At 42.2% G+C, this 61697-nt stretch overlaps 1 protein-coding gene across 2 annotated transcripts; it reads right to left on the reverse strand.

Annotated features, from left to right (window-relative positions):
- Positions 1-25363: 25363 nt before the first annotated feature.
- Positions 25364-60733, reverse strand: MTMR6 (myotubularin related protein 6). 2 transcript variants are annotated; one of them, XR_014714257.1, is made up of 15 exons: positions 60623-60733; positions 51806-51922; positions 48982-49144; positions 46422-46579; positions 45571-45699; positions 44310-44444; positions 42139-42271; positions 40448-40557; positions 38160-38285; positions 36485-36534; positions 34622-34822; positions 33252-33386; positions 33039-33165; positions 28713-31427; positions 25364-27265 (listed from the first exon to the last, which is right to left on the reverse strand). XR_014714257.1 is itself a non-coding variant. In XM_084649247.1 (14 exons), exons 1-14 carry the CDS (start codon positions 60644-60646, stop codon positions 31167-31169), a joined length of 1869 nt encoding a protein of 622 aa, XP_084505373.1. In that variant the 5' UTR covers positions 60647-60733; the 3' UTR covers positions 28325-31166. The 2 variants fall into 2 exon arrangements, 1 of the variants encoding a protein (XP_084505373.1); XM_084649247.1 differs by lacking the exon at positions 25364-27265 and having other exon boundaries at positions 28325-31427.
- Between the last annotated feature and the right edge of the window lie 964 nt (positions 60734-61697).

Below are 61697 nucleotides of genomic sequence, written 5' to 3' on the forward strand. Positions count from 1 at the left end.
TAATGGACAATGGCTCTGCAATCACAGCCGACAATTCCTTTAGCACTCTCGGATGCAACGTGTCCGGCCCCATGGACTTGTGCACGTCCAGCTTTTCTAAAATAGTCCCGGACCACTTCTTTCTCCACAGAGGGCTGGCCACCTACTCCCCATGCTGTGATGCCCAGCGCAGCAGTCTGGGAGCTGACCTTGTTCGTGAAGACAGAGGCAAAAAAAGCATTGAGTACATTAGCTTTTTCCACATCCTCTGTCACTAGGTTGCCTCCCTCATTCAGTAAGGGGCCCATACTTTCCTTGGCTTTCTTCTTGTTGCCAACATACCTGAAGAAACCCTTCTTGTTACTCTTGACATGGTCCGGTGGTCTATAGCAGACTCCCACCACTACATCACCCTTGTTGCTCACGCTTCTAAACTTAATCCAGAGAAACTCAGGTTTTTCTGCAGTTTCATACCGGAGCTCAGAGCAGTCATACTGCTCCCTTACATACAGTGCTACTCCCCCACCTTTTCTGCCCTGCCTGAACAGTTTATAACCATCCATGGACAGTACTCCAGTCATGTGAGTTATCCCACCAAGTCTCTGTTATTCCAATCACATCATAATTCCTTGACATCACCAGCACCTCCAGTTCTCCCTACTTGTTTCCAAGGCTTTGTGCATTTGTATATAGGCACTTGAGATAACCTGCTGATCGCCCCTCATTCTCAGTATGAGGTAGGAGCCCTCCCCTCACAGACGTTCCTGCCTGTGCTTCCTCCTCGTATCCCGCTTTCCCACTTACCTCAGGGCTTTTGTCTCCTTCCCCCAGTGAACCTAGTTTAAAGCCCTCCTCACTAGGTTAGCCAGCCTGCTCGCAAAGATGCTCTTCCCTCTCTTCGTTAGGTGGAGCCCATCTCTGCCCAGCACTCCTCCTTCATGGAACACCATCCCATGGTCAAAGAATCCAAAGCCTTCTCTCCGACACCACCTGCGTAGCCATTTGTTGACTTCCACGATTCGATGGTCCCTACCCTGGCCTTTTCCTTCAACGGGGAGGATGGACGAGAACACCACTTGAGCCTGAAACTCCTTTATCCTTCTTCCCAGAACCACGTAGTCCGCAGTGATCCGCTCAAGGTCCTTCTTGGCAGTATCATTGGTGCCCATGTGGAGAAGCAGGAAGGGGTAGCGATCCGAGGGCTTGATGAGTCTCGGCAGTCTCTCTGTCACAATCGCAAATCTTAGCCCCTGGCAAGCAGCAAACTTCTCAGTTTTCCCGGTCAGGGCGGCAGATAGATGACTCAGTCCCCGAGGAGAGAGTCCCCATCAGGAAGTGGCCCGCTTTGAGGAGAAGTGCCTTACCCTCAAAGCTGAAAAGAGAGGGAAGGAAGGAATAAGAAAGAACTTTCCCTGAGCAGGCAGCTGACCCCTCAGGAAATGTCTGTACCTATTGTGGGTGGATCTGTGGTTGCAGGATTGGACTCCTAAGTCATCTCAGGACTCATATGTAAATCTGTGGTAGAGATCATCCTTGAATTGAGGGATTGCCGATGATGGTTAGCAAACTGATCACTAGTCCCACCCCGGTGTGGTCAGTGGGATACATTGAAAGGCAGAACAGGAAAAGGAGATTGTACTGGTTCAGAAACCCCCTGAACTTCTGGCAGTTCCCATCAAAATATTTGGGTAGTGTTACCATTGGACCCTATTTGGAGGGCAGTGGCCCAGCCTGATCCTGGACTTCTTTTCTTGGGACCATGCTAGTTGCTCATAGAGTGTCCGATTTTCTGCTAGGAGCCGTCCACTTGGGACAACCACAGCACATGGTTCTTGGTGTGGAGTTGAGCAACCCACTTTTGTGGAGCTGGTACCCAATGGGTTCCGCTGGGTGGTGGTAGACCCACCCCTTTCCATGTCCCTGCTAAGGGGCTTCCATGGAGGGGTCAAAAGTTGGTCTGGGCAACTGTAAAGGACTGGGGCATAGGTAGTCTGGCCCAGTGGTCACACCTGGGCTGGTATCCACAAGTCCAGGACAGCCATGAGGCAGTAGTTGGCAAGCAGGGATCAGAGTAATTGCTAGGGCTGGGATCAATACACAAGAGTCAGAGTCAGGCTGGGGTCAGAGACTAAGATCAGAAGCCACTTGGAGTCTCGAGTCACAGAAGGTCAGAAGTCTATTTGAGTGCCCAGACAACTTCCTGGGGCACCTGCCAGGGTTAAAGAGTGCACTTGGCCAATCAGAGGGTGTTGTCACTCTAGAATCTAGACCCTTTGGCAGTGGTGTTGGAACAATTTTTATAATGGGGGTGCTGAAGGCAGAAGCCATGGATTTGGGTTATTACAACTTCAAGCCAAGGGGTGCAGCAGCACCCCCAGCTCCAGCACCTTTGGTCTGTACTTCTTGCAGTGCCTAATCTCCATAGTGCTCTTTGGAGGGGGCCCTATATGCCCTTCTGGTGGTGATGGGGGCATGTCAGCTGTCCCTAGCTCTACAGACCCAGGTTCTAGTCTCATGGATCCTTATGCTGGGACAGAATTAAGGTCTGATTAAAACCAGCTCTGTACCAGGTATATATTTTTTAAAAAATTACATGTTAATCAGAAGGCTGTAGAGCACCTTGATATGTTGTGGGTTGTTCTTCCTGCCCTTCTGTAAGTGACTAATCACCACTTATAGTGGTGAAGTGGGGATATTAAATTGATTGTTATATGTCCATGCTATTGGGCTGATCAGCCTTTTAATTAATAGAGGCTTTTTCAGTTAATGTGTCAATTCCTGAGCCTCACTGGGGGTAAACTGGACACCCCAGGGAAGGAGTGGAAATCCAAAACACACACACACACCCCCTCAGGCAATTAGGTTTGCACACTTGAGAGAGGAGAAAGGAGAGAAAAGAAAGCTCCATGGAGTTCAGGGGCTCCATGCTAACTTACACCTGCTGAGAGTCTGGCTAAGGGAAGGAAAAGGGGGCAGAGCAAGGGCAGGGGCGGGGGGAGGAGTACAGAAAAATTCTAATGATAAAATACACACTATACAGAAGGCACAGTTGTGCCAGCCTAGCTTCTGGGGGTTCTTCTGTCCTTAATGCATAACACAGACCACCCTTCAGCTGCAAAAGCATATTGAGCCAATATGGCACAAGCTAACATAAGGGCTGGTCTGATTAATGTGGCCCTGTCAGGAGCCACACTAAAGCATAGGCACTACAGGCCCATAGTTAGGGTCCCAGCCCCTGGACTTCTCTGATGGTGTCAACATCTCAAATTCCATTTTTTTGGAGAAGTGAATTTCTAGCCTTTGTAGTTGTGAAGGAAAGCTTGAAAGACGAGCAGAGCGCAACTGACACTGTGATACGCAAGAATCAGCAGACAGCCTGAGGCAACATCTGCGAGGGGCACTGCCCCCAACGTCGCAGTGGGGTCAGCTCCAAGACACACTGCTGTGGAGGGGGCCATAGCAACATCACCCCAGAGGAGAGTACAAACGCATTCCTTACCGTAGCTGGACAGCTCTGCCAGCAAGTTGGGAGGATGCGAGCTCATGACTCCTTTTCTGGAGTTGTTTGCAAGCCAGGAAGTACTGGCAATCTCTGCCCTTATGGCTGGCCTCTACATGGGGATGGGTTGGTGCAGGGGGATGTGCGGGAGGGGGAAGACTTCTTGCATCCTTCCCCCTTGTGATTTCTATGCAAGGCCCAGCCACACAGTCTGGTCATAGTGATTGTTTCATTGAATCCCCTATGGAAAAAAGGAAATATTTAGATTAAGAGACATGAAGTTCCTAAACTAAAAACTACTGTAGTTCAGTGTACTTTGCTAAACCAAAAAAATAGTTTGAGGTTTATCCATCTCTAGGTAAGATACTAATTTTAGTCCATTTTTTCCATTCCTAACTCTACAGGTATCCTTGCGAGCTAGACCAAATCACCTGCGACATACTGTCTCTCCTTATAGGATTTTTGTTCTCTATTTCTATAATAAAGCAATAGAACCAGGAGATGCATCTGATAGCACATCCCCTTCCCATGCTTCAAAGAAATCCCAGCTAAAACCCACCTGTGATTTTTGTTTCTGATCAGTTCTTCAGTTGTTTACAGCCGCTTCTCAGTTGTCTCCTTTAAAAATTCCTAAGGAAAAATAAACCTGTGACATTAGAAATATCTTTGATCCTCTTCAAGGATACACATGCAACAAAGATGCTGTTATCACTTCTCCTCCCACACATCTGGATGGAAGAAATTACTTTAAACAAAGCTTGACATCCTTGCCCCCAAAAGCAGCAGGTAGCTAGGTACTGTTTGACTTGCAGTAAAGAGAAAACAAAAATGAATGTTAAAACACACACGTTTTCCTTCAAGGCCAAATGGACAAAGTGCAATTACACATGGAGGGACAGCAGTGCTAGGAACAAAGAAGCTACAAAGTAGAACAAAGCAGCATTTAAAAAAAAAGGGCTGTTGAAAGTGACAGACCGATAAACAGAACAGTTAGGAAACCAGGTGGAAAGCCAGAGTTTGAGGCTAAAAGCAACAAGCTAGTTAGACTTAAATTCTAAATCCACCTCCTTACAAGATACCAGTACCTAGGATGACTCATACAGTGTAGACAGAGCTTAGAAGGGCTCAATTAGACAAATACTGGGGCAAGCTCTGTCATTTGGAACCACCATTGTGCCAAAGAAAGACTCTCTAGACCTGGAGTGCATTTCTGAGAGCAGAACAGATGAACAAAGGAAATAGTTTGGAACACAAGCTAAGCACTCAGATACCAGGGTGAGGAGTCCAGTGTTAACAGATAGGTGCCATATGCAACATGGCATACAATATTAATTTCCTGGGGCCGGAGGGGGTGACATTTCTTTTCTTTATGCAACTGGCAGGTTTTGTTCTTCACCCAGCCATTTATTAATATTCCACTAGCTAGCTATCGGCCAGATCCACAACTGCTGTAAATTGACATAGCTCTATTAGAATTATTGGAAATATACTGATTTAGGCAAGGTGAGGATCTCGCCCTGACTTTGTGAGTCATCATGACTGACCAAATTAATCCCTGGTGTAACTTCACGGACACCAGAGAATTTGGTGCATGTGCAGTGGACTGTGGGAAAAATTGTAAGTGAAATCAGCAGTCCAGCCAGTATGCATGACTATTTCAAAACTGATAGCTACACTCCATTATTGTGAAGGCAACAAGACTCACTTGTTTCCAGATCTGAGGACAAGTTATTAAAGAGACAGTGAAATTAAACATCCTATATATCAGTGATTAGTACCATAAGTAGTCTGTAATAGAGTGCAGAGGGCCAGAATGGAATATCTGGCAAAAAGAGGGAAACAGACTACTGGAAGAGATGAAAGCTTAGAATTTTCTAAATGGCAATGACTCAGAACTAAAAAGGGGAATGCAAAGCACCCACTAGAAAGACAAGCAACCATAACAAAAAACTGGCTTTAATAGATTTGACTTAATCAAATTTGTGTTTTGTTGCTTGTCCAACGTGATCTTATATGTTTACATGGTAAGTACTCCAACTTTCTCTTAACAGGAAAAACTAAACAAGACAGATAAGTGTCAAAACTTCTGATTTATGTTCCCATTTTTCCCCACTGACTTGATGTGTGATGTAAGGCAAATATTTTAACTTTCCTGTACCTCAGTTTCTCCAGCTGCAAAATAAGATAGTAACAAGGTTTAGTTAACATTCATAAAGGATTTTAAATGCCTTTGGTTAAAATTTTGTTATATGAGGGAAAAGCATAATTAGTATGCAAACACTTTATGCAGACAAAACTTACCGAAATGGTATACATAGATTTTTTCCATTTTCCTTTAGCATTTCTGAACTCAGCCTGCCTGCAAGAGACAGCAGCCATGTTGTTCTGAGAATTGTTGCAGTCTGAGAAGGACACACACAGACAGTGCTCTCTCATTGAGATATATTTTTGTTCTTTCTTGTTGCCATTTCTTTAATCTAAAACAAAAGCCATTTTAGACTGAAGTGCGTGCGTGTATATATGTACCTCTCTCTCGTGAGCATATTTCTCACTCTGTGTTTGCAAATATAACAACTGCTAGTATCACAGCTGCCATATTCCTAAGGTTTGATATGACAACCAGCACATTTGTTCATTGATTTATATCGGATTAGTCAGGGCTCAGAATATTCTATAAACAAGGTGTGAAATGGAGAATACGCCTCATTATAAACCTCAGTTTCCTAGCTTTGTCTATGAAGAAAAAAAAAACACAAACAGGCAGCCATTCTTAATTTATTGTTATCTCAAGCCTGCATATTATCCTCTGTTCATGTTACTCCCTACTGATATCTATTCAAAAGGCTGGGCAAACAGAAGGAAAACTGTTAAGCACTCAGAAATGGGTTGGGTTTTCTTTCTGCAGCATTTGCCATCTGGGAAGGGTCACCCCTAGAAAAATCTCCCCTCGGCCACGGGGTCTCCTGCATGCCCTTCACTTCCACTGACGCAAAAGAAAAAGCTGCATGCTTACTCTGCTGCAAATTTTCCTCTTTCCACCCCAGCTCCCATGTTCTTTGTCAGGTCTGCTGCTTTGATGTTGCATCAGGCAGCTTTGAAACAATAACTTGAAGACAGAATTAAGGCCAGCCAAGGGTAAAACGTACAGCAGATACAGCACAGTTACATCAGCACACGACAGGACTACTCATGGAAACTGCATAAGCGTTTGAGATTTCGAGTGAGAGGACCAAATTCTGTGTCTTACGCTCATGGATATTCTCATTAACGCCAATGGGTAAGATAAGCAGAATTGGGCCCTGTTTTGTACGCTGCCCTTCATAGTTATGGCTTGCTAATAAAACGGTGTTAGTGTGTCCCAGATGAAACCTGAGTGATTATCATTCCGACTATGGATTGGCTTCCGACTGTTTAGCTTCCCCTACTACAGGAGTTAGTTTAGTTTACCAATTACCCCCACACAGAGGCCCTTTCAGTGTTAAATTTTCCTTGTTTCCCTATGCTGAGTTTGGTTTGCCTGCACTGACTTTGCCCTGAGGTTTTTGTCTTCCAGTTTTGGGCTGTTTAGTTCTTAGCTCAAATGATTCAGAAACAGCCCTGCCAGAGTTGTCGTCATAAGTTATTTTTGAACAATGGAGGATTGGGAAAATACCACTGATTGTGTGTGTATTGTCAATAAGGAGGCTTAAGATGTGAGCCCTGATGAGGTACTCAGGGGGATTAAGTGCAGTAGATTTCTGGGTGAAATCTGGTTAGTGTTGATGCAAAAGGTTGTGGGGGAGGGAGCTTTTCAGAGGCATAAATAGGAGTTAGGAGCCAGGCATCTAAAGACTATTGATTTTTGCTGGGAGATGAGTGCATAACTACACTTTGTACCTGCGAAAAATCTCCCCCTAAAGTACTGAAAGAACAGAGGAAAGAGATCCAGAGGAGACTGACAGAAGGCAAGTGACTAACAAATGTCATCCAGTGTTAATATGCGGGTCCACAAGCACCTAGAAACACAAAACACCAGGTTCTCCACTGCCTTGCATATTATATCATTGACAGCTGTACAAAGTGGATATAAGACCTAATAGTCCTGATTCCCCTCACACTTACCGTTACAAATCAGTAGTAACCCTAACAAAGTCAATAGAGTCATACAGGTGTAAAACTGGAGGGGAGATCACAACCAGGTCCTATCGGTCCAGTTTGGCAGCAATTTACACCCACTTCTACATAGATACAATTGACTACATGAGGCACAAGGCAATGGAGAACCAGCCAATAGTATGTAGAAATGTGCTATTGATATTAGATATATTAGGACAAGAGACAGTGTTAGATGGGATAGTTTTAGTGAGGCTGTGAAATGTAGGAGCTATGGATCTTACTAATAGTCAAGAAATGCTGGATATCACTCCAGAATACATTTTGGGTTTTATTTCCAAAGACAGGGGAAAAAAAATATATATATATAGGTCACTATTTCATTTGCCAGAGGCTATGATTAAGGATGTTAAGGAAAGGGTGTCCAGTGTATGCTAAGCTGCTCAGGAGGCAGCTGAGGATTCAACATGCAGGACAAAAAAGGAAAAAAAGCTGGAGTGTTGAACATGAAATGTAGGCATCTCATCTGTATGCTAAAAGAAAAGCAGATGTCATGTGGACTGAGATGTCAGGTTTGCTGAGTACATGAACAGAGTTCTAGGGAGACATGACTTGTTAATTAGATGGTATCAAACTGGAGATGTCAGACACCTAGCTCACAAAAACTGGAGGATGAAGTAGAATGGGATGGGCTGCAACAGAGGACAAGAGGAGGCACTAGACCTTTGTAACTTTAAACAAATGTGGTCTGATTTGAGGTGTTAGGCATTCGCAAATTCTACTGAAGTCAATAGGTCAGTGCATTTAGACACCATGCCAATCAGCTCTTCAAAATAATGGAGTGTTTAAAGAACAGCATCTAGAAATTCATATTCATTGGGTGTAACAAGCATTATCTTATCCTCAGAACATGGGGCATTTTGCCTCTGTGTGTGTGTGTGTGTGTGTGTGTGTGTGTGTGTGTGTACACACAGAAATGATAATCAGACCCACTAAACTGTTCAGGCATTTCTAGTCCAACAAAAAGGGAGGGAACGTTATTTAAGATTGGTCCCATTAAAAGTGGCAGGAAAATTGAAGAAGGAAAATAAGACAATGGAAAAATGCTTATTTCAACTACAAATGAGGATTAAGGAGACTGAGAAGAAATCAATTAATGTATGCACAAATTATACAGTGCATCTATATAACACACAACTCTCATTAGCATGAACAGGAATTACGTATGTAAATGAAAGATGGTAGTTGAAATCTTGGAATTTCATCCCTCTCCCCCACAGTAAATATGTTTGTAGGATTTTGGTTCTTATGAAGGTGATGGAACAGTATCATTGGCTACAAACACTGAGCCACAGCTGGATAAGCCTCCCCAGACTGGTTTGCTGACAGATCTCTGCATCATCCCTGCTCTTCCAAATTGGTCCTCCCAAGGCCACAGGCTGCCAATTGTGTCAAAGAGAGAGCAAAGCTTGTGTGAGTGGTCAGTAGGATGTGAGGTCACAAATAGAAATGAGTTTGGTGGTCTAAGTGAGGATTTAAAGATTAGAAGTTCTTAAAATGCATAATGCCTCAATCAGACAAAGAAGTGAGGACAGAGAGGGGAGAAGATTTAACTAAGATTTTTTTTAAAATCTCATTTTGTGATTTCAGGAAAGACTCCTAGAAACTGGGGAGTGGCTAATATTTTGCTGAAAGGAGTTTGGAATATGGCAAAACTTAATAAACTAGTTTTGTTGCATGTAACTGGCTGGCATTGTTTGCCTGAAATTCCTCACCCTGCTAACAGGTGCTGATGCTGCTGGGTTATTTTAAATGAGCTCATTGAGGAAGGTTGCTTTGTTTGGATGAGTGTGTCTGAGAGAGATAGCTGCGATACCAATATTAACAAAAAACAAAACAAACCTTTCAAATCTTTTAAAAAGGAGCAGACCAGGGAGCTACAATCCCCCTCCATCAGACGCTCTTTGCCTCTGTCTACACAGAAAGTTCCTCATGAAGCATCAGTAAATAAATGTCCCTCAAGATAGTTGTATGCGGTGTTGTAGCCATGTCAGTCCCAGGATATTAGAGAGACAAGGCAGGTGAGGTGATATATTTTATTGGACCAACAGAAGTTGATGAGAGAGAGAGAAGCTTTCAAGCTTACACAGAGCTCTTTTTTGGATCTGGTAAATAAAGCACGAGTCACAACCAGTCTATCTAGGCATCACGTTGGATAGAACTCTCACGTATCGTGATCATCTTACAAAGACAGTGACTAAGGTCAAAACATGCAACAACCTGCCCAGGAATCTGGCTGGTATGATGTGGGGTGCCAACACTCAAACATTACACTATTCAGCCTTGGCATTCTGTTATTCAGCAGCGGACTATTGCACTCCAGTATAGGCTCGCTCATCTCACACAAGGATGATCGACATACAACTTAATTCCACCATGCGTATTATTTCAGGCACACTTAAATCTACTCCTCAACCTACCGGTTCTCTGCAATATTGCTCCACCCAGTTTTTGCAAAGAGGAAAGTGTAGCAAAGCTTGTGATGAAATTGTGTAATATGCCACATCTACCATTAAAGACTTGTTTAATCCACCACATGGTCGTCTTCCCTCACGGCGTTCACTGTGGAAAAGTTTACCAGGTGAGGGATTTGCAATAGAGGATGCATGGTGAGCTTCATGGCCCGCAGAGAAAGTGACAAATAATTATCTTATACATCAACCTGGATTTGATTTACCATGAAGGCAATGGAGCCTTCTCAAATGGTTTCAAACAGGACCTGGAATTTGTGCTGTAGCAGAATTTCAGCGGCGTTTTAGAGACAGTGGACTATGTCAATATGGGCAAACCATGATACACATTGTTGAAGCCTGCAAAAATGACTCAACTTCCTGGAGGTCTTTGTGCCTTGACTGTTGTTAAGAATGCTGTGGATTGGCTTGACTGGATTGCATACACCAAAATAAATAAATTCAGGTCTGAGAAACTAACTCAGTGTCACAGCTAAATACAAGGTGGAACAATTGTTCCAGCATTGTTTAGCATAACTAGTTAACACATAATTCAAGGGATCATTCAAGGTGAAGTTAACGCCTCTCCAGTCATAGGGAGGAAAGGAAGGGAAAGGGGTGAAATGCAAACGTGCCATGAAACCAGTGGCATACCCGAGATACATTGATGATATTTTCCTCCTTTGGACAGACAACTGTGACATTACCTGATTAAAATATGACTATATAGATCATTGTTGCAACCACCATTGTATATTTGCAATGAATCTTGTACAAAATGTGGCATGTAAGATATCTATGAAAAGATTATAATTTGCTGGTTATGATTGTGCTATCTGTATGCAGTATCATTTTTGTATTTGAAGTTATGAATATTGGCTCTACACCTGGATTTCAAGTGTTTGCTCCTAGGGTAACACCCATGAAGTAGTTAGCCAGCACATCTTGGAGGGACTATTCAAATTGAGTGGCCCATCAAAAGTACACTTAACTCACAATGGACTATGGGAGACGTCCATCTACACTGAATGGACTGTCCTATAAACGTGCTGTTGGGAATATAGGTAATGGCTTTCTGCAATGACTGAGCGAAATTGGGCATGGACATGTGACTTGCCCATGTGACTCCAAACACTATCTGGTCACCTGCAATTCTCTACTACCTGTGCTGAGGGTTTTTGTTTGTTTGTTTTTTAAAAAAAAAAAAAAATGGGTTTTCCTCTACATGACAGAAGATATAAATGGCCCTGGAAACCCCTCCATTTTGCCTCTGTCCTGCTCAAATCTCTGGACTGTGAACTTATACTAATGGGAGCATTCTAACCAAGGAACTGAGTTCCTTCCTATGATTTGGAAGCAACCAGAGACTTATTAAGCCAGCAGTTTAGGGCTCTGCAATGATCATACACCCTTATCCCACCACCTAGATACTTAAGAACTGCATAAGGGAAACTGAGGCACCCTGACAATATTCAGAGAAAACATAAAGAACAATCCCACTTCGCCACACACTCATCTCTGAATCCAGTGGTTTTGGTGAGGATAAGAACTGGAATGCCCAAGGAAACTGCTGTTATGACATCTTGTTAGCCAGTGTGGTGAAACAGGAATTTAATAAGATATACCAAACCAGCCACAAAAGTAAAGAATATACACCAGTTTTGGGTTGTGTTTGCCCTATTTCTCAGCAGTTCGTCCTGAATTTGGCATCAGAGGCCCAGTTACAACAACTTCAACTCCCATATAGATTTCAACCACAACTTCAACAGCCACCACCCCTCCATTAAACTCTCTCTGGAACGTTTCCACACTAGCATCAGCTTCCTGGACACCACAATCAACTTCAACAATGGAACCCTACAGATAGTTATATACAAAAAACCCACAAATCACTACACCTACCTTCATAGATCCAGTAACCACCCCAATCACACCAAGAAATCAGTTATCTACAGCCAGGCATTCAGATACCACTATATATCCTGGATATATAGTACTCCTTAACACACACACCCACCTTCACCAAACAAAGACACTCCATCAGAGAAATAGATTGCATCATGGAATGGACCTCCTAAATACACCGAAAGAACCTGCTCCAATAGAGAAATAAGAACCTTTCAGACTACATACCCCTAGTTGTCACTTACCACAACCCCACACTGGAACCTATACAGGTTATCAATCAACTACAACCCATATCTGATGGGGACCCCATCCTGAAAGAAATCTTCCCTGAACTTCCTCTTCTAGCCTTCAAACCAACCCCTCAGCCTCTCCAAGATCATCAGAAGCAAGCTCCTCACAAACCAGGACAATAGCTCAGTGGTTTGGGCATTGGCCTGCTAAACCCAGGGTTGTGAGTTCAATCCTTGAGAGGGCCATTTAGGGATCTGGAGCAAAAATTGGGGATTGGTCCTGCTTTCAGCAGGGTTGGACTTAGAGGTCCCTTCCAACCCTAATATTTTGTGATTGTTAACTTAAAGCACCACCGGACCCCGCCAGAACAAGAGATGCATATCTCCACTGCTACAATGATTAACACCCACCATACCTCACCTTTCAAGACCCATGGGTATTACACATGCCTATCACAACATGGGGTGTACCTCATCCAGTGCACTAAATGCCCCAATAGCAATGACGTGGGTAAAACCAGACAGACAATCACTACACTCTCAAATGAACTCACCCAGGAAAAGGATAAAAGACAAACACACCACATCACCTGTGGGTGAACATTTTTCACAAAGTGATCACTCTATACCTGATCTATCAGTCCTCATCCTCAAAAGAAACCTGCACAACATTTTCAAAATGTGAGCCTGAGAGCTTAAATTCATAATTTGCTAGACACTAAAAATCATTTAATAGAGACACTGGATTTATGGCTTATCACAACAATCTATAACCCACTAACAACTTCCCCAGCTGCTTCCTTCCTTCCCCACCACCTTTCCTCCCTAAAATTGGAGGAGTGTTAACGGGCCACTTCACCTTGAAATGTGTGTTTAGCATAAGTAGTTAACAATCTGTTCACCTTGTATTTAGCTGTGACACTTTGAGTTAGTTTCTGAGACCTGAAGAAGAGCTCTGTGTAAGCTTGACTTTCTCAACAACAGAAGCCGGTCCAATAAAAGATCTCACCCACCTGGTCCCTCAAAATGGTGGCAGTTCCCATGTCTAGTATAAGAGATAGGGAAAAAAAGCCTCGGTACCTGCTAAAACAAAGGATGAGACAATCAAACTTCCAGAGGTCAAAGGCATAAGTCATCCTCCAGTAGTTATGGTTAAAAGTCACATTGAACAGATTCATCGTAAGGTTTTCCACTTTCATCAACTGGTGATTAATTTTGACAGTTAGATGTTTTTGTTTCCCCCCCTAGATCTCTGAATGGAACAATCTAAATCTTTCTTGATTAAAAAAAACAAACAGTGTTAAACATAATTAATTGACTTTCTAGCCATTTTCATTTTCTTTTTATGAAAGGTTGTTTCTATTGCATATGACACGTACCACAGAAACTGTCACTCAAAGAGAAAAGATCAGTGAACATCAAGATATTAAATATTTCATCTTTATTGTTCTTCTTACTGATTAGTTTCTGTTGGTACATGTAATACTATAGAACGCTACAACCTAGTTTCTACATAAACTGACTTTTTCCCCTATAATCTCCTTTCAGACATAATGTAACACATAACAAATTAACAGCCATCCCTAGTAAGAAATAGTGCTCTGAGACTTCTAAATTCTGTTTATGTAGATATGGAAACAACAGTTTGCCAGATGCATAGTACTTGTGCCAGTTAATCTGATGTGACTATAGAGCTGCATCTTCATAAAGTCCTTGACGGAGCTTGTCAAATCGTTCCACAGGAATAATATTCATTGTGAATTTTAGTATGTTTACATTTAATAATTTCTCATTATCCAAACTACTCTATAGTAACTTTCTAGAGCCCCCCCTGCATCAAAATCAGGACCTCCCTATACCCAAATGTGAGAGACACAGTCCCTGCCCTGAAGAGTTTACAATCTAAACGGGAAATAGCATCTCCATTTTACACATGGGGATGCGAGGCACAAAGAGTGTGTGTGTGTATCCTTAGGCAAGTCACTTAAAGCCTGTAGCTGGCCCAGGAATTTAACCAGACTTCCTGAGCCCAGTGCCTTAACCCTGAGACCATCCTCCTTGTCGTACAATAATAAAAAAAAAGAATTAAAGATAAAGGAATATAGAATTAACCCTCGCTATGATCTGGGAACTACTGTATTGCTGCTAAAAGAATCCACAAATCTTCCTCTAAACTGGACATCACATGATAATGGAACAGCTTTCCAGAGAGCAAGGTTGCTAATAAAGTATACTCAATCTAAAAGGTTCTGGTATAAAGGAATATTTATGAACTACTTAAGATAGTTTGTTGAAAGTGAGGCACATAGGTCATAAGCATGTCATTATCTGCTTCATTAGCCAGGCCATAGGAAACACCATTTTTGTATACTGTTCATTAAATTATTCCACAATTACCTTGAATTGAGTCTTTCATGATAGCTGAAATTAGTGCATAACAAATTAAAATCCCATGTACATTACATTATTGCTGGTCAAAGAAATATTGATTTATATCTGCATGCCTCAGACTCTGTATGTTGAGGGGGGAAGAAAAAGGGGGGTTGTTCCTTATGTACTCAAGAGGATAAAAATCACCCTCATTTTCTACAACAGAAAAGGCTTTTTCATAGCTGAGGGAATACAAGAATACATCAGGAACTCATTATACATTCTAATGGCTTCAGCACATCAGAGTCTCATTTACCTGCTCTATTACAAAACACAAACTCTGCTTTTCTAATTCCCAGTGGAATTTATTTAAATACAGGAGTCATTTTCTAGACTCAGATCTTGTTTGTATTAAGTCACATTTATCTTGGCAACTTGCTGAAAATACTAAAGGCTTACTCCAGTGCCAAGTCTCACTGGCAGAGCAGAAAGCGCTCCACAGGTAAGAAGTTTGCCCAAAAGGATGCTGAGGGTATGACAGGGCCCCATCCCAGACCAGGCCTACTCATAGCACAATGTAGCCCTGGAGCACTGGACAAGGTTCTCTCAATAACTCATTCACAGCCCAGAGTACTTACAGTAGCATGCCACTGCTTGGGGTCCAATTTGTAAAGTCTTTATAAAATACAGTGTCCTTTGGCCCTTCAGGCCTAACCTCTTCTCCTGTGGGGCTTCCAACTCACTCTGGTTCCAAAGCTTTGGGTGCCCTTTCTCTCCAGTTCCCTCCGATACAGGGAACTCTCCTTGTCCCACTGCAGATTCTGGCCTCTCTGGAAAGTCTTTCCCACAAGTCTCTTTAGCCCAGATCCTCAAGGGTATTTAGGCACCTAAATCCCATTGAAATCAATAGGAATTAGGCACCTAAATAGCTCTGAGGATTTGGGCCTTCCTGCCACGGTCTCAGAACTCCTTCATCTTGATTAAGGGTTTTCAGAGACCTCCCTCTTTGGGTTGGCCTGTGATTTGAGCAGGCTTCCCCTGTCTACCAGGGCTGGGTTCCAGTCCTGCTCCACAGAGCCATTCTTAAACTCACACGTTTCTTCCCCTTGGTTCAAGGGCCCCACAGCCCTTCTTGGGGTTGTAGTGTGATTCAGGCAGGGTTACCCAGCCCACCAGTCATGCTTCTGGCTCTGGATCCCATCCCAAGGGGCCTCTCTCCTTCCTTGATGGTCCCCTGCAATTCTCTTCTTCAAGCTGTCCACCCACTCCTCTTCCTGGGAGTCACTTATGTTCAGAAGGTAGCTACCTAATTCATATCTGTCCCCCATTCCCATTTGTCTGCTCCCTTGAACAGCTGTTTCCTTTAAAAGACCATGTCAAGGAACAGGGGTTGGCTGGCCCTGAGCCCCCACTATTCCTTAAAGGGGATAGACTACCCTGTTACACAGGACATAAGGCACAACCTCCATCCCCTGCAGGGCATCTCTCACTTGGCCCCTACAAGACTAGAATTGAGCACTGTTGACTAAGGAGAGGACATAACCAAGGTACTGGAACAGGCTGGGTGAGTAAGGCTTCTATGGAAACCTCCATTGCCACTGTAACCCCGCACCACAAGGGGTGGCTCAAGCCTCCCCCGTGGTGTTTGCTTCTCCCCTCCCTTGGGTTCTTTTTTTGTGATGCCTTCACACAAGGTGATTCCTCACTGTGCCCAGGACACAAGGGGTGCTGGCCCTTGGGAAAATGAATAATGCTAACACTGCTGGCAAGGAGTATAAAACTCAGTACACAAGAAACAAAGGACTTCAACCCCAGCAAAGAAATGACACATCCAAATATAACAATACAGCTGGGGGCAAGGGGCTTTATTGGAAGCAGGAAAATAGGCTCTGGGGAAGGAAAGAGTTAGGCTGAACTCATAAGTACTCAAGCCTCAACTCAATGAGGGAGTGCATCTATGAACTGTAGATTGTGATTTTGCCATCAGTAAATGGAACTTTAATCTCAGATGTTTATTAGTAATGTCCTCCTGCAGTTGTTTTGTGAAGTAGAGGGAGTTCAATCAATTGTATTGCTCCACTATATATCCAGGCAAGACTTTGTGTACACTGAAATGTACTGCACATATGAATTATTCCATTTTCTTCTGTGTACGTCTTTTTGTGTGGTGGTAGGTGTTTTGGAACAAGCAACCCACATTTTTGGACAGTACCACAGGGTAAATCTCAGAGCAATAAGATTAAATTAAGAATGGAAAAGTTTAAGATTAATTTCAGGACAAAATAGGGATAGTAAAAATTACATATTAGGGCATAGAACAGTCTCCCAAGAAGAGTGATGAATGCTCCATTAAATTGACTATTTAAAATTAGATTTGACAAAACAGTTGTTAATCTACAATAGGGAACAACCTTAATATGCCCCCCTTGTGTATCTACATAATGATACAGTCTTTAATTACAGGATCACCTGCTAGTTTTTCCATAGCACCCCTGCCTCTCTCAGTGCACAGAATGTACTCCTTGCTGTTTGTGTGGCCCGAGGCCTTATTTACTCCACTCTAGTCAAAGCCTGCTCTGAAGATGGAATTATTAATTTCCTCGTGGGCTTTTCTATGGTGTTCATTGCCATAGTATCCGAGTGCTTCACAAACATTAATTTATTTATTCTCACAACACCCCTGTGAGTTGAGGAAGTGTGTCACAGGCTGGCTGGCCCATTAAGGCAAGCCAGGCTCAGCCTTGTCTGTAACCACACAGCTACCTTCCCAGCTGAATGTGATGGAGACTTAATTATAGGGGCTGATGCCAGCTGCAGGCAATCAGAGAGATGACTCCACAAACAGAGCTGTGACCTCCAGCTGGGGGAAGACAACCCAGAACCAAGGAGAGTTCATGCTTTCTGGGAAGGGTCTAGGGAAGCAAAGGCAGGCTGAAGAGAAACACAGGAAGCAGTCAGGCTACTGTTGGGGGCCCTTGGATAGGATCCTTGAAGGAAGCTGCTGGAGTCCCTAGGGAGGGAAGGTAGTGGGGAGAAGCCTACTGGCTAGAGGGTAGGGAAACCAAGGTTCTCCCTACTCCACTGGTCCCAGCCCTGGACCCTGACAGCAGCAAGTGTATTCACCACTGGGTCAGCGGGGTCCAGCCACAACATGCTGACTTTGATCTGGCTAACGGACCAGGCACTATGTGAAGTTCCCCTGGACTACTTCCTTCCATATCTTCCAGTGGCATGGTCTCCAGCCTGTGAGCCTCCCAATGGTTCCACCATCTCCTGGGTATCCACAGGTAGCTGAGTGTCTTCTCAGATCTCAGCAGGCATAGCCTCCACAATCTTGGGCTCTAGCAGCTCCCAGGCAGGAGTGTACCTCCTCTCTCTTCAACAGTCAGCCCTAACTGAGCTGGGCTGCTCCCTTTTATATGGACGCTCCAGTTGGCGCATGCCCAGCAGGGGCCAGGGGGCATGGCTTCCTCTGCCCAAAGTATGAGGTTAACCCCTCCTTGACCAGTGCGGGGCAAGTACACCCCGTCACAGTCACACTAAATAAACCCCATTTTCAGTTATGCTAGTGACGCTGCAAGAGGACTACTCAGCTAGAAAATTCAAAGATTGAATTTCAGGTACCTTGGAAGCAAATCAGAGTCCCCCAAAGTGTTTTTGTGAATCCCTTTCACTTGTACCATATTAATAATTACACACAGGGTTATTACATCAATTAATTTAATCTGGTGCCTGTCTAAGTCTATAGGATATCTCCCTCTCCTCGAATTTGATCCAAAGGCAGGGGCTCTCCCAGCTAAGTTAAAGAAGAATCTGCAGCAGCTGGCACTCATCCTGGTAATTTATCCTCTTTGTGGGCCTCTCACCACTCCAGGGCAAGACCATCACAATTTCCTGCTGAGTAGCAAAATTTCAGCCCACTAATTTCAATGAAAATAAGTCACAACAGCATCTTGGGAATCCTAGGACTGATGGATCAGTGCTTAATCAGCCCTCAGTCAGACTCATATTCACAAAACTTCCAAGGCTGCTTTTCCAGCACTTGTCAATACCTAGCAAATAGTCTTTGTTAGAGAGGTATCCAGTTTTTTAGCTCTTTTGCAGTCCCCTCACAACAGAGGTCTCTGTGATGGGACTTTACAGGCACAGCTCCCTGTCCTGAGGAGCTTACAGCCTAGGTTACACAGGGAGAAGCGATACTAAACAAAGAGCTGGAAGGATCTTCGTGGGGATTATATACCCTCCTTGCAAGGCCCTCCCATTCCATCCTGTAGTTTGTCTTCCCTCTCCTGTGGACTGCTACTGACCATCTCTCTAGCGCTTCCTGTTGGCTACGATGGAGACAGGACACTCTAGAGAGCATGCTCAGGAATGCTTTCAAGAAACAGCTAGAGGGAAGGAGGGCATTATCTATTTATTTCAGGTGTTCTGGTATGTCAGACTATGGTTGAGTTTTACTCTCAAGTATGTGACAACTGGGTGGAATGATAGTAGCTGTCCTTGACACAGATCGAGATTGGTTGAGTGGCAAAATGAGTGTCCTACTCACTATTCCCCGTTTATCTATAACCCAGGATACATTAGCCCTTTTTTGCCATAGCATCACATTATGAGCTCGTTAGGAGCTTGTCCACTATGACCTCTACATCTTTTTGAGAGTCACTGCTTCCAGGATATAGCCCCCCCCCATTCTGTAGGTATGGCCATAGATGCTGGAACTAGGGGTGCTGTCACAGTCCCTAGCTTGAAGTGGTTTCCATCATAGGCAGGGTTTACAGTTTGGTTCAATGGCTCTCAGCACCCGCACTATACAAATTGTTCCAGCACCCCTGGGTATGACCCTGCATTTCTTGTTCCTAAATGTGTAACTTTGCATTTGGTTATGTTAAAACACATTTTGTTTGAATGGGCCCAGGTTACCAATCAATCTAAATAGCGATATGTGTCCGCCTTGTCCTCATCCTTATTTACCAAGCTTTGTGTCATCCACAATTTATCAGCAGTGATTTTATTTGTACTTCCAGATCATTGATGAAATGTTGATTAGCATCCGGCCTAGTACCAATCCCCACAAAGCCCTCCTCATAGCACCCCCATTCAAAGATTTCTTATTGATAACTGCTTTTTGAGATCGGTCAGTAAGCCAGCCCTTAATCCATTTATCAGGGCTCTGCTGATAGTCTAGAATGCCAATTTTTCAGTCAGAATATTGTGCGGTATTAACTCACACACCTTACAAAAGCATATTAAATCTATGCAGTTACCTTTATCAACCAAACTTGTATTCGTATCAAAGGACAAAATCAGGTTTGACATGACCTATTTTCCATACGGAAAGTAGCTGGCCAGGAGGCATTGGAAATGGATCGGCCATGTGCTTTGGACGGAAACTGATTTCATCACCAGAGTAGCAATAAGATGGACACCTGAAGGCAAGCGAAAACGAGGCCGCCCGAAAACAACATGGCGAAGAGCTGTGGAAGCCGAGCTGAAAAACCTGGGGCACAGCTGGGGAACCATTGAAAGACTTGCCAGAAACAGACAGGAGCTTTGTCACTGCCCCAAATGCCAGAAGCTTAATAGGAACATGATGATGATGATTTTCCATACAACTATTTGTTGGCTGTCTGGCATCAATTATATTAGTACCTTTAATTCTTTAACAATTGAATTGCTATCAGTTTTTCCATTAGTTCTTCCAGCATTGATGTCAGACTAAAGTTACCCAGGTCATCCCACTTGACTTTTTTGAATATTGGCACAAGACTGGCACTTACCCAGTCATCTGGAATTTCCCTGGTATTCCAAGATTTGTTAAAAATGAACGTCAGTGGACTGGAGACTGTCTCAGCCAACTCTGAATGGCACTGACCTGTGTTCCTCTGACAGCATGCGGAGGTCTGAAAACGCAACTCAGAGATCTGATCCTCACCTGTATGTTTTTTTCATGAATCCACATTATTGCAAAGCTGAGACTGTTACCATAAACCTGCCAGGGAATTAGATACCGATGACCCAATGCACAGAATATAGTCTGTAGTGCAACAAGAGCAGGGTTCCCATTCACAGATTTTGTTTTTTAAAGTGAGACTAAGTGCCCAAGCTTTAAGTTAGTAGAATGAGAAACTGATATATCCCACAGTTGCAACTCCTCTGGCTGTGATTTTATAAAATCTTACAAGCTAAGCAGAGGTTATACCTGGATGGGAGAACCCCAAAGAAAATCCAGCACTTCAGGAAGAGTTATGATCCATTAAGTGACAACTCAGGCAGAGTATGTACTCAAACATAAGTTGCTGACAAGCTGGGTTTAAAAATGCCGTAGCACTTGTTTCTATATTGGTAGGTGTAAATTTCAAATGGACATAGCAAGCATAGTGTTACTGAACAGTTTGCAGGGTTCCCTGGTGAGAGAAATAATTGCTGCATGGACAGTTTGCAAAGCACTTTGGGATCCTTCAGAATGAAAAGGTGCTATATAAAGCAAAGGGATTTTATCAGCAAGGTGAGTAATGATGGCATGAGTGATAGATTTGCTTGCAAACATACTTTTTCAATACAGCTCTTATTGGATAAAACTTTCACAACTTCAGTTCCTCGCTTAAGATATAAAAGAGGGACAATGACAATATGACAACAGGGCCTCACTGTCCCGACAACAACACACCTAAAAACACCTGAGGAACAAAGACTGAACTGTGTGAAGTGATGGTCCCAGGATAAATTCTTTAGCCTGTGTAAGAAAACCTGGGAAAGTCAGGCTATTCCACACTGCTTGTTATTGGGCCTTCCGTCCACCTTTTAAAAACCATTTTTAGATACCATTGTGATTACCATTCTGTCAACACTCCTCATAATAGCTGTTTATCAAGCAGAGCCAACTAAGAAAAAATGTTTCCAGTGAAGTTGAACATTTATTTTAATTCTTTAAATTGTTTAAAAGACCAATTGGTTTAACACTCCTGGGCTTTACCTTAGTAAAGAAACATGCATAGTGCTAATGGAACTTGAACTTGCTGCAGGTGTGATTTGAGACAACACTGGTGGGTGTTTATATATATTTATGACTCCATGTAATACTTTTCATGCTGCTTATGAAACACAATTACTGAATAAAAATCTTCCCTTATGTATAAACAGGAGTCATTTTTCTTCCACGAAACATTTACTTTCCAGCATGTCTTCATACAAGCTGTCAATAGCCTCCTTTGAAATCCCTTCCTACACCCATAATGAGCTTTTAAAAAGTCATTCGCATAAATATTTTAAGTAATAACAACTGGTCCATTTTTCCTGTTCACAAGGTACGTGAGGTAATATCTTGTATTGGACCAACTTCTGTTGGTGAGAAAGACAAGCTTTCAAGCCACACAGCGCTCTTCTTCAGATCTGTATAGCTCAAAAGTGGTCTCTCTCACTAACAGAAGTTTGTCCAATACAAGATATTACCTCACCCACCTTCTCTCTCTAATACAGTGGTCACCAACCCGTCGATCATGATCGACTGGTCGATTCTAGAGGATCTCCCAGTCGAGCATGATCTCTGGCAGCACAGAGGGGCTGCTGCTAAGACAGGCTCCCTGCCTGCCCCGGTCCCACGTCGCTCCCGGAAGCAGCCAGCGCAGTCCCACAGGCAGGGGCAAGGGGTCTCCCGCTGCGCGCTGCTCCTGCCTGCAAGCACTGCCCCCGCAGCTCCCATTGGCTGGGAATGGGGAGCTGTGGCCAAGAGGAGCTGCAAGGGTGGTGCTTGCAGAGAGGGGTAGCACGTGAAGGCACGTGCCGCCTGCCTTGCCGCAGGAGCACGTTGGCCCCTTCCAGCGGGGGGTCAGGGTAGGCAGGGAACCTGCCTTAGAGGCAGCCATGCTGCACCACCAACTGGGAGGTACGTGTTGCCTGACGGGAGGCTGCATCCCAACCCCTAACCCTAAGCCCCCCCTGGAGCCAGAACCCAAACCCCCTCCTGCACCCCAAATCCCCTCCTGCACCCAAATCCCCAGCCCTGAGCCCCCTCCCAGAGCCAGCACTCCCACCCCCTCCTGCACCCCAACACTCTGCCCCAAACCTGACCCCCCTCCCAGAGCCAGCACCCTGTACCCCCTCCTGCACCCCAACAATCTGCCCCAGCCCAGAGCCCTCTCCTGCGCCCAAGCTCCCTCCCAGAGCCCACACCCCACACCCCTGCTCCAGGCTCAGCCCAGAGCCCCCTCCCACACTGCAAATCCCTTGGCCCCAGTCCAGAGCCTGCACCCCCTCCCGCACCCCAAACCCCTACCCCAGCCTGATAGGGGGAGAGCAAGTGATGGAGAGAAGGGGGGATTGAGTGAGTGGGGTTGGGATTAGGGGAAGGAGCAGGGTTGGGGGTTGAGGTTGTCCTTAAATTCAAAAAGTGATCTTGGGCTTAAAAAGGTTGGAGACCACTGCTCTAATATCCTGGGACTGACACGGCTACAACTACCCTGCATCTGACGAGTGTTCCCAGCTGCTTTTCAAAAGCAGGCAGGCAGGGCAGGTACTGCAGATGGCCCCTAGAGGAGGGTGTTCCAAACTCTGTGAGCCTCCATAGCAAATGTACAATCACACTTGCCTAACCATCGTAGCAGAACTCAATGATGGTAGCTGGTATCAAATCAAGAATAGCGTAAAGACAAGGCTCAAGGAAGTAATCTGTAACATAGCCAAGGCTTACACGGGCCAAGACTTTTACCAAAACGGGGCCATCTCAAAAATCAAGTCTGCCATATTACATATAGGCCGCTCGTTTTCCGCGGGTGGTGCAGAAAGTACCGCAGGACGGGCGGAATGTTGTAACGGCTCAGTCCTGTGAGAACATCCATTGAATTCTACATGAGCAGCAACTGGTGCCAAAGCCCTGAAGGGGAGTTGCAGTATCAGACCTTCTGGGCAGAAGTTGCTAATGCAGAACAGGTAAAACATAAGGGATATATAGATTTTCATAAAATGTTTCTCTCCAGTTTTGTCTTGATGGGACTGAGGCATGTTTTATGTCCCACTCTCTAAGCAGGTGGGCATGGGGTCCAATGTATTCTCACATATGGCTGAAATTTTGTCTCTTTACCAAGTATAGCACCAACGCCCTAGGCAACCTCAGGTATGGGACATGTATATTATTTCCTAAATGTAGGCAGCTTGAAGCTAAGGCAATAATTCTATTTGATTGGCCTGGACCAAGACTAAATTAAATGAGCACAGACCAGAACAAAACAGAAACAGTGGAGATGTTTATCCTTTCCCACCATTTGCACAACTAGCATCAGAATAGACTGTGATAAACTATAAAGGGAAATACAGCATTGATTTTTGAAGTGAGAACTATTTTCCCCCACAACCTTTGAACAGAAAAACTTTACTGGGTATATCACTAAAATCAGTTTCCCCCCATGCACTACTGAATTTTATTCAGTTGTGGACAAATGTGCTGATGCCACATTCTGTGCCCAATTCAAGAATAGCGGGCATGTGCTAAAACTCCAGCAATCAATGAACATGCTCATTGACTTTCCGATTCAGTTCAGTTAGTTACTGTAGCCATACAGAGAATCCAATCAATGCCTTACATCTTTTTGTAATCTTTAGTTAAAACTATTAATTCTTTTTATTTTTAAAATGAGTCACCATAGGAGGTATGGTGCAAGGTATGATGGGACATGAGACAAGCTTTAGGAATTGGCACTGTCCTGAGGCTCTACCACAGAGCAGCGCCACCCAAGGGCGAGGCAGGGGGAAATGCTCAAATAAGTATTTTAAAATAAACCATCACCTTTAATGCTTCAAATCTGGTCACAGAAATCTCCTTATGTCCCATCTATGCTACAGTTATGGTGGTGACTATGGGCTGATTACAACAGAGTTCCATTTTGTAGTATAGCTTAGGACATTGTGTTACTAAAGCCTTGGATAGTTCAAGGCTTCAGCATATTAGTTTCCCCATCTGCACTACAAAATGAAGCCATGTTGTAAATAGGTCCGTTAGAGATATAGATGGGGCTTAAGAAAGAGGGAATTATATGGGCTACCAACAAATGCGAACAGCTGCTACTGCCAGAAGTCTGTGTGAGCATTGCCAAACAAATAAAATAGTTATCACAGGTGGAGTTGCACTTCAATTTCCTCAACAAAACACATTATGAAGTAATGAATTCAACTAGGTTAATTAAATGAACAAAATTTGCACTTCTATCTAGCCTCAAAGCACTGTACAAACATTTAATGAACGAATTCTCACAACACTGGAAATCAATATTCTAAGGAGCAAGGCCCACTTTTCGGAAGTGGCCTCTGAAAAGCAAACTCTTGGTGTCTAATTTGAGCACCCAAAATTTGAAAGAGACACAGTTCAAGGCCACTTCTGAAAATTCAGGCCCAAGTGACACACAGAGTCACGGTGTAATGTTGGGTATGCACCTAGAAGCTCTCGTCTTCTGAACCCATGTTCAACTCACTAGATTAAACTGCTTCTCCGTAGCTAACTTGACCAAGATCATGCTACCAATCTGTGACAGGCCCTGTAATACAAATGTGGTCTCCTGCACCTAAAAGTTGTTGAACCAACCAATATAATGATTGGATAGACTACAGGATGGTTTATGTGCTGATGTTCTGTATTGCCATCTGGTAAAAGATTTTTCCATAAAGTAATTTTGATCAACACAGACTATTCACTGCCATTGTGTGTGTGGATTTGGAAGTACAGTAAACGAACTCATAATCCCACTGTCAGATTTGCAAGATCATGTTTTTTTATTTTAGACCTTATGATTTTTAAAGCACGTACAAGTAAAATATTCATTACAAAATTCTGCTTGTTAAAATTTTTGAACTGGTCTATGTCAAAGCATGATCCCAGGACAGAGGTATAAGTGACTTTTTACAGCATGTGATACATAGCACAATAAATAAAGTAGCCTGTCTGTTTGCATGGGATCCTACAAATGAAGATTGTTTTCTCCGCCTTAGCCACATGCAGTATTTGTTGAATGTTTTTTCTTTAATCAGCTGCATCTGACATTAAAGTGTGTTTTATTAAAGAGAAAGTCTAGAGGCATTAGCTCCTTCCAAGCCCGGAAAAGAAAGGGCAAAGCAATGTTTTTCAAGTTCACTAGTTCAGAGTGAGATCCCTGAGAACTAGAAAAGGGACACTAAGTCAAGTTTTCCTACAGGGAAACATGTTCGTTAAAGAGGTTACAGGCAAGCTGTTGAAAAGGATCAGACGACAGATAGATAAAGCAAACAAGCTAGTCAGGGTTGCTCCTCTTGAAGAACATAAGTGCTATTACCACGAAAAAACAAAACATTTACCAACATTGTCTGCTTATGTGCAAAAAACCCAAAAATATGAAGATACAGAAGGGAGTAAATATATTCATGTGGCAGGAAAGTTATGTAGAGATTAGAATACATTGTGTGAGCAGCCCCTTTGTCAAAATGGAAAAGACTTTCACAGTAGGTATAGGGAAAACTACAGAGATAAAGCCAGGCTGAAGCATGTTAAAGTGTCCAAACAGTTTGAATCAGTGCAACTGTGCATTTAGTCAAGGTGTTAAGAATGCTAGAGTTCATCACTACAGTGCTTCTGCGATTTTGTGCCAAGCCCCCAATTACTGGGATGTCCACTGTGCTTGAATGATACACAAATACCAAGGACTGCAGTAAGTTATGCTTTGGGCAGCACTCTCCTCCCTCCTTTACTAGTCATATTATGGGTCACGGTGGGATTCTGCAAAATGCCAGGACCCGGCCCTGAAAGCTGGAATAAAGTATGAAGGAGACCACACTTGGTCCATGGTCTTCCATTTGTGTAGATCTGAATGGACTGCATAGAAGATCCTTAAAGCCTTGAGTACAACCTGAATAAGAACTCAGACCATCACCAAGCTTTAGACAAGTTACCATTAGAGTGAGCAACTATCCACTTTGAAAATAAGAATCTGAATAATTTAATAGAAATCCCATGGGTTTATCTTCCATGGGTAGCTCTACTGCCTATGCTATACTTGTTCTGTGGAGTGAGGCCTCTGGCATCCAATAGGGCCAACCCCACACTTTCCACAAACATTCACTTTAAAAAAAAAAAAAAGAAAGAAAGAAAAACCTACACAAATACATGGAATTTCTTCAGATTATTTATGGCACTTTTCATAAGAGAATAGTGGATAAGCCTTGGTGTCCTGGCCTCATTCCCTCTCTTGATAAAACAGCTGCGGGGTCTTTTGTTAAGTCCATAATGGATGCGCAGTTGTTAGAATGTACCAGTGTCAGAGTAATGAGTTATCTCAGAGCTTTACAGATGTGTGTACCACTGTCAGTGTGAGATACAAAGGCCTTTGAAAACTGCTACAAAAAGGATACATCATAGCCATTTCTTACAATTCTTTCTACCATGCATTATTCTGTGCAGTTAAAGCAGTAGCTTAACTCCTGCTTTAATTTTAGTCTTTCATCTGAAACACTCATTTACATTAGGATGACTGTTCTGTGGAAAACACAGGGATAGGCAGCTTGGTGGAAGGTCTGCTTTTGCATATTTTTCTTTGTAAATGGACATGCTAGTCTTCAGGCTGTTACCCCCCTCGATTTAGGTCACTTGTAATTGGACGTGTGAGGAAAACACACAAGCTCAGCGTTGCTTAATTTCTTAGTATGCTGATTTCGCAGTTGTCCTACAAAACAGAACAGTTGGGTATTTAAAATGGTAATAAAAAAGACAGCGCCACAATAATTAACTTCCACTCCCATAACCCAAGCTCTTTTCATACTACACCTTCCACCCAAGGCCACTTTAAAATTAAACCCAGCCTCTCATGACAGAAAGCATTTCCTTTACAGATTCTTCAAAGTGGAATTTTTGAGTAACAAAAAAGGACATTACATTTCAGTCACACTCAGTTCATCTATCATTATTCTATACACAGCCAAAGTATGACACCTCCCCCCCCGCAAAAAAAAAATCATACTCCACTTCTTAGATCTAAAATCCTTATTAGCAACTTCCGAAATCGGAACACAGCCTTGACAGACTCCAGCTGCAGTTGCTCCATGACAGATGAAGTAGGACCTGCCAGAGCACCCTTCCAGTACCTGGGACAAGTTAAAGTGTGCATGCTGAATTGGTCTATGCACCAACCCACAGGACCAGAGACCAAAAAAAGAATAGATCCAGGGCTCTCTATCCTGCAGTATATTATGAGCATTTCCTGTTGGAGCAGCATTTCTACTAGCAACAGAAAGGCCCACCCTCTTGAATACTGTAAGATAGTAGAATTAAAATCCTTTCCCCTGCTCCTCCTGGAAAACTTCTGCACAGCTCTTCATACCACCAGTTCCCTTAATTCCTTCTCTAACCTTCCTGAAGGACACTGCATGGCCCCACCAGGCTAACTGGCTAGCTCACAGGAGTGGTGCCAAGGTTTATGCTGGAGCTTACTGTGCCATGTTCTGCTTACTTCATCACAGGTCCCATGTGCTTTGGGCAGTTTTGGCATAAATCTACATGGTGAGAGAAGAAAGAGAGACAGCTGCCTCCCTCCATGGGCTTCTTTAACTAGTGACTCTGGAGGCTGAGCTGGCAGGTTTTCAAAAGGGCTATTTGGGCTGAGCAAGAAGCCTCTGTTCAAAACAGCCTAATAAAATTCTATTCATCTGCTCATTTGAGGAGAGTAATTTTTGTTTTGGACAGGAAAGTAAAAGATTAGTCTTCACCACAAGAATAGTCAAGCAGATTTTGTGCTTGAGCATGTAATTTTTAATTATATTTCAAGGTTGACTTAAGATGCCTACCCCAAGATCTAAAATACAGTGGGACATATTTATTCCTTCTGTTCCAAAAGGCGCCCCTTCAACAACAAAAGGCCAAGAAGAATTGGTAACAGGATGATTTTAGCATCACCAAAAGGAAACAGGTTTGCTCCATGACAGCCGTAACAGTACACATGTATTTAAAGATCCTGAGTAAAAAATATCATCCCACAATATTTTGCAAAACAGAAGAGATTAGTAAACTACAAACTTTAGAGTCTGTTACCTCTCAGCAATAACTATGAAAAGCAACATATGTGGCACGCCACCATAAAAGCTGATAGTAAAAACAGTACAAAGTGATATACGTACCCTGGCTATTTTCGAAGTCTCCATTTTGCAAATGTAATAAGAAACAAGGTTAATACCAGAGATCATCTGTAATGGGAAACCACAAGTCTAAGATGACATAGCAAATGGGGCTGGCCAGTAAGGCACAAAAGCCTTCCTTTGCACATTGGTGTCTTACAGGTTTGCAGCAAACAAACTCAACCAATGTCTGAAATGGGAAAAAATCGGCAGTCTTACTGTTTATATAGAAGGATTTTTTTTTCCTTTTACTGAAAAGTGATGGACATAAGGAAGGTGTTTGTGCGATAAAAAGATTCTGACAAACCTTCATTTACACACCAAGTTCTATTTTGTGATGTGGTGAGTGAAATGGGCAGCTGATTTATACTCTGGCTACATGCAGGCAGACACGGTCATATTTTTCTAGACAGCTTTGCCAATGCAATTTGATCATGACCTGCACTGCCCTTGTTATTACAGTCCTGGATCTCATTTGGGGCAGAGAGAGACTGCCAACTGTGGCAAGGTGTGTGGGGTGTGCTGGCAATTTTAATAAAAGAGACTTTAGGAATTAGGATGAGACTAAACTCATTTTCACTTATAGCCAAAAGGGATTTGAACCCAGAAGTGCAAAGCCAGTGGCATTAACCTACTATACCACCTAGGGAGTTTAATACCTTGGCTTGTAATGTTTATACCTCTACTTAAGAGCTGGCACTCACATTTCTTCTGCTACTGTTTTCAAACCTAATTCCCCTCCTGACCTGGGCAATAGAAACAATTCAGAAAGCGTTGCAAATGACAAGAGACTGAGACAAAGCCTCTTAATTCAGTGGAAGTTAACATGAAAGGCAATCTAGGGACACATTTTATTTTACCTCTGTGAGAAACACAGTATGTTCCTTCTTACCAAACCTCCCTGTTAACTAAAGTACAGTTATGTCCCAAGGCTTGTATTCTTCTAGATGAAGCTGTTAAGTGGCTTCCCAAAGTAAGTGGCTTCAAAGGGACTGTGCTCCAAATGCCATGACCCCTTTAAAGCCAGCTGGTTTGTAAACCTGGCTCTTTCCCCAGTGCTCCCTACTCATGGGCCAACAGCACAGGGTTTTGGCTGTCCCCCCACAATCATCCAAAACAGACTGTCTGCAAATTTAGGATAAGAGGGATTGTGTCATCTTGTAAAGTTAGTCTCATTAAAGGGGACTCTCACTAATAATTGAAACTTATTGAAATGAAAGACTAATACAAAAGTACTTAGATTTCTCGTGAGAGGATGGTCTAGAATGATAATACTTAGTCCTGCCATGAATGAAGGGGACTAGATGACCTCTCAAGGTCCCTTCCAGTCCTATGAGTCTATGTTGGAATTCTGTTAAAAGTCAGCAATTTTGTTTGAAAACTATGCAAATCACTAAATACTGCTCCTAGAACTTTCCCTTCTGCCACTGTAACCCAGAGAATCTTATGCAGTTGCAAACTCCATGGCAGGTCTAATAGCTAAACAGTCTGAGGAGAACATGACCATTGTTCAGCTATTAGCAATGTGCTAGTTTAATAAAACCTCTCAATTTTTAATCCTTTGCACTGGTGCCCAAGTTACAAATCTTGCCACAATTCAACATTTTAAAAACTGTACACATGAATCAGTTTCAATTGTTCTGTCAATACAATAATCCTCTAGGTTGACAAAAGTTGGCCAATCTATTATATTTTAAACAATAAAGGAATAGGAAATATAATAATATTCAGCATAAGATTTAACATTCTTATAGCTTCATTTGCTGATAGCATAACCATTTAGGCTTTTTTACATTTCCTAAATCTGATCCCATTTTAAGGAGCAAGAACAATTCAAGCAAATACAAATAAAAACAGAGTCATGTTACAGGCAGCAATAGTCAAGGACAAGAAGGCAATTGATTTGACAAATTTAAGGCCAGCTATTTATAGTTTGAAATATACTGTACTTTTTCATGGCACTTAAAACACCAAAAGTTAGCAGTGAGAGACAAAATTAAATAGGAGTATACAGATTTAAACTGTATACTATATATACACACACACAACTTGTTTCTAAAATAGAATGTTTGTCAAGTTTTTCCTGCCCAGCTACAATTAGTTCTGAAAGACCATTTGTGTTTGGCTGCCATGCACACATCTTACGGTAATGTCATTGTTTTACTCACTCTAGAGCAAACTGTGACTTGTTAAATCCAAAACAGACCACTCCTTAATTGGTTAAGTCACTAAGGATCATTGAATGCCCCAACGTTTTTTCCTTAAATACAGCTAAATTCAATTATTTCTCAAGAGAACAGCAAACACTTTCCTTAACAATTAGCATGCTGTTCTATTCTACAAAGCTCACTATTATACAAATCAGATTTTGGTCATGCAGCAACAGACCATCCTCACAATAATCTGTCTTGTATTTCAGTCAGTCTAGAAAAAAAAGAAGCACTGTTCAATGTTTCACTAACAGGTCATCCTTGCCACTCCATACTCCAAGCTGACAACAGCAGGCTCGGCTTTTGACAACTCCTCCATGTATTCACTGTAGCGATTGTCTGCTGTGTTGCTGCCCTCTATAGTTCGAATGGAGTCATTCATAGGTAACAGAGGCGTCTCCTTCTTAAAGCACGGAGAATTTCTAAGTGCTGGTGAAACAGGATAGACAGACTGCAATGGTTCCTTAGTGAGGAGTTCTTCTGGTTGCCGGTTTCTTTGTTTCATTTTCTGAAATATAACAGGATCTATTAAAATTATTGTTCCTAGTACCCAGCATTTCCTGGGATAAAAATAAAAATTAGAAGCCAAGCTAATTAGACGACTTTCAACAGACTTGTCCAAAGCCACATCCTGACTGGTTGGTTTGGCCTTTTGAGCAATATCGTATCATATCATATAACAGTACACCAACTCCCAGCTACGCAAAGTGGAGTTTTCAAAGTAGCTAGAGACACCGATTGTGTAAAAATCCTGTTAAGTACCTAATGTATAACAAAAACTAAAACAAACCAACCATTCCTCAACATTCAACCCAAGAATCTGGCCACATAAGAAAGCCAAAACATTCCCTTTCAAAGCAGAGTATAATAAATTAAAATGGGTCAAGATTCAGTTGTGAATTTCCATGCAACTGTAGATAATTACTAAAAAACAATCAAGATGTTAGGAGAGAAAATATTTGAGATAATCTAAAATCTTGATATTCTAAAACATTAATTTACAGGCTTTAAAAAGGAGGTTTCAGATTACTTAATCTGGATCTGTGACATTATGACAGGATTAGCCTAACAGAATCCTTATGTTAAAAAACTTTGCTTCCCGAAGTATCATACATAGGAGGAGAGAAACTTCAATTTGGCATTCCAAGATTTTTGCTACAAACAGCAACACTGATTTGTTCATTTGAGAACTTTGGATGGTTAATGACATTTTAATTTCAAGTTTTCAGCATCTTAATTGATCACTATGAAAGAGTTTAGTAAAATATACTTAATCAATCAATCCTAAACCCTGCTTCACAAGTTTTTGCTAGAATAAGTGACAATACTTAGCTACAATAGACTTGCCAGATAACAATTTAAAGGGCTGCACAAACAGCGACCTTGTGGTGGTCACGCTATGGGCATGTTGTGGCCTGTGGTAGGCTGACCCATCTCCAGTTGGATCTATTCTAGTCCTTACAAATCCTGGCCATATTTTGAAGAGACATCTTTCCCCGCACCCCAACTCCCCAATCTTCAGGTTACTGTAATGGTGGATATGGTGGAACTAAAGAAGAAAAGGACCAACAAAAGGCAGGGGTTGAGCATGAGTTAGATTACCCAGTTGGAAGATCAGGAGAGAATGGTGGAGAGAGGAGGGAGGAAAAGCACCTGTGTCATATTAACAATGGCTTAGGTAACTAAAAGATTTCTGTTCTCCTTGGTTGAGATTATAGAGAAAGGATGCACAATTGTAAGGATGTGTGATTAGTCATACAGTACTATCTATCAGGGAGAGAATTTAACCAGTATTAAATGAACTGCTCTTCTGGTGTGAGGTTTTTCCTGCTACCAAAGGACAATACACAGTACAACAGGAGGATAGAATCATTTCAGTTTAAGAGCAAAATGTTTGGAGCCTATGTAATCTTGTATGTCTACCCAATGCAGCCCCCTCCCCCCCCCCACACACACACTAAAACCAATGCAAACTAAACTTTACTTTAAAAAAGCTACACATAATAAGTGCTGCGTCATATAAGGCTGTTATCAGTTTCATTGTTGTAGCATTATGAAAATGAATTTGTCCTTCAGGTTAGAGCTCAGAGTAAGTTTATTTCTTATTTACAATACTCACAGCTTCCAGTTCTTTAAAGTCTTTCTCCAGTTGCTTATTTTGTTCACTCATGGTCATGATGAGATTAAACACAGATTGCCTAGGGTGCATACTTCGGTCAAACTGATGGTACATATTTCTCCAAAACCTGTGTGTACCAAAACACAAAACTGTTTTAACAAGCCGGTCTAACAATAGAAGTGAAGCAAATATAATGTACCTAATGAAACTTACTTAAAATTGAAGGACACTGTGTTAGGCTCCAAGAGGACAAGTTTCTGAGAAAAATCTCGATTGTATAGAGGATTAAGATACTTCTTTTGTTCATCCAGAAGGAATGGCCATAAGGAATAAGTTTTCTCTTTCAATCTTAAGGTAAGCAGAAATAAGGTCAAGACAGCTTTCAGAGTAACAGCCATGTTAGTCTGTCTTCGCAAAAAGAAAAGGAGTACTTGTGGCACCTTAGAGACTAACCAATTTATTTGAGCATGAGCTTTCGTGAGCTACAGCTCACTTCATCGGATGCATCGATGCATCGAAAGCTCATGCTCAAATAAGTTGGTTAGTCTCTAAGGTGCCACAAGTACTCCTTTTCTTTTTGCCAAGGTCAAGACAGTAACTGTGGGTGAAAAGTAGTAATACTAGTCTCAGTCTTACAGTTCACTTCAGTCAAAACAATAAATCCCAACTAGATAGTTGCTTTTCACCTCCACAATTGCCAGAAATGCAGTCATGAATTTAGAATGAGACAGACTATCCAGTTCTTCTATCCATCCATCTTGTGAATTTATAAAACTCCCTTTCACCCAGGTAGCCAAGCACCAAATATTCTTGGGATAATGGAAATTCTGAAACAGTTCTCACGTCACCAACTACTTCAAGAACATTTAACTTATTGTATACAATATAGGTAATAAATCTGAGACTGATTATTGTAGCCACCACCACATTCTCTATGAGACTTATAGTAACAAGATATCTCATTACAGGATGTAATCTTCCCCACTTTTTAAAGAAGACTTAATATAAGGCTCCTTGGACCTCTCTCCAGTCCCTGTGTCATACATCTTGAGCTCAATGACACCTATACCTCAGTTTTAGCCATATCCCAGGAATAAACAAAAATACTAATTTTATTATTGGGTTTAGAGCTAAATAGTGCTTTAGGAAACAATGCTTTGCATAGTTGCAAGAAATGACTCTGAAAGGGGGAAAAAAAACTTGGGCACTTCAGATCACTGGACAATATAGTTATAAATGTTCAGGGAGGAATAATTCTGAAGTAGAAGGAGAATGGGCTCTGACTTAAGTTTTTACCCCTCATTAACTTAAATCATTTTGGAAAAAAATGCTGGGGGTGGGAAGTCTGAAAATACCTTCATTTTTCCCTTTATGAAATATGGGTACATGCGTTTTTCCTTTCAAAATTGGAAAGAGGGTCTCAGACGTGTGAGAATCATTGGTGCTTTCCAATGCAGTTCAGCTACTTTTCCCCCCATTATAGATCATGTCTAGTTGCTTTTATTGAGAGTCCCAGCTGAAGATTTATACACGTTCTTAGTTTACTGGAGTAAATGAAGAACATTTGCAATTAGTCAGCTTACTTTAGTTCTTCTCGCTCTTTTTGGCAGTTTCCAAGGAAGTTTCCAAATTGGCACGAATGGACGTGTTCATGGATCTGAAGGAGAAAAGCTTCATTGTATTCAAAGGCTTGTGGAAACTGCTCTGTGAGATGCCACACACCTTCTAAAAACTGAGTGAACACGGGAGAGATTTCCTTGGGGTCACCATCCAATTGACCACATCTACAAAAAGTTCCACAAAGACGTCAGAGAAATCCAGAAATTGTTTTTAAATGTGAACAAGCTTTTTAAAAACAAAAAACAAAAAAAACCACCCACTGACAAAATCTTCTGCATTTATTTTGACTGGACAGTCAGGAAATACATTCATTTCAATAAGGTACATGTTTATGACCTATAGGGCAACTCCACCCCAGATAAGTCATGATGTGGAAGGGCACTCCAGGACAAAACACCATGTTTCATGGACCTATCTGGCTAGAATAGCAGAGCCACAAAAGAGACAATTTTGTTTTCAATTTTTAATTTAATTAATGGGCTCAGCTTATGCAGCTCAAGAGAAACTGGTCGGGTTTTAGAGGAAAAATGGTGTCAAATTTGGCTTCTAAATCCATGTTGAGATAATCCTTCCTCTTCATCCTGAGTTTTCAGCATCACATAATAGACATACAATTATATTTGTAGTAAATAATATACAACAGAAGGCTAGTTAAGTAACTCTTTAATATCTGGTATTGCGATGGGCCTCAGTGCTACACATTCAGAATCTACCAACTTGAAATAATTGGTAGTCTCCCCACAGTCTCTGTCAGAGCAGATAGGGTATGTCTGCACTGCATCTAGGAGCAAGCATCCCAGTCCAGGTCCAGCAACTTCTGCAAGTGGGGCTCGTGCTAGTATGCTAAAAATAGCTATGTAGATGGTGCTTTGACATTGTGGCTTGGGCTCTGAAGCCTAGGGGTAGGTGGGGGGGCTTCAGAGCATGAGCTTCAGCCCAAGCCACAACATCAAAGCACCATCTATGCCGCTATATTTAGTGTGCTAGCACAAGTCAGTGGACAGGCTCACTCCCATATGCAGTGTAGCCATACCAGAGGTTTCCTAGGTGAACTACCATTGCTGGCAGGACTTTGCTCCAAAAGACCAAGAATAAAAAAAGACCAAAAAGAATTGGGAATTTACAGACCTGATAATAAATTATTAAATGCATATGGAGCTTATCAATGGAACATCTGACAATTAACAGCAATTATTTAAGTGGTATTTTCAAATTCATTAATATATTTTTCAAGAAAAAAATACATTCCAACAAACTCATCAGCTTCCTGAGCCTACAGCACAACTTAGTTTCATATATTCTGAATGGCTGAAGAAAAGTTATGAATCAGTGCTGCAGTCTCTAAACACACATATGCAGCTCCAAGCCGTCAAACTCAATGAGTTAGATGCCCAATGACTACAGGATTAACAGTTCTAGGGCAACAAAAGTGAGGATCAGACACCACAGCGATGGACACCTATAAGAGCCTCAGTTGCTAACTTTTATCTGTTTTCTCTATTGTCATCCAATTCTTGGTAGCCCTGAAGTTTATATTTGCGATATGGAAACAAATTATCCCATGGGCATTTGAGTAAGCACCACGTAACAAAACACACAGCTTGTTGCAGAGCTGGCTTACTCAGAGGCACAAAATCCTTGCAACGCTGCAGCAGAATTTAAGTATTAGAGGTTCCATTAAAAAAATATATGTGTATCAATGAAACAGTGATGCAGAATACTGAGCCCTGTTTAGTCGCATATGCACAACTCAGTTGACTGTGTGATACCATTGCACGAACTGGCAAATCTGTACAATTCTACTTTAGCTGAAAAATGTTGTTTACCTGTCAGAAAATTTGTGTCCAAAAGAGATCCAGTCCTTCTCTATCAAAACCTAGAAGAGAGAGGCATCAGATGTAAAGAAATTATGAACTTCTAGATCTGTGCATTTATCCTGACAGATCAACTATCTATAGGTTTTGTTTTTATTTGTTTTATTTATTCACTGTGTGTTACTGCACTTTACACCACTTTGCATTTCTTTTGGTTTCTTGGCATAGTCTTCAACACTTTCAAGGACCCTCGCAAAGGACAGCTGAATGAATACATTTGTAACAATTCTGAAAACTTGGTTTCCATTTTTTTAAAAAGTTTCATTGTTAGTCGACTCAACTGTCTGCCTGATAATCATAGTGGCTATGTTAAACCAACTTCACTTTTTAGAGTAAAATAGAGCCCCATTAATTCACATAAGTGACTGGCAGACAGACGGTTAATAGCTGATGTTTGCAAATTAGTGAGTAGGTGAACAAAAATGCAAGATGCATGCATTACCATATGTACTTTGTCAACGGTAGTTTAATTTATAATACATAACAGTATCATAGTAAAATATAATTTAGTACATTTTGTATAATAAAATCTTGGTAACGTTAGGAATATAGGGACTGCCCGATCAGATCAGACTGACATCCTGCCTGAGAGTGGCCAATACCAAGTACTTCAATGGGGGGTGGAGAGGAGAGAGGGGAAATCACTAAATCCTATAATTATGCTTTATGAAATAATATGCCCATAGCAGAAGTTCCTCCCTGGCCCCAAGCATTTATCCGTAGTTTTATATCCCCTACCTTTTCATCCTTACTGACTATGGATGTTCTCATTAGCCATACAAATAGCTAATCCTTTTTTCTGAATCTGACTAAACTCTTGGCCTCAATGATATTTGTGGCTGTGAGTGCCACGTTACTCACTCATGTTCTACTAATTTTAAAAGTTGCCTTTTAAAATTCACTGCATCTCCTGTATTGAGAACATGTAAGTAGGAGTGCCTGATTTTCCTACTCTTTTTGAATATACCTATTTTATCCCATCTTATTCATCTCCTCTCTAAACTAGGATGTCCATATCTTCTCATTCATACTGTAGTCTCTCCATGCACCTAATCATGGGTCACTCTCTTTCTAAATCTTTTCTATTTCATCTTTTTTGGGAAAGAGTGACCAGAACTGAACAGTGTTCCGAGTCATCACATACTAGTATCTGCCATAAAATCTTTGCTGAGAGATCCCAACAATTTTTGGTCCAGATTATAAAGCATGAGATTTAGGGTGCGTGGATTAGCAAATTACTACTATAGTTTAAGTACTTTAGAACTGTAACATTTCATAGGCAATGCTTTAGAATCCTGGTGACTATAACCTCAATCCTGGGATATTTATCTTACCTGCAGGTGTCTAAGGAGCTCTATAGTACTGCTGTTTATAAATTAGGTTCCATACATAATTAGTCTAAATACACACTTTGCTGTTCATGGACTGTTTTGATTAAGGGTATACATCTCTTTTTTAGAAATACATTAAACTATATGGAAAAGAACAAAGATTTCTGTGCATCAATCTAATCATTTTTGTTTTGTTACAAAAGGCATCAGTTTATGCTGTTACGCTGCACGCTTAGGATGCTTAGATTTAGGGTGTGAGAATAAAAAACCATCTAGTTGTATGAGTAGATGCTTACCATGAAGCCTTTGATGGTTCTGTAATACGAATCCAACAAGAGAGATCCAAGGGAACAAACTTGGGAAGTCCTGTCCCATCCATCAGAGCAATGAACTAGCACAGTTGCATTTTCAACTGCTATTGCCTGTAAAGTGGAAAACAAAGCCTAGCAATGTGTGTTCCAAAAAGAGGTAAATTCCTAGGTAAATTCAAAACCTCATTTTATTCCAAACCTACATCACAGCCCATTTTTAACGGCAGCACTTGAAGCTCATCTGGCAATACACACAGAAATTATTGTATGTGTGAAAACATGCTGCAGTCAGTTAAAGCTGGGATCTCCCCTATGCAATGCTATAATGCTCCCCATAAAGATCACAAGATCCAGAGTTTCCTGCTTGCCCACTGAAGGGGCAAGAACTATTAATGTGATTTCTCATTTTATTTTCCACCTTCCACCGCTTCCAAGAAGTTAAAGTACCCAGAAGCATCTACAGTTTCAATGGACTGCTAGGAAAAAGCCTGACTACACATCCCAGAAATCGAAAGCAAATAAGGACTACTCAGCTTTTTTTTTTTTTTAAATCCTCTGTCTACTCCACCCCTCAAGAATACGGAGGCATGTGGAGCAACTAGCTTGGACTCAGGGCTTGTCTACACTACAAGTTACGTTGCTCAGAGGTATGAATAAGCCACCCCCCTGAGTGATGTAAGTTACACCCACATAACTGCCAGTGTGGACAGTGTTATGTCAATGGGAAACCTTCTCCTGGTGCCATAACTACCACATCTCGCGGAGGTGGTTTTATTAGGCCAACGGGAGAGCTCTCTCCCATTGGCATAGTGTCTTCACCAAAGGCATACAGCTGCACCACTGTAGTACTTCTAGTGTAATCTAGCCCTCAGTCAAATAGGAATTTATGCCTCATTCATCTAATCATTTGCAGGTCACGTTTAAGAGAGATGCCAGCATTCTAACCTCTAAATAGCCCCAAGCCTCAAGTACTATTTCAGCTAGTAGAAAGTTCTGAGACAAGAATTAGTGCTTCACAAAATACAAAAAAGTATTTTCTACTTTTTATGAGCCTCATGTATGTGTGATTGTGCCAGATCCACATGCACTGAGACATGTCTTTCCACAGAGCTCTATCAGCAGCATCCCACAGCATAAATATAGGTTTCCAACATGCCAAAAAAAGTACACACTTCGTGAATTCATCCATAGATGAAGTCGTGCATGTTAGATTCAGCAGATAATAAATAAAACAGCATACAGTAAAGAATGCCTCTAGGTGACAAAGACTGCAAGGCGTAAACACCTCAGAAAAGCACCAGGTACATTAAGAGCCCCAGCACACTGACATCCCTACTTAGAGGTTGATATCCCTCTTAAAATGTGACCTGCAAATCTTCAGATGTTAAAGAGAGTAGCGTACATATAGATTTGTTCTAATGAACAAGGGCACTGAGCATACAACCACTTCAACCTACCCTTTCCCTGCCCACTAATTCAGGTCCCCCAAAGTCACATTCAATCAGCTATCTATTCCTGTGTCACACTAACATGTTGTTCTGTGACAAAGGTATCACAGAACATCACTTGTAGCAGCCTATAAATGAGTCAGGGTTTTAATTATTATATGACGTGGATTTGCAGAGATTTTATATCTCAAGAGATATAACAAAAGTAGCTGGTTTAAAGCTGCAAACCACACCATGTAATAAAAAAAGTTGCTTACCCTATCCCTATAGGTCAGCGCCAGTACAGTTCTTTGATAGCTGTGTATCAGAGTATGTTGGGGGGCACTCTGAATAGGAACTGGCTGATTTGACTCTGAAAAGACTTGAACTAAAAGGAAAGAAAGAAGTAAAGTTAGAGTTGTGGGACTGGTCCCCTGCTCACCCCTACTACGTGGAACACTCAGAACATTTAGCTTCCTGCATCCCCATATTCATATATTTGCAGGTCAGGTGATTTCTAAACTACGGCTACCTAGCATAAAACTTGGGTAACCTAACATCCTTTCTTCACACTGGTAGGTGGGCAGCCTTCAAAGAAACCTAAAATATTCGGAGGCACATCTGTTCTCTCGAAACGTACAGAAACATGTTCTGTTTGCACGATGATGTACTTGGTGTGTAGTTATTTCTAACATAATTAAGATTAATAATGAAGCAAAACATCAACCACTGAGACTATAGCAGCAGCAGCCATCCCCAGTTTATACCTGATAGAATGGTGACAGGCAGAACCATACTTTTCAATCACCATCCCTCCCCCAGAGAAAGAAGGAGCATATGAATTACTTTGGCTAAGATGATAGCAGCATCCAATATAGCTTTGATATGACGCAGCCAGCCAGAGTTCTCCAAACCAGACAAGAAACTGTTGACAGACAAAGCTTTTGTACCACTAACTGAAATAGAAAGAAAAAAGCCATTAAAACTTTCTATGGAGCTGTAGCTCTCTAGGTGGAGAAAAATAAAATAATTACAGGATAGGCTGATAATCCCCAGAGTTTAAAAATCTATTTGAATTATTCTCCTCTTTTGGTAAAAGTCTAAGATTCCGAATGTTTCAGAAATGCAAACGAGAGTAATAAATATAATTTTTCATCTAAAATAGATCTTGCAGATAGCTGATCATGAGTTACAGAAGTGAAGAGATACTAAGTCACCAGTGTGGTCAAAATGTAATGACAACATTCAAGGAAATAGGATTAGTGGCTCCCAATAGGAAGAGCTACCTAACCTAACAGAGGAAGGACAGCACAAGATAAACACGCCACAATCCCAACAGCCTATCAAAAATATTTACCCAGGGAATAAATCACATAACCAGACAATGTTTACGGTTTTGAACAGTTATAAATGATTACTCCAGTAAATCACTTTATTTAAATAATAAAGTAGATGTAGTGCTTGAATAGTGCAACGAACTGACGACCTTGGACAGTGAAGCCCTTTGTGTATCTGCAGAACAGATGCACTGCCGCTTCCTCATTGTAAGCTCCTCCATATTGCCTCACTAATGTACCTCAGATGTGATACTGGTGGCAGTGGGGGAGGGAAATTAAGGGGAAATCATTAATAGGAGAGGGTAGTTCACCCTCAAATCATTCTAATTTCTCTTCTGTCTTCCGAGAGTATCAAATGGGTGCTTCATTGCTATTGAACGTGAAGGGCTATTGTTTTTTTTTGTGATGTGGACAATTGTCAGTCCGCAAGAAACAGGACTTAGGACATCAAGTAAATCGTAAGACGGTAATAACTTTTTGCCTGTAATTCACTTTGAATCACATACATTACTCTGACTGCCAACCAACCAATCTGGCTTGAACCAGGTCATGTAAATCAAAATAGTTCTGCACTGTTGATACTAGCTGATTGAGAGGTCTGGCCATCAAAAAAGATGAAACAGTTACCCACGTGGCTACCACAAGATCACATGACCATGTGAGTTGAGAGAATTTTTAGCAGAGAGCGAGTGAAGATGTAGCACAGTTAGTGCAAAATAAATCCTTTTAGAACTGGTCTCTGATTTCTGAGTGTGAAAGTAAGTGTAGGTACATTTTATAGCACTCAGATGTCAGAGTATTTTATTTGTGAGTACAGTCAAGAATTGCAACATTTATGTCCTATTGAAAAATCAGGGGTAATACATGCATGTTATAAACCCCAATGGTTTTCTCCCGTAAACCATCTGACATGCTAACAGAATTTTCCCACTTCCACCCAAGACACATTACATGTTAAGGAAAATAGTTTAAGACAAATGACTGAGAATTCATAAGAACTCATTGCCAAGGAATTGTGATTAAAACTGGCACCTACCCCGCAGAAGTCCATAACAGACATTACATTCACTGCTGTCGGTAACAAAGTTTGGAAGTTCCTCGGTGTTTTGCATAGACTAACATTAATAGACCAATGACATGAGATGGTCACTTATCCTATTTTTAATCATACTCTGTTACCCGACAGAACAAAAAACATACCTTCTAAAAGTTTCTGCAGGCTGGATCTCATGACGTGAATGTTTTCAATTCCAACAAACTGGAATCTAATGTTAGCATAGTTGTCTTCATTTTCATAGCCTTTACCTGCTGCTCTGTTTGCCATTGCATTAAGCTTAGTGGAAGAAAACGCAAATATTTAAAACCAGGAGTTAAAAACTAAATTGTACAATCAAAATATAGATTAAGTAACCAAGCATCTTCATCAGGACACTCGGTTAAAAAACAAAACTAGCACACATATACCAAACATCCTTCTGGATATCAGATTTGTGGCAGACTAATCTGAAAGGATTACTCTGACATGAGAATGACAACATGGGGGGGGGGGGATGATATGATACATAGAAGACTATGAAAAGTAAAAACAATCAGATCATGTTGAGAGCTGACAAATCTGAATTAATACTCCTAATTCTCCTTTCCCCAAATCATAATTGCTTATTTGAAAGATGCCACATCGTAATTAGCCTAAAAGAAAAAAGTTAGTACTATGAAGTGTTAGGATACCTGAGGTGTGTAATTTGAAGGGGAAAAAAGATCAGTGTAATATGATATCTACAAAATTATGAGGTACAAAAACAAATCCAACTGGGCTGGCTCCATTTCACTCAACAAGTGAGCACTTTTTTTGGAGGCTTCCCTCTTGTGCTACAGAATCTAATGTTTTACAATTAAAGTTGAATCTTCTAGTCCTTATGATCACATAAATTTAAAAATAAGAACTTCCGAGTGGAACCAACAAATGTATCTGCCAAAGTCTGCAACAATGGCTCCAGTAAGTATCAGCTGCACCACTCTCCTCAGTGTAGTCCTAATGCTGAACTTTAAGAGCTGATCAGATATGATTAACTATTTTATTGTTAACCAAAATACATAAAAAAGAGAGGCGACCTACAGTCTACTTTAAGCAACGTCTCATTTTGATAACAGATATGGGTGGAGTTTGCTTATAAGCAGAGTTTAGGAAATAATCACCACTTGATATGCCCACCCCTTAATCTGATTAGTGACCAAAGAAGTATAGATGTACTAATGTGAAATTGCTTACTGAAATGTGGTATCTAAACAAACTCTAGGGCTTGAACACTGTCCTGCAGATGCTCTAAGTTTTACAATTTCTGTCTCTTAATTTCTCCATGCTCCATTAAGGCATACTCACTATAATTCTACCGGTGTGCGCTTGGTTTGTTTGGGTTTTTAAAAACAGCCCTCCAGCTCCACATCCAATGCTATTATAAAGTTCAGATCCAGGTTACACATTTCATCCCAGTTAGATAGTTAAAAGAAGTTTTAAAACTCAGGGTCTAAAAAAATGGGTGCCCAAATTTGACTCCTAAATCTATGTTTAGGCAGCTAAATAAGTAGCCTAATTTTCACAAGTGCTGAACACTCAACAGCTCTCATTGACTTCAATGGGAGCTATGAGTGCTCAGCACCTTTTAAAACAACAACATTTATTGCTTGAATATGGAGTCTTGCACTGTAGGCACCCATTTTTAAAAATCTTCACCCAAGTTCCTAGGTGAAATGTATGTTTCGTTTTGGTTAGCTGCCTGAATAAGAAGAGTTACCAAACTCATCTCACATAGATCATGATCATCATATGAAACAGTAATACTTTTGGTCATCGACTGGGACAATTCTGAATCAATGATCTAGAGCAGGGGTTCTCAATCTCTCTCTTTCTGAGGCCCTCCCAATCTGCTATAAAAACTCCATGGCCCACCTGTGCCACAACTGTTTTTCTGCATATCCCGTAGATTAAAAGCCAGTGTCGGCATTAGGGGGTAGCAAGCAGGGCAATTGCCCAGGCACGCCACAGGGGGCCCCGCAAAGCTAAAATGCTCAGGCTTTGGCTTCAGCCCTGCATAGCAGGGCTTGGGCTTTCTGCCCTGGGCCCCAGCAACTCTAATGCCGGCCCTACCCTCTGGTTTATTTTGGCGGCCCCCCTGAAACCTGCTTGCAGATCCTCTAGGGGCCTCAGAACCCTGACTAAGAACCGATGCTGTAGAGATTAAATAGCATGATACAGCATACACCCAACACCTGAGCCACATAGTGCCCCCAATGGCACTTCCGTATGTATAAAGTGATCAAGTAAAAGGTATTTAAGATGAACCCTAAGCTGCAACCCTGACAAAGGTACATACCTTAGGTCGAGTGTCCATGACATACATGCAGTGACGAGCGGGGTTGGCTATACTGATTGCATGCAGCATATTTTCATCCTCCAGACACCTGGCACTGAAACCTGAGAGAGGTTGACTGCATCTGCAAATGGCAGCCTAGTACAGAAAACAAAGAATCGGATAGCAACAGTATATTAAGTAACACCTCTAAAAAAATGCTTCAGATGTGTATTCTATAGAGCTGAAACAGAGTAAATTATTTTATTTGGCAGCCTATGAAGTGAAAGATAAGCTGAAGAACTAAAGCAAAGATGCTCTAACTTTTTACATGAAAGTACACTTTTATAGTAGACCTTAAATTTAAGTCCCTGACTGCTGTTCATGGACTTCGAAGATCACATGGCACTTTGATAATGTAAAGGTTTACCAAATTTTGGAAGTAAGCCCAAAGATCTTAGACATCTGTTTACTTCTTGAAAAAAATTAAGTTTAACACACACCCCCATTTTTCTTAAAATAAATGCCTGTCTCGTGTGTACACTCTCAGGATGTTTTCTATTGAATTATTCTCTCCCTAAATACAAGATGAATCCACAATCATTTTGTTCTCTTCTACAGATCGCTCAGTCTCCAGCCTGGCCAATATAAAAACTGTAGTTCTCTCTTTGACAGCACTGTTTTTTGAGGGGTGTATCACATATTCCATAACAGGTAACACCCACAAATACATCCACTCTGTGGATACAACTGGCAGTTGCCTGTGTGTAGCTTTACAATACTGGCCCTTCAGAAACTGCTGAACTCACGGGAGCAGTTGACATAACTGCTATTCCCTCGGATATATATCAGGATTGAGATTGACTGCTGCTGCTCCATACAAACAACGCTCCTCTATGGAGTTCCACAGGACTTGATTTTCTCTCTTCCTGCCCTTCCTCCCTCTTTAACAAAATATTTCCATGGTTCACAGCATTTTGGAACAAAAAGATTTTATTTTTGACTTTCCAAAAAGTACAAAAAACACAGAGGATCTGATCATCAGCTAATCTTAAAGGCCCTATTTTTGAACTTTTAAGAGATTCAAATGACTAGTGAAGAATTTTACAGTTGGCTAAGTATGACCTAAGCATCTCATTAGCCATCAGCAGTGTCAGAGATTAAGGAACTAGGATTGTTTTATTAACCTGGGTTATTATACTTACCTCCCTATCTTTCCTGGACCAATGGCATCTGTTGAGAAATAGTTTTAGCCTACTTGTGCTGAAAGGAAATCAGACTGTACCTCTTTATCTCTGTGATAATATGATAACACTGGGAATCTTCCTTTGCTTCTAAATTTGGAGCTACCAACGATTACGGGCTTGCTTGCAGTTCTGGGAACATAAAGTTCTCTGGGATAGGATTCACAAATCTGCAGGACAAAATAAATGTACAATGTAAGTGTTTCATTTACAGACTACATCAAATCTGGTGCAAGATTTCTTACAGTGGACTGCTGTCCTTGCATGAATCATGACAGCTTTGTGGATAAGAAGGTGGTTATAGCAGGGCTAGATGACACAGAGGAAACACACTTGCACCTGTCATACAGAAATATGCCCATAATCCTTCCTAATGTACACACACCAGAAGTGATACATGGATTAAAGGGTACGAAAAAATGATGAAATCAAAATCATACACTGTGGAAGGGGACTGAGACACCAGTGTACAGTCTATCAAAATGAGACCACAGAGAATAATTCCACAGCAGTAGTATAGAAAGATCACACCCCTTGCACCTATCCCCAACTTCACTTATGCAAGGGTAGGCTTCTCCCTCACTGAACAACAGGATTTCCATGGCTTACCCTTAAAATAGGACTGTCGTTGAGGGAAAATGAGAAAGAAACCATGCTATCCAAAGACTATCGGAAAGTCAAAAAAAACGAACGGGGAGGGAGAGAGTCATAAGTAGGCTCTCCCATCTTCCGCATCCTTTCACTTTATGCAGCAAACTCATGACTCAAAGGGTATGTGGTTTGCAAGGCATTGCAGATAGTGTGTTGGCCTGGAATCTGAGGTTATAAAATCAAATAGGCATAAAAATAAACACGTTTCCTCCACTGCAACAGATTCTCTAGTATCCTTTACCTCATAATCACGATTAGCATCTGACAACTGCCAGTTAGAGTTTGGCACTCCCATCCGCTTGTATTCTTCTGCAAGGTCAATGAGTTGCCAGCCTTGCAGCCGCTTAGACTCATTTTGTTTTGGATTGTAAGAGAAGGCATACAATTCATCGTAACTTGCTAAAGGAAACAAGAAAACAAGATATTATGCATGGAATCAGATCCTAGTGTCATTATTGTCAGAAAAAGGGCAGGAATAGTTGAATTCATCGTCTGACGATTATCTTTGTAGTTCTGTGACAGGGCAAGATATTTTATAAATATTCGTGGTGGATAAACTTTTCAAAAATGCTTAGGTCACTTTCAAAAGCACCAAAGTGGCTTAGTGTAATATTTTACTTGGTATGTAACTTCCGCCCCAAAGAGTTTACAATCTGAAGTCACACAAGTTAACTGACAAAGAACGATGAATGGACATCAGCACAGGTAAGTGTGGTGGAACGTAGGTTTCAGTATTTTCTACAGAATAGGGAGGTTCCTAGCCATAAATCAACTGGGACATCTTCAAGGTTTGAGGGGCAACATTTAGAGTAGCACAAAGTTAGGAGCGGATCAGAAATAAAGCAGGGGTCTCAAACTCCATTTACCTTAGTGCCAGTCCTCAAATCCTTCCAGCGGGCCAATAATGTCACTCATGCCGCCCAGAACCCGCCCCCCAGAACTCCGCCGCCCACCTGCCTAAGGCTCTGGGGTGGGGGAGGCGGTCTGGGGTAGGGGTGCGGGCTCTGGGAGGGAGTTTGGGTGCTGGGTGCAGGCTCTGGGCTGGGACAGGGGGTGGGGGTGCAGAAGGGGTGAGAGGTTGGGCTCTGGAGGGAGTTTGGGTGGGGGGGGTGCAGACTCGGGAGGGGGTTGGAGGGTGTGGTGATTACCTGGGGCTCTAAGGTAGGGTGGGCTGGGGGGGCCTCCGTGAGCTGCTGCTACCCCAGGCACCACCCCTGCAGCTTCCCATTGGCCACAGGGGCACTGGGGCAAGGACAGCACGCGGAGGCACAGCCCCGCCCTGGGCCACAGGGAAGGGCCAGCAGACACGTGAAGTGAGCAGGCAGACGCCGCTCAGCTCCACTGCGTTGCCGGAGCCCTGGGCCATGTAAATAGCCTGGGGGGATGAGGGGGAGTGCCCGGGGGTGGCAGGTGGGGCCAAGGGCCACAATACTGCTGGAGCCCCGCAGGCCACATTAGGGAGGTTTGTAGGCGGCAGATTGCCCGCAGGCCGGGAGTTTGAGACCCCTGGAGATAAACGGTAGTCAGTAGAAAGCTTAGTAGGAGCTCAAAGAATGGGAAGAATTTTAAAAGATGAGGGCAGAAATGAATGCAGGTCCAAAATTGTGGCAATCTTACATTTTCTAGTGGAACAAGACAAAATTTTCCTAACGATTGATCTGATATACAGTTTATATGTTAGATTTAATATTTAGAACTGTTGTAAACAACAAAATACAGAAGAAGTTTTTTGGACAGATCAGATATGAAGATGACAAAAACCAGTTATAAACCTACAAGGATCACTACTGTGTTATTCTCAAAATTTCAGCATTCATTTTCAAAGTGTTTGTTACTAGTTTCATAAAGCTTCACTATGTAGTGAAGGAGCGGGGTTGGGGGCCTGGGGGCCAGTATGCACACGCATGCTGCGGCTCCTGGAAACAGCGGTATGTCAGCCCTCCGGCTCCTACGTTTAGGGGCAGCCAAGGGGTTCTGCGTGCAGCTCCCATTGGCGGGAACTGTGGCCAATGGGAGCTGCAGGGCTGGCACCTGCATACTGCCCTGTCCGCAGAGCCGTCTGGCCACGCAGGAACTGGAAGGGGGACATGCCGCTGCTTCCGGGAGCTGCTTGAGGTAAACACCGCCCAGAGCCTGCACCCCTGAGCCACCCCAGCACTGATCCCCCTTCCTGCCCTCTGAACCCCTCGATCCCAGCCCAGAGCACCCTCCTGCACCCCAAATCCCTCATCCCCAGCCCCACCCCAAAGTCTGTACTGTTTTACACTGCTGAAGATATTACTAGGGTACAGGCTTGGGGGCTGGAGGAATTGGTTAGAATCTCCCTCTGTATAATCCATGAATGGTTTAGAGAGCATTCATGCAACTCAGCTGGGTGTGTCTCTTCACAAGTTGATAGCTGAGCGATCACAGCACCTGGACGGGTTTGCTGCTTATCACTGGCATAACATTGTGAAAGACAGCCCAGGCTGAAAAGTTTAAGGGGACTCAGTGGTCCCACAGTCTAGGTTATACCCCGAGGGATGTGACAACCAGCAGTGACTTTTATAAATGCAGTTTCACAATCACTTAAGATCTCACCTTCTCCCATACCCGTATGTCAGCACACTCAAAACTACAGAATAACAGTTACCAAAACTATGCACAACAGATAAATGGCTTTCTGTGTTTATGCTGCTCAATTTCAGAGACTTTATAGAAGCCTCACATTTAATAACAGAAATAGCACAAAGCCCAGAGTTGTTTTGCAGAATGGTGGCACAAACATACACTGCAAGGTCTTGTGCACTTGAAAGTCATACCTGGTTTTGACAGTTGCAGCAACGAGTTGTAAATGTCATGACAATCCCTTTCTCTGGGAACAATAAAGTGAACTACCCTGAAGTTCTTGCACTGGATCACAAGAGGGCAGCCTGAAGTAGTCAAGGCAAGTTTCTCCACTGCAGCGATATGATGATGTAGTATCTATGGCACACAAGAATTCATAATTCAAGTCTTACTGTAAGATGTTAATCAATAGCACTTTAAAATATACTCTTGAAAAGAGAAAGTAATTGTTAAACATAACTGAACAAGCTAGTCAAAAATCCTAATACAATAGGTTTAATTTGTTAAAGAAATCCCTGACCTATTGTGGTCAACCTATCCTAACCATTTATTTGAAATTATGCTCCTTCTCTTCCCCTAAACTTCAAAGGATTACCAGTATGTCACAAACTTCAAGTGAATCTCTTTCTTCACACATAGTGCAAAGGTAAATCTTCAAAAAGGCAGGCACTTTCTATAAAGCTCCGTTGGCTGAAAAGCTGTATCCATTTAGGTGTTGGGAAGATATGCAGTTGGTTGCTTTCCATGTCTGGGAGTGCTCTTAAGTTCAAAGCATCAAACATTTTTCCATAGGAAAATTTCATTTTTGCCACACACACACACAAAAAAAAATCAATTTTCTGTCATGAAAATCAAAATGAGGGTTCCTCAGCTCCCTGTCTAGAAGGCTTTTGTCAATTTTGCTTTCCTTCTGTAGGCTGTGAAATTGACACAATTTTACAGGAGGGCTGCTCAGGTTGGTACTGAGGGAGAGACACAAAGGCTGAGCACCCTGCTCTTTGACAAGAGCCTTTCAGGCCTGCTGTCAGTTTCATTTTCTGCCAGATTATTCCAGGCCAGCAGCTGTGAAGGCTAAAAAGTTTTGGTTCTCCAGAAACAGAATTTTTCTTGAAACCCGTTTTTGTGAAAAAAAATATAGCATTTCACCCCAGGTCAGGAGGAAAACATGGAATCTTTTGCAGGAAGGGATTTCCTCAAACTTCAGTTTTAAGGAGTTGGACCACTACTTAATATGCAGAAGATGGACTTTCTATTGAAGAATGTGGAGGTTACCTTACATTTATGCCTATAACTGTAGTTTATGTTAGTGCTCTTTACTTCTGACATCTATTCCTAGAATCAGCCTCTCTACCCACACAAGTGTGAGCTAGGAGGCAGCATAATCTGTTCCTGGGGAACAGGATGAAAAGAGAGAGATGAGAAAGATCTACTATGAATTATTCTACAGCTACTCATCTGGATGATCTAGATGTTAAACTCCAAAGTCAGTTCCATACAACTTCTCCCCCACCAAACCACCACCGCAACCATAATACATGTCCTTTGAGGGAAGAAAAAGTTACTATAGGAATTTTACAAAATTATTTTATACAGACATGTAAACACAACAGATCAAATATGGAAAAATGCATGTGTGATTTAACAGCTGTGCCCCTATGCAGGAAAGCCACAGATGCACTCCACTTCATCTGAGACACTGAAGGGAGCATACTATTCAATCCTCTTACTACCACAGTTGTTTTCTCCTCTTAAGACTCAAATAAAATTAGACAGGAGTTTAAGAAAGCATTTTGCAAGACATGTATTTGAGAGGATGGGACTAGATTTCAATAACAGAATTTTATACAGTGGAACCCAGTTTATCCGATCTAATGGGGACCGGGGCCAAATCAGATAATCAAAAATCCAGATAATCCAGAGAACGGGCAAAGAGCTTCAACCCCTGGCAGCAGGGCCCAGGGCTGATAGTGGGAGCTGAGCCCTGCCACCAGGGAGTTCGGTTTGGTTAACATGGAGAGCCGGATAATGTAGGCTCAGATAAATGGGGTTCTACTATACTAACAATGATTAAAGATGCTCTTATATATACTCTTTCTATAAATTTAGTTCAATAGAAGTTGTACTGTGGATAGAACTGGACTGACTTCAAGGATGTTTAAAATGAAGTAAAGCACAATGGGAACAATCAGTGCTTTTGAACTTTTTTTTTTTTTTTAAACACACATATACAGCACCTTTCATTGTGAAGGATTCCAAAGCTTCCTCAAAACTATATACTGTATCCACAGAAACACTGAAGCACAGATTCCTCTGAGAGCATGGGCAGCAGCTAGCCAAGCAGGTAACCAGGATACAGGACTACGGTCATAGCTGAGATGCTCATACCTTTTTGAAAAACCTACAAGATCTTTAGTGTTCATGCAGAACTGAGACCCTTGGGTTTTGTTGTCTCATTTAAAGCTACAAGGATTTGAACCTGGAGTTCAAGGAAATCTAGATATGTTAAACCTGATGCTTAGATCAATAAACAATCTCCTCTCATCTGATAGCACAGAAAGTCAAAGAGGTAGAGATCTAAACAAAGTCACCACACACACACAAATGGAGAACTAATTTGGCATGACCATCTTTGAATAGACAAGAAATGGAAATTAGGTGCATAATTACTTGATTTTTAGAGATACCAAGCACCCACAGCTCCCACCTTTGAAAATCAGGCAGCTATTTTTAAGTGCTTAAATAATATGGATTTATTTTAGACACCCATGTTTGACATTAGCCATAATGACAAGATGCAGCACTTAAGCCTGGTCACTGGTGCACAGTAAGAGTACGGATTGTGGATCTATTCTTTATTGTTTGTGTGCATCATGAAGTAGGGGAAAATATGAGAGAAACTATATCCAATTAATTATTTATCTTTAATTACATATGCACAAGAAAAAAAAAGGAAAAGAAAACACATTTGGAGAAGCTGCGTATTTTCAGGCTACAAGGTAATGTATTTGATACCCTTACCCAAGTCTCCTTCTGGCTAGAGTCTATAAATAACAGATGAGTTGCTGTAAGGTACAGAGTTCCCGTTAATGATTTGTTGCTGGTGCTGAAACGGTCTATTAATTTCACCTGCTCTACCTGTAAGAGAGAAAAAACAAACATTTTACAGGAAGTCAAAAATGACTGAACATCAGGGTGAAAAACGTTCCCTGACAGTGAGATCTATCAGCCTGTGGAATAATCTTGAAAGTGGTGGAAGCTCAAATGCATTGCACATTTAAAACTACATGGGACAAATACTAGGAAGCAAGCAATAGCAAACAAATCTGATTTGCCACGAAGACTAGCTAGATAACCTAGGTAATCCCGTCTGTTCAAGACAATGCACAATAAAGACACAAGGTTAGGATCATAAGTAGATTCAATTCTCATCTGTAAAGTTAAAGTTTTTCAAATAAAGAGTCACCTTCTGTTCTGCTACGTATTAGGGATTACTTTCCACTAGGGTCAGTGTATTTAAGAACCGTTTTGAAAGCAAGAGGTATAATTTGCTAAAGTAGAAAACTTGTAGCATCCAAGTCTATCTGAAGTATAGCAGCAAATCCTCAAGCAATAGTAAGTATATTATCCTATTATGTAGAGATCTCGAGTACTGAATTAACATCTTTTTTTTCTTCTGAGGTTTTCTGTATCCCTGTCAGAGCCCACGGACCAGCTTACCCTGACTTCATTTTCACTCTCGCTTTGTACTGTTCCCACCCTCCAAAACCTAGGTCATGGTATAATGACTTGCTCTCTGGTAGTGAACTGGAAACTCCCAGTAAAATGGAAACAAGGGCTACTATCAGCAAAAAAAAGGAGTACTTGTGGCATCTTAGAGACTAACCAATTTATTGGAGCATAAGCTTGTGAGCTGTAGCTCACGAAAGCTTATGCGCCAATAAATTGGTTAGTCTCTAAGGTGCCACAAGTACTCCTTTTCTTTTTGCGAATACAGACTAACACGGCTGCTACTCTGAAACCTATCAGCAAAAAGACATTCTCCTAAAATGGCAGAGGAGTTGTTTTAGACTAGAAAGCTCTTGCAGGGAGAGATTTCTCATGCTGGCACCCAACCAAAAATCTTCCCATCCTTAACCCCAATAAAGGAATATATCATCAAAGGGGGTTTTAGATAGCCCACAATTTAGCTGGAGTGAACAAAGCTCTTTACAAACTCCATAGAGTTGGTTTTACAAGAAACAAATCATGATCCTATATGTTACATGATCCTATATGTGAAATACCACAACACAAAAGGACTACAGTGAAAGGCTGGTCTCTGTAGTCCTCATTATTTCTTGGCAGGACTGTCTCATTAGTGCCAAATTAGAGCTGTGTTGCTAGGGGCCCAATGCTACTCCCATTAAAGTCAATGGCACAATGCCCCATCACTTCTCTGGCAGCAGGATCAGAACCCAGGAGAGGTGGCTGTGACAGCATAGATAGAGCCCTGGTTCAGCAAAGCAGGCATCTGCATTTCCTAGATATTACCTTGATAATGCAGGCACAGATAACTGTATCTAGATGACCCCAAATGGTACAGATTTGATTGTTAAACAACTAAAGCCATTTAAAAAAAAAAAAAAGTCAAGTGCAGTGGGAAGGATAGGTTGTGTGCACACTGTTCTAATGAACCATTAACAGTATGCCACACCTCAAAGGGGGGGGGGGGGATTAAAACAAGTCAGTTTGTCAGTTGTATAGAAAAAGGGATTTAAAAAAGGATACAATATAAAAGATGGCCTGCATTTGCAATATAAATAAAATTAAAACAAATCTAAGAATATACAGCAAAGAAAATGCCAGGGGGCATCACTAAGTAGTTTGGAAGCAATATTTTGACAAAAAATTACCTTGTCTCTAAGAATTTTAGAGAGCTTTCAATAGCAGGATAGAAAACAGTCACCCCAACAATATATGAAATCTATTTACAGTAACCAGAGTCACAGGAGAGGGCTGAGTAATTGATTGGGACTGGTAGTGATGATCAAAGACTGCATAAAAAAGGACATGTCTGAATGTTCTCTAATAAGATGGCTAGTACATCACAGAAGAAAAATACAACAATCAAGTCTTGCCTTCCAAGTGTTTAAAGGGTGATTAAACTCTGAGGAGTAACTAAAAATGGCATTCTGTCATTCCAGGTTTACTGTCTCGCCATGACTCCATATCAAATTTGCTCAGGTTACAAATAGAGATTTCCTGCCCTCAACACCCTTACTAAATACCATACCTGCAAGCTCATCCTGAGATCCAACAGCCAAGTTGTACTCTTTCTGACAAGTATTACTAGTAAAAGACCCTACAGTGGAATTGACTCAGAAGTACTGATGATCTTTGAAGCAGAAATTAATCCCATACCTGTATTGTTCTACAGTAGTAAAGATAAAAAGTAATAACTGAATTCTTTCACTAAAATAAGATTTGAATTGGAATACACATAAGAAACAGATCTACGGTGCCATTTTTGCACAGTCTCTTTTCTGAGCATAACCATACTATTTCCTTAGGCTAACCAAAGAGTGACAAACTGTCACTCCTGTACAATGTAAGTATCTAAGTACATTGCAAAAGCTTGGCCAGACACTTGTAGAGTTCATTTCAGATTTGTTTTAAAAAAGTCAAGAGCACCATAACTGGAAAGTCCGTCCACAGGCTGAATACAGTTATGTGTATGGCTTTATAGAGTCAGTGATAAGAAGACTGGATGCATGTGTCAACAGTTCTCCTTGGTAGAATACTGGGCCCAACAGTTCATAGAATCATAGAATATCAGGGTTGGAAGGGACCCCAGAAGGTCATCTAGTCCAACCCCCTGCTCAAAGCAGGACCAATTCCCAGTTAAACCATCCCAGCCAGGGCTTTGTCAAGCCTGACCTTAAAAACCTCTAAGGAAGGAGATTCTACCACCTCCCTAGGTAACGCATTCCAGTGTTTCACCACCCTCTTAGTGAAAAAGTTTTTCCTAATATCCAATCTAAACCTCCCCCACTGCAACTTGAGACCATTACTCCTCGTTCTGTCATCTGCTACCATTGAGAACAGTCTAGAGCCATCCTCTTTGGAACCCCCTTTCAGGTAGTTGAAAGCAGCTATCAAATCCCCCCTCATTCTTCTCTTCTGCAGGCTAAACAATCCCAGCTCCCTCAGCCTCTCCTCATAACTCATGTGTTCCAGTCCCCTAATCATTTTTGTTGCCCTTCGCTGGACTCTCTCCAATTTATCCACATCCTTCTTGAAGTGTGGGGCCCAAAACTGGACAGTACTCCAGATGAGGCCTCACCAATGTCGAATAGAGGGGAACGATCACGTCCCTCGATCTGCTCGCTATGCCCCTACTTATACATCCCAAAATGCCATTGGCCTTCTTGGCAACAAGGGCACACTGCTGACTCATATCCAGCTTCTTGTCCACTGTCACCCCTAGGTCCTTTTCCGCAGAACTGCTGCCTAGCCATTCGGTCCCTAGTCTGTAGCTGTGCATTGGGTTCTTCCGTCCTAAGTGCAGGACCCTGCACTTATCCTTATTGAACCTCATCAGATTTCTTTTGGCCCAATCCTCCAATTTGTCTAGGTCCTTCTGTATCCTATCCCTCCCCTCCAGCGTATCTACCACTCCTCCCAGCTTAGTATCATCCGCAAATTTGCTGAGAGTGCAATCCACACCATCCTCCAGATCATTTATGAAGATATTGAACAAAACCGGCCCCAGGACCGACCCTTGGGGCACTCCACTTGATACCGGCTGCCAACTAGACATGGAGCCATTGATCACTACCCGTTGAGCCCGACAATCTAGCCAGCTTTCTACCCACCTTATAGTGCATTCATCCAGCCCATACTTCCTTAACTTGCTGACAAGAATACTGTGGGAGACCGTGTCAAAAGCTTTGATAAAGTCAAGAAACAATACATCCACTGCTTTCCCTTCATCCACAGAACCAGTAATCTCATCATAAAAGGCGATTAGATTAGTCAGGCATGACCTTCCCTTGGTGAATCCATGTTGGCTGTTCCTGATCACTTTCCTCTCATGCAAGTGCTTCAGGATTGATTCTTTGAGGACCTGCTCCATGATTTTTCCAGGGACTGAAGTGAGGCTGACTGGCCTGTAGTTCCCAGGATCCTCCTCCTCCCCTTTTTTAGATTGGCACTACATTAGCCTTTTTCCAGTCATCCGGGACTTCCCCGGTTCGCCACGAGTTTTCAAAGATAATGGCCAATGGCTCTGCAATCACAGCCGCCAATTCCTTCAGCACTCTCGGATGCAACTCGTCCGGCCCCATGGACTTATGCAGGTCCAGCTTTTCTAAATAGTCCCTAACCACCTCTATCTCCACAGAGGGCTGGCCATCTCTTCCCCATTTTGTGATGCCCAGCGCAGCAGTCTGGGAGCTGACCTTGTTAGTGAAAACAGAGGCAAAAAAAGCATTGAGTACATTAGCTTTTTCCACATCCTCTGTCACTAGGTTGCCTCCCTCATTCAGTAAGGGGCCCACACATTCCTTGGCTTTCTGAAACTGCAGAAGACATTATATACTTTTGTATATACGTTATACATTATATACTATTATATACTATTACCAGCAGGAGAGTGAGTTTGTGTGTGTGGTTTTTGGAGGGGGGTGAGGGAGTGAGAGAACCTGGATTTGTGCAGGAAATGGCCCACCTTGATTATCATACACATTGTGAAGAGAGTTGTCACTTTGGATGGGCTATTACCAGCAGGAGAGTGACTTTGTGTGTGTGGGGGGGGGGTGAGAAAACCTGGATTTGTGCTGGAAATGGCCCAACTTGATGATCACTTTAGATAAGCTATTACCAGCAGGACAGTGGGGTGGGAGGAGGTATTGTTTCATGGTCTCTGTGTGTATATAATGTCTTCTGCAGTTTCCACGGTATGCATCCGATGAAGTGAGCTGTAGCTCACGAAAGCTCATGCTCAAATAAATTGGTTAGTCTCTAAGGTGCCACAAGTACTCCTTTTCTTTTTTTAAATATTCTGTGACTGTGTGGTCAGGCTCCAGTGCACCACTGTTATTGCTCCACTGAGCACTAAGGGGGCACTACCAGGGGAACTGAGGCAGAAGCACAGGGACCGGGCTCCCCTAACCCCACTTCACATAGAATCCATCTCACTCACACTTCCCTTTATCTTTATTTTCCATGTTTAGTTCGAAGATGAACAATGCATACAATTTTGGAATGTATGTAAGGATTTAGGAGCGTAAATCCCATTTTCAAATGCAATTTAAGCACTTCAAAGCGTAAATCTCATTGAAAGAGAATGGGATTTACGTTCCCAAGTCAATTAGATGCTTTACAAAATTTTACTCAGTATGTGCTGTAACAGCAATGAACACTAAGGGCAACTCCAAAGAGAATTTACAATTACAAACTCAATCCACAATAAAATAGCCTCATTACTGAGACTGGAAAGGGAAGGGAAGGAACTTCATGATTACCTCTTCAGGTTAATGTTCTCACTGCCAGCCCATTGGTCTAGAGCTGCGTGTCATTGCATTCCTGCCACTAGACCCACTATAAGTTCTGCCTTCAAGCCAGGATTCCATTTGCAGCATTCATAGTTTGTTTAGCCATTTACTATGCCATCCATGTGGAAAAACAAAATTGCCAAAGAGCAGTCAGATTAAAAAAGTAAATATGCCTCCCATAACAGTCAGAACAAAGTCCAGCCTAAACTATTATGCAGAAGAGATTCACAAGATACTTATATTTTAATTGCCCCACTTCCCATGATAGATCTGCTTACATTTATTATCAACTGGTATATGCCTGCCTGCCCTTCTTCCACTCCTACGCACATTATATCCTCCAAAGTTTATTTTGAAAAAAAAAAACAAATAAACAAAGCAAGCACATTAGTAGACATGTTTCATAATTGAATAGAGTCCTTTCATAACCAACCTTGGTCATTTCTGCCAATTAAACCCCACATTTTAACGTGAATTATTTTAGCAGGAATTATTTCAAAATAATATTAGACTCTGACAGAGCACCCTCAAAAAAATTCATGACATACAATTTAAATTTCCTTTTTTAAAAATTACATTTTTCTTTCTTCATCTGATTTTTGACAAGAGAAACTAAGGCCCAATTCCTGCAATTGACTCTGTACAGTCAAATCCTGTGCCCATCCTGAGCCTCATTGATTCCGATGGGATTGGGCCTACACAGAGCTAGGTGAAGGTTTGCTGCCAAAATAACTACTTGGAAATTGGTGAATCCAGCCAGCTAAACCAGTTTCCTGTCAAATGTAAAGTAAAAATATCTATATTCTGGATTGCTACTTTCATTTACAAAAGTTAAATTAGCTGTAGTAAAAACAAAATTCTCAAACATTACTTAAAATGACAATGTTCCTTTCAATCTATTCACTTGTCTCTAGTATGTTAGTTTTGTGTAACATAGTAAGTCTTAATTTATGTAGCTTTGTTGGCAAGCAGCTGACTGATCAGACCCTCCCCAGCCATAATGAGTTTTATACTGATGCATAAAGAAAATTAATAACTGATAACCTGCTCCCTTAATTAAATATTGGTTATAACTACAGTACTTTAAAACTGGAACATGACATCATCCCCTTCCTTCATATGTCTATAAATCCAGTTTATGGTCAGACTGCCTGATCATTAAATGAGTAGCTTGTAAGGTGATGGCTTCTGGGGAACTGCAGAAAATGTACGTTTCAGAGTAGCAGCCGTGTTAGTCTGTATTCGCAAAAAGAAAAGGAGTACTTGTGGCACCTTAGAGACTAACAAATTTATTTGAGCATAAGCTTTCGTGAGCTACAGCTCACGAAAGCTTATGCTCAAATAAATTTGTTAGTCGTAGCTCACGAAAGCTTATGCTCAAATAAATTTGTTAGTCTCTAAGGTGCCACAAGTACTCCTTTTCTTTTTGCAGATAATGCTGTCTTCAGCAGCCTTTGCAGACAGCAGCACTCCCTCTCTTCTTGCTGGAGGCTGAACTACAACTCATTCTGCACATCAAAAAACTCCATACACCACAGAAACACAGACATCAAGTAGTTTCAGCCTAGGAACATTTTTGCTTCTGCCGTTTGCTTCTTTATAACATATAAAGAGGGCCCGAAAGCTTTGTTTAAATTCCCCTTACTTCTTTTCTTTAACATAGGGAAAATAACTGGAATGTCTACTCTGGTCTAAGTGGTTTTTCTCGAGATGTCCCAGAGGATGCATTCTGTTAACTCTCACACTAACTGAAGGGGGCAGGGGTGATGAATCTTTAACAAGGCATTCTTTCTCCAAAGTATGACCTACTGAAATTAGAAAACAGATGCACACAAGTTTTAAAAAGTTACTAAATATCCTCTCACTCATCCTTCACTCTCTTGATTCGTGGTATCATTGGAGTAGTTTTGCAGACATCATCATCTACGCTAGAGACATTTTCTAAACATTTCCCACCGCAACATTAATTCATGTCAATTTGTGTTTACAATGTTAGAAATATTAGAGTAGACTAGCACTCAGCACTTCACTGTCATTGACTTTGCTCAGAATAGGTCTAATTGACATGGTATTAAAGATGCTGGCAGTCTATCTACACTAGAGCCATGATCCAGCATGTATAGTCCTTTATGCCTGTGCAGGGCTCTACTGAAGTCAACTGGACTCTGCACTGGTGCATGGATCGCCACACATGAATCAGCTTGGATGATGACTGTTTATGGTTCCCAGTAGAGCTAGAACATAACTGACAGGGCCTGTAAAGAACTAAAAATTGTTTCAAATCCAGTTTTTTCCCTTTGCAGGTCATCTTTAAAGAGGAACCATCAATTTAAAAATCACATTTCTGTATGAATTTTCCCTGCTATTCATATAAAAATAAACCATAAAACCAGAAAGGGGGAAGAGAGTTTCCATTTCTCTGCCTGTTTACTTTGTACACAAGACGTTATCAGATGCACAATCACTTGCACCATTTCCTCTGCATGACTTCTGTTTGTGTCTTTCACCCAGCAAAGGAAAACATTTTAAAAAAAATAAGATTTGATTGTAAAACCACAGGAACTGACAGAGAAACACACTGGGGGGGGGGGGAGAAGAACTATTGGCAACTATTTTAAACTCCTTTTGAACATAATTAGATTTCCAGCTGACAAGTCCCTTTAATGGGGTGTACACTGAATATTTCCCTTATATCCTGCTCTGGCTGGGGAAGACATGAGATGACTTGATCTGGAAAGTCTGCTCCATCCCTACCTTCCGTGATCCGGGAGGCACAGGAGGAAAAACGCATCCTGTGACCGCTCCCATCGGAAACCCTGTCAGCGCAGAGCGGCGAGAACACAGGCAGGGAGGGCGAGGTGGCTTTGCGGAGAGACTTTCACCACTCTCTGTTTTGTTTGCATTTCACAGACCTGCTGCACCAAACCGGCCGCGACTCCAAAGGCCGACGGGGGTGGGGAAGGATCCTGCCAGCAAAGAGCGGCCCCGGCCCCCTCTGCCCGTACCCACTGTCCCTCCCAGCGCAGCAGAGACTCACCAGCCGCCCCGGGCGCGGAGCGAGCCTCACCCGCCACCCTCCCGGCAGCATCTCCCCAAAGGTCCCCTCCCCATGGCGCCACCGCCGCGCCTCCCCCAATCCTACCCCCAACCACCCTACGCCCCCGCCCAGCCTCCCACCGCGCCCCCGCACCCAGCTCCTCACTGCCCCCGGCCCCCACAGCGCCCTCCCGCACCCGCCCTGGCCCCGGCCCCGCACCCGGCCTCCGATGGCCCCGCCGCGCGGGGAGGGGGCGGTGGGTACCTTGGTGGTGCGGATGTGCTCCATGGTAGCTGCTGCCGCTGCCGCCGCCGCCCCGCTACGCCCAGCGTCTCCCTGCCGGAGCTGCCGTCACCTAGAGACATTTCCTGGAAAGAGCGGGGGCGGAGTCGGCGAGGGAGCGGCCAGAACTGCCTGGGAAGAGGCCGCGCAGCGCCCCCTGCCGGCTGGGGGACGCATCGGGCTCTCGCCGCGCCCCGCCCAGGCGCTACGGGTGGGAGGCTGGATGTGAGGAGCGCTGAACCCGCCCCCGCGTTCAAGGCCGCAGCCCTGTGAGCCCGCCCCCGACCTGCCCAGCAGCAGCACCTCCCTTAGCATGGTGGGAACCACATAAAACTGTGCAGGGCAGGGCCCAGCAGGCACCAGTTAACCCCACTTCAGACTGGGGGTTCTCCCCAAAACCTCAACTAAATGCGAACCCCGCCATGATATCCACCCTAGGTAAAATAACCCAGCCCTCAGGGGCTGACGCCTTACAGGAGGCAAGAGCCTTAGACGCCCCAACCCACCTTCTCCATTACTTCAAGAGGTACCCCTGACCCACTTCTCCCTGTTTTGGTGCTTTACATGGTAGGTCACATAGCAGGTCAATATACAGATCACTTTATTTTATGTTGCTGAACATTACAACATAACTGTTTATTAGTTCATGGGAGGCATCTGGAGTATGAGACACATCTTGAAAATCTAAAGAAAGAATTAAGGCCCCAGTCCTACAACAAGCTCTGGGTAGATGCAGGGGTCCATCCAGGTGGACCTCAGGGTAGGATCATGGCCCACATTTCCAATTCACCAGCCTGCATCTTCCCAAACAATTGAGGGAAGTGGGGAGTTTTGCAGAGTACAGGTCCAGACTGTGGTGACTCAGGAAGCAAATTCCAAAGCTGATAATCATGATTATAATCATGCAGATTATGATAGGCTGTAATACATCATTTGGACCACAAATAAAGCATGGTGTGGTGCTTCTTAAAAATAAGTTTTGGCCTTCATCTCCCATGAAACACAGGTGACAGCCCTACCTTTAAATCTGCTCTTTGTGTCACACCATTAATGTTAT

This window comes from Lepidochelys olivacea (assembly GCF_965140295.1).
Source record: "Lepidochelys olivacea isolate rLepOli2 genome assembly, chromosome: 1".
Lineage (NCBI taxonomy): Eukaryota > Metazoa > Chordata > Testudines > Cheloniidae > Lepidochelys > Lepidochelys olivacea.

Coding starts and splice junctions, on each gene's coding strand:
- MTMR6 (XM_084649247.1), bottom strand. CDS start 60,646: ATGGAGCACATCCGCACCACCAAG. Junction 46,580..48,981: donor GCTGCAACTGTCAAAACCAG/GTATGACTTTCA, acceptor TGTTTCCTTTAG/CAAGTTACGATGAATTGTAT. Junction 31,428..33,038: donor ACTTTAAAGAACTGGAAGCT/GTGAGTATTGTA, acceptor GTTATATTTCAG/AAAATGAAACAAAGAAACCG.